The following is a 72089-nucleotide window of genomic DNA, read 5'->3' as shown; positions in this document are numbered from 1 at the left end:
TTAACATTTTCCTTTCTTTTTCCTCAACATAACATGACATAAAACCTTTTCCTTTCTTTTTCCACAACATGACATAACATTAAACCTTTTTCATGATCATATACAATTTTCTTTTTCCTTTATTGAATTCAGAACGTTAATTGTGACTTTCCTCAAGCCTCAAAAATTCGATGGATCCATCTACAAGAAACCGCAGTACTGGACGGCGGGAGACACCAGCAACACTCTCACCGGTCAACTGGGCCTTGGCCTATCCTCTTTCGAATAGAATACGATTGTCGGGGCTCCCTCTGGGTCCTTTTCCAATAAATGGGCTCCCTCTGGGCCTTCTCCCCTCACGATATTCACATTCTTACCTCAAACCTCATAACCTCAATAGTCACAATTACTTCACTTCCTTCAATATTTTACATTCTTATTTCTTTATAAAATCATGCATAACATAGCCTTTTTTGTTTTTGAAATCAAGCATGCAACATGTCTTTTAAATGTCTTCCTTAAATCATAAAAAATCAAATGGATATTTAAAACTCATATTTTCATCATGTAAAATTTCAAAAACATTTACAAATATCCATTATATCATAAAAATAATATTTAGAGCACTGCCATGATGTTTGCTAATTTTTCAGTGTAAAAAGACCGTTTTACCCCTGGACGTGACATTTTACGTTTTTTACTTTTTTCTTGAATTCACTGACTCTTACATCTCCCAAATAATCATTTAAGCTTAAATTAAAATTCCCATAATTTTATTTAGCTTAAAACCTAGACTTTTAATTAATTCGTGATTAATCGTTTTGACGGTGTTTTAATCCTGAAAAATCCCAAACCTTAATGTAAAATCCCTAAATTTAAAACTTAGTCATTTTATATTATTTTAGCCCTTATGAACCACGACTCCACCGCCGTGAGCCGTGTTTCGATTTATTTTAGTTTAGAAAACCCTAATATGACCTATAAACTTCGACCCCGAGCCATCTTTCGAATTTCTCGAGCCGCCCTCAAACCATGTTGATCCGAACCCTGACCAACCCATTAGAGTACCTACTGGACACTTAGGTCTCTTAGAAACCATCCCAAACCCAGAAACGAAGCCCCCAACTCCCCACCTATGCTGGCCGAGAGTTTTAACTTGCATGGGCTCTATGTTGGTGAGCTTAGGAACCTAGCCGACGCTCCAGCACCCGAACCACCCTCTAGTACACCTACCTAGAAACCTAAGGACTTGCCCTAGCTCAGCCCCTGAGCCCTTGACCGAGTCTTTCCATCCCTACAAGCCGCGAGACCCCTGCGCAAATCCTACACCATGATCTCGGGTAGGAGTCATTGTTTACAAGGACCCCTCCCGGCCCTCTATCTAGGACTCTCCCCTTGACTCAACTAGACCCCAGGCCAGCCTTGAACCCAAGCCAAGACCAGCCCTCCCCTTAACCATGAAACCCTAACCCATAACCCTTGACAGCAAAAACGATTCCAGCATGTTGCTTATTTCCTTCAACTTTGAGGTGTTTTAGGCGTGAGTGTGTGACTCTAAAACAGGTGTAAATCACTCTTGATCTTAACTTACATCATGGCAGCCCCTTAACCAAATAATATACAAGTTATTTGAATCATAAACCATGTATTAACATCACATATGCTTGAAAAACGAAATATATTCAAGTTCTCCTTGTTTATTCATGCAAAACAATTTTAAATATTTACTATGATGTGAAAGACGAGAAAAGGGAGAATTATGTCATGCCTTTGCGTTTTAAACGCACGAATAAACGTTGACGGTGAAGAACGGGAGGAGACATTGGCTTGACTCTAAGTCCCTTCGTCTTTTGTCCGCATAACTCTTTTGTCTGCTTTGCGCAGCCTTCATTCTCTCACGAATTTTGACTACAAGTTCGGCAGTCTCTTCAATCACATCCGGACCAATATCTCTTCTTTCCCCAACCTCGTCCCAATGAATAGTAGATCTACATTTTCTTCCATAAAGTGCCTCGAAAGGAGCCATCTCGATAGATGATTGGAAACTATTATTGTAGGTGAATTCCACTAAAGGTAATTTTGGTTCCCAACTGCCTTGGAAATCAATAACACATGCTTGCAGTAGATCTTCCAGAATCTGTATAACTCTTTCTGACTGACCATCGGTTTGAGAATGGAATGATGTACTGAAAAATAACTTGGTCCCCATCGCTGCATGCAGACTTTTCCAAAAAGATGACGTGAATCTCGGATCTCTGTCAGAAACAATAGACACTGGAATCCCATGTAGACGAACTATCTCCTGAATATATAACTCTGCATACTGAATCATGATGAATGTCGTCTTAATAGGTAGAAAATGCTCTGATTTCGTAAGACGATCCACTATCACCCAAATGGCTTTTAATCCCTTAACAGTCTTTGGCAATCCCACAACAAAGTCCATTGTGATATTTTCCCATTCCCACTCGGGAATGGGAGGTGGCTTTAATTTCACCGCTGGTCTTTGATGCTCTGTTTTGACTTGTTGACAAGTCAAACACTCGGACACAAAGCTCAAAATGTCCCTCTTCATGACTGGCCATCAATATAAAAACTGTAAATCTTTGTACAATTTTGTACTTCTCGGATGGATGGAGTAAGGGGTGTCATGGGCTTCCTTCATAATAAGATCTCTCAAAGAATCGTCACTAGGAACCCCTAACCGATCTCGGTAACGAACTATACCATCCAACTTCGAATATAGTTTCCGACCCTTGGCTTCATCTCTAGCTCTCCACCTTTGCAACTGCTCATCAGTGGACTATCCATCACGAATTCTATCTCTCAAAGTCGACTGTACTGATAATGTGGCAAGATTTGGGGCCTCGTCCCTAGCATACACTGTAAGGTCAAACCGCTGTATCTCAGACTACAACGGTCTTTGGAGTGATAATTGAGTGATAACTGCTGCTTTTCTACTCAACGCGTCTACCACTACATTAGCTTTTCCCAGATGGTAGCTAATGTCACAATCATAATCCTTTACCAATTCAAGCCATCTGCGCTGTCTCATATTCAACTCCTTTTGGGTGTAGAAGTATTTCAAACTTTTATGGTCGGTGAATATTTTGCACTTCTCCCCATATAGGTAGTGTCTCCAAATTTTTAGTGCGAAGACTACTGCTGGAAGCTCAAGATCATGAGTAGGGTAGTTATTTTCGTGAATTTTCACCTACAACTCGGTCATTTTGCATCAGAACTGCACCTAAACCAAGTTTAGAAGCGTCGGTATAAAGAACATACTCCCCTTGCCCTGATAGCATAGACAATACTGGTGCTGTAATCAAGGCTTGCTTCAACTTGTCATAACTGTCTTGACACTCGGGTCCCCAAACAAACTTTGCATTCTTCTTTGTCAAGGTAGTCATAGGTACCGCTATAGATGAGAACCCCTGAATAAACTTGGAATAATAGCCAGCTAGTCTCATGAAACTGCGGATCTCGGTAATACTCTTTGCATGCTGGCCACTCTTTCACTGCTTCCACTTTACTCGGATCACCTTCAACGCCATCACTAGAAATGATGTGGCCTAAGAATGCTAACTCTATCAAGCCAAAACTCGCACTTGCTGAATTTTGCATAAAGCTTCCTGTCTTACAGTACTTGCAGTGTTGTCCTCAAATGACGGCTATGCTCCTCTCTGCTCTTGGAATAGATCAATATGTCATCAATGAAGACTATAATAAACTGATCCAGATATGGCTGAAATATGCGATTCATGAGATTCATGAAGATCGCTGGCGCATTGGTCAACCCAAAAGGCATGACCATAAACTCATAGTGCCCATATCTCGTGCGAAATGTCGTCTTGTGTACGTCTGACTCTTTTACTTTCAATTGATGGTATCCAGATCGCAAATCAATCTTAGAAAATATCGATGCTCCTTGCAACTGATCAAACAAATCTTCAATTCTTGGCAGTGGGTAATTACTTTTTATAGTGACCCTATTAAGCTCTCGATAATCAATGTAAAGACGCATATTGCCATCTTTCTTTTTCACAAATAATACCGGTGCGCCCCATGGAGAATAACTAGGGCGAATAAAACCCTTGTCTAGCAATTCTTGAATTTGATCTTTTAGTTTTTTCATTTCGGCAGGTGCTAGACGATAAGGCGCTTCAGAAATAGGAACAGTGCCCGGCATTAGATCAATTGAGAATTCCACTTCATGATGGGGTGGAATACCAGAAACGTCCTCGGGAAAGACGCTAGGAAATTCTCTGACAATCTCAACATCTTCTAACTTCTGACTGATAGATGCATGTGCGGTAGTGACACATGCTAGAAAAGCTTGGCATCCCCGCTTAATAAGCTTCCTCGCACAAAGACAAGAGATAATATGCGGCATTTGCTTGTTTCTCGCCGCCTCAAAGACAAAAGATTTTCCATTAGGCAGTCGAATAGACACTGTTCGCTGACGAAAATCAATCGAAGCTCCATTCGCTAATAACCAATTCATGCTGAGTATAATATCAAATTCGGGCATAGGAAGCACCATAAGATCTGCCCACACAACATCTTTGAATAAACGAAGCTCCAGATTCTTGACAATCTTAGACGTGAGCATTTGATCACCGGAAGGAATAGCAACTTTGAAACCAAAACCCATGTCTTGAGGAGTATTATTCAATCTTTTGATGAAGGTTTCATATATGAATGAATGTGTAGTCCCTGAATCTAGCAATGCATAGGTAGCTACACCTAGAATGATGATCCTCCCTGCGGCGAAGAATGTCTTTCAAATCTTTTCATGTTGATGCTTAAAGATTTACCATCACTAATTCCCATAGTTATATGAAGATTACACGTTGAACTTAAGTATTTCTTGAAAAATTTCATTTTAGCTTTTCCAATTAGTGGATCGTCTTACGAAATCAGCGCATTTTCTACCTATTAATACGACATTCACCATGATTCAGTATGCAGAGTTATATATTCGGGAGATAGTTTGTCTACATAGGATTTAGTGTCTATTGTTTCTGACAGAGATCCGAGATTCACTTCATCTTTTTTGGAAAAGTCTGCATGCAACGATGGGGACCAAGTTATTATTAGTATAGCATTCCATCCTCAAACCGATGGTCAGTTAGAAAGAGTATACAGATTCTGGAAGATCTACTGCGAGCATGTGTTATTGATTTCCAAGGCAGTTGGGAACCAAAATTATCCTCTAGTGGAGTTCACCTATAATAATAGTTTCCAATCATATATCGGGATGGCTTCTTTCGAGGCACTTTATGGAAGGAAATGTATATCTCCTATTCATTGGGACGAGGTTGGGGAAAGAAGAGATATTGGTCCGGATGTGATTGAAGAGACTGCCTGAACTTGTAGTCAAAATTCATGAGAGAATGAAGGCTGCGTAAAGCTGACAAAAGACGAAGGGACTTAGAGTTTGCAGTGTGCGACCTTGTATTTGTGAAAATAGCACCTATGAAGGGTGTTATGCGTTTTGGCAAGAAAGGCAACCTTAGTCGAAGATTTATTGGTTCGTTTGAGATTTTAGAGAGGGTTGGGACACTAGCTTATAGAGTGGCATTACCACCAGCACTTTCTGGAGTTCAGAATGTGTTCCATATTTCGATGTTGCGGAAGTACATGTCAAATCCATCACATGTACTAAATTATGAACCTCTACAATTGACTCCAAATATGGCTTATGAAGAAAGACCTATCCAAATCTTAGCAAGACAAGAAAGGAGACTGTGACACAAAGTCATTCCAATGGTCAAGGTCAAGTGGCTGAATCACTCGAAGGAGGAAGCTACTTAGAAAACTGAGAGAGACTTGAAGAGTCGCTATCCAGAACTATTCGGTAAGTTCTAAATTTCGAGGACAAAATTTTATTGAAGGAGGGAAGGAATTGTAAGGTCCAAAATTAAGATGACGTAATCCAACTTCATGCAAATCTAGGAAATATGAAAAATGGCTAATTATTTGATTTTAATTGCTAATTGATTATGTTACATACATGCTTATATGATAAATATTATTTATTATCATTTTGCCTAAAACTGTATTTTTATGGATTATTCAAGTTGCGATCGAGAAACGGAGACCGAGGGTTGAAAAACGCAAAATGTTTTTATTAAATAATTATTTTTAATTTTTTAAAATATTGTTGATGGTTTTTCATATTTTGAAAATAAGGGGTTTTTGAAGTGATTTTATACTCCGGGACGTAAATTTTGTCGGTGTTGGTTTTTCAACAAAAATACAAACTTATTGGCAACCCGGCTAATATACTCACAAATTTATTTAAACAAAACGATGATGATATTTTATTTAATTCCTAATCAAGCACTAGTGGGCCTAATTGGAGGGCTTAATGGGCCTAAGCTTGTTTAAGGGATTAATTAGTATATAAATTATGAAAAATCTCCCCAACTCATATTCATTCTCACGGCCACACACTCCATACAATATCAAACTCTTCAAGTTACGGCACACACACACACCACAATTGGGGGAAGGATTTCGAAAATTGGATTTGTGGCTCTTAAGAATTCGGTAATAGCACTTCGGTCCTTTCATTATCGAAAATTACTTTTTAGTCCTCCAGTTTTTGAAAATTACACATCTGACCCCAAGATTTCGAAACCCCTATAAATCCCTTAGTTATGATTTTCTTTAAATTTTGGCCCTTAAACTTTTTATTTGGAATATTACATCTTCCACATAAAGGCACAAAGTTCAATACCAATTTCTATGGTTTCTAAAATCATAACTTAAACCCAACTGAGTAGAACATGCAACTTAATTTTCACTAGGTTAGGCTTGATCCCAATTTAATTCAAATAACCAATTTAACATTTCATGCAATAATAACCAATATAAAAATGTTAAATGACTAGGTTACCCGTAATGAGTGTAGTGTCTTCCGCTTCCTCAGCTTCTTCGGCAGTTCATAACATAAGTCCGTGCCGTAGTAGCTGCTTTCCTCTTTGGGCAATCAGCAGCTTTGTGTCCAGCCTCCTTATAGTAGAAACACTTAAATGATCCCCATTCACATTTTCCAAGATGTAGACGGTTGCACTCCTTGCATGTCTGCCTCACAGCAGGCTTTGGTGCTCCAGGATTCTGTGGCTTTGTGGTGCTTGTTTCTTGACTTGACCTTGGGGCTTTTGAGGCCCTTGAGGTCTAGAAGGACCAGTGTATGGCTTTTTATTTGGTTGATTGTAGTTCTGAAAGTGCTGCCTCTTGCGGTGAATCTCTAAATCAATGTCCCTCAAAGACTGCTCAGATTGGAATGCACAAGCAGTAGCGGTAGCATAATCCAATGGACGCATCATCATAACATTGTTGCGAAGGGTAGGTCGTAGGCCATGCATGAAATGCCTAAGCTGCACTGCAGGATCCCCGGAAATGAGGGGTACAAAATGACAACTCCTATCAAACTTCTTCACAAATTCGGCAACAGTCGCATCCCCCTGGCTGAGGGTCATAAACTCACTCATCTGTCGCCCTCTAACATCGGCAGTAAAGTATTTTTCATAGAATATTTCTTTGAAACGAGCCCAAGTGATAGTAGCAAGATTAACACTGTGCTCGGCTCCCTCCCACCATAAAGAAGCGTCATCCCTGAATAGATAAGTAGTACACCTCACTCGATCCGCATCCCCAATATCCAGATAACGAAATTGTACCTCCAGTGAACGGATCCAACTCTCAGCAGCAAAGGGATCGGTGGTGCCAGAAAATTCCTTCGGCCCTAGCCTCTGGAACTGGTCATAAATGTCATGATGTGGCCTAGGTGCCTGTTGCAGCTGCTGCTGCTGCATCTGCTGTAATTGCTGCTGCAACTACTGCTGTTGTAACTGTTGCTGCTGTATTTGCTGCTCGAAGAGATGAGCCATCCCCTCTAAGGCACGAGTAGCAGCATCCCCTGGTGGTGGTGGTGGTGGTGCATTCCCTTGATTATTCCCCTGGTGATTCACGCTGTTCTCTTCCTGATTTTCAATAACGAGGGCACGTCTAGGAGGCATTTTATCTGAACGTTTTTTAAATTCTAACGTAACCAACATGCATTAAATCTAAATTCTCTAATTATTTGACATATCATAACCCATTTAGCAATTTAAGCATACAAAACATAAATACTTAAAAAGCTCGTAAACATGTAACGTAAACATAATATTTATATCGTCATGCAGGTAACAACATACTCAAACATATAAAGCATGTAAAACTTACAACTTTGAGGCTTGACGATTGATCTTTCCGGCGCTGATGGTGACACAACCCTTTTTATTGCTTTAAAAGTACTAGAATTTTTATTTTTTTTTTTACAATCATATTTTCGGCCATGTACATATACCACATAAAAATATTTTCATAAAATATTTTATCCATTAAAATAAAACATCAACCAACTACCATTTTAAAAGTCAAGTGAAATTGTCATAAAAATAAATCGTGAAACGATTACCAAACCTAAAAAAAATAAATTTGAAAAGTATAGCTAATACTAAACCTCTCAAAATCTCTCAAAATCATAAATAAATAGTCTTATAATTTTTAACGTAATTCATGAATCATAGATCATAAATGCAGAAAAAGTAGAAGCGCTAGTCTTCGGGTTGTGTGCACCTTCAGTCCAGTCAGTTCATTCATCAAGACCTACCTCAAAATCATCTACATCCATCACACCTAGTGAGTATAAAGACTCAACACACCATAATCTTTATAACAAATAATACGTATGAAATCGCATGCAACAGTAAAAATACTTTTACGTAAAAATAACTTTTTCATGATATGCAAATATAAACCTTAACCTTTTCCTTTCTTTTTCCTAAACATGACATGACATAAAATATTTTTCATAATCATATACATTTTCCTTTTTCCTTTATTGAATTCAGATCGTTAATTGTGACTTTCCTCAAACCTCAAAAAGTCGATGGATCCATCTACATGAAACCGCAGTACTGGGCGGCGGGGGCCACCAGCAACACTCTCACCGGTCAACTGGACCCTGGCCTATCCTCTTTCGAATAGAATACGATCGTCGGGGCTCCCTCTGGGCCTTTTCTCATAAATGGGCTCCGTTTGGGGCCTTCTCCCCTCACGATATTCACATTTTTACCTCAAACCTCATAACCTCAATAGTCACAATTACTTCACTTCCTTCAATGTGTTACATTCTCATTACTTTATAAAATCATGCATAACATAGCCTTTTTTGTTTTTGAAACCAAGCATGCATTATGTCTTTTAAATGTCTTTCTTAAATCAAAAAAATCAAATAGATATTTAAAATTCATAAGTTCATCATGTAAAATTTCATAAACATTTACAAATATTCATAATATCATAAAAACAACATTTAGAGCATTGCCATGACGTTTACTAATTTTTCAGTGTAAAAAGATCGTTTTACTCCTGGACGTGACATTTTACGTTTTTGACTTTTCTTGAATTCGTTGACTCTAACATGTCCCAAATAATCATTTAAGCTTAAATTAAAATTCCCATAATTTTATTTAGCTTAAAACCTAGGCTTTTTAATTAATTCGTGATTAATCGTTTTGACGGTGTTTTAATCCCGAAAAATCCCAAACCTTAATATAAAAATCCTAAATTTAAAATTTAGTCTTTTTATATTATTTTATCCCTAATAAAGCACGACTCCACCCCTGTGAGCCGTGTTTCGATTTATTTTAGTTTAGAAAACCGAAATATGACCTATAAACTTCGACCCCGAGCCATCTTTCGATTTTCTCGAGCCGCCCTCAAACCATGTTGATCCAAACCCTGACCAACCCATTAGAGTACCCTACTGGACCCTTAGGTCTCTTAGAAACCATCCCAAACCCAGAAACGAAGCCCCCAACTCCCCACCTATGCTGGCCGAGAGTTTTAACTTGCATGGACTCTATGTTGGTGAGCTTAGGAACCTAGCCGACGCTCCAGCACCAGAACCACCCTCTCGTACACCTACCTAGGACCCTAAGGACTTGCCCTAGCCCAGCCCCTGAGCCCTTCCATCCCTGCAAACCGCGCGACCACTGCGCAAATCCTGCACCATGATCTCGGGTAGGAGTCCTTGTTTACAAGGACTCCTCCCAGCCCTCTAGCCTGAGTCCTAGCTTGGCTAGGACTTTCCCCTTGACTCAACCAGACCCCAGGCCAGCTCTGACCCAAGCCATGGCTAGCCCTCCCCTTGACCATGAAACCCGAACCCAAAAGCCCTTGACAGCAAAAACGATTCCAGCATGTTGCATATTTCCTTCGACTTTGAGGTGTTTTAGGCGTGAGTGTGTGACTCTAAAACAGGAGTAAACCACTCTTAATCTTAAGTTATGTCATGCCAGCCCCTTAACCAAATAATATACAAGTTATTTGAATCATAAACCATGTTTCAACATCACATATGCTTGAAAAATGAAATATAATCAAGTGCTCCTTGTTTATTCATGCAAAACAATTTTATATATTTACTATGGTGTCAATGTCGAGAAAAGGAAGAAGTATGGCATGCCTTTGCTTTTTAGACGCACGAATAAACGTTGACGACGAATAACGCGACAAGACCTTGTCTTGACACTACCTTGAAAGCTTCGAAATCCTTCCCCCAATTGTGGTGTGTGTGTGTGTGCCGTAACTTGAAGAGTTTGATATTGTATGGAGTGTGTGGCCGTGAGAATGAATATGAGTTGGGGAGATTTTTCATAATTTATATACTAATTAATCCCTTAAACAAGCTTAGGCCCATTAAGCACTCCAATTAGGCCCACTAGTGCTTGATTAGGAATTAAATAAAATATTATCATGGTTTTGTTTAAATAAATTTGTGAGTTTCTTAGCCGGGTTGCCAATAAGTTCGTATTTTTGTTGAAAAACCAACACCGATAAAATTTACGTCTCGGCGTATAAAATCACTTCAAAAACCCCATATTTTCAAAATATGAAAAACCATCAACAATATTTTAAACAATTAAAAATAATTATTTAATAAAAACATTTTGCGTTTTTCAGCCCTCGGTCTCCGTTCCTCGATCGCAACTTGAATAATCCATAAAAATACAGTTTTAGGCATAATGATAATAAAATCCTATTTATCTTATAAGCATATATGTCACATAATCAATTAGCAATTAAAATAAATTAATTAGCCATTTTTCATATTTCCTAGATTTGAATGTAGTTGGATTACGTCGTCTTAATTTTGGACCTTACATTCCACTATATTAATATTTACAAATAAATATCCACGGCAAATAGGGATACATATCATGGGGTGAGAACGGACTATAAACCAATCCCACTTATAATTGATAATTATTATAATCATTCAACACAGATATCCTAGCATACACCTAGCAAATTGAGCTTGAGCTTTTGATCTTCCTTCATGCATAATATCACATATCATACACCATCAATTAATTATCACAATAATCAATTGATCTAATATTATATATCTTGATCCAATCACTAACCGTCACGATTATAAACTAAATCAACAAAGTAAACAAATTTCTTTGCCTACTTTCTAATTAATTTATTTATAACCGAATTTCTTGTAAATCACAATTTACTATAAATAATTAAAGTCCAGCTTCAATTATTTATTTTATGATAAAATATATACAAATTTTGTGGATTTAAACTTAAGGGCCCAATAAGACATTTTTCACCAAAAATCATTTTGGCCCATTTAAATACACAAATTGTGTTCGCTATCTAATGACCCAACAAATCAAGACTCATGACACTTTGATATTCCAAAACACTTTTAGAAACCCTAGTCGTCATCGCCGTTATCGGAGCTCCGTCGTTGGATTCCAGCCAACATGCACACAAAAAAAATTATTTTTATTTTTAGAAGGGGTTCGGGCAGCCCGAGATGCCACAAAAATTTGGCCTCGGTTAGTTGCAACAAATTATCTCATGCGGTTAGAAATTGATCTCAATATAATATCAAGTATTTTCTACACAAAATAGTAACCATAGCTCTGATACCACTTGAAAGCGGATCGGTTAAGATGCCCTAATGCGCAACGAAAGTTTCAAAAAACAAATTTTACAAGCAAAAATCGAGCACCTCACTATGATATGTGCAGCAAATAACATAAAACACAAAAATGACATTCATAGCGTGTTTAGAAATATTTTACCTATCATCACAAAGGATTGATGATGGCTCCAACTAAGTTGTAAACAACTTAGCTCTTGAAAGATTGACATTCTACAAGCCTCTTATGAGCACTCCTTGCTCAAAAATCAAACCCATCATCAACTAGGAAGATACCCTCTAATTTTTCACTATAAAAATTAGAGGATTTTTCTTTGAGATGGTTGTGCTATCCTCAACCATTGAAGAAGAAAAATGGGAGAGAAATTAATTCAAAATTTCGGCCAAGGTGTTTTTGAGAGAAGGGGGAGAAATTTTCTTGGTTGTGGAAAAAGTTAAAGTGTAAAGTTGCATGTGCATGTCATGACATTAACTCAAAAGTTGTCTCCAACCCCTCACCTTCCAAGCATGCAATTTGTTTGAGCTTGTAACATTTACAAGGCCCATGGACTTTTATTTAAATATCTCAAACACATTTAAGACCATTTAAACTTTACTTGATTTTACTCAAGCCCACTAGTTGAATAATTATTTCTAATTGGGCTATATAAGGCCAAATGTTATTTAATTAATTCAACACTTGAATTAATTTAATTATTTGGACTCTACTAGATCCACTAGTGTTTAATTAATTCAACACTTGAATTTAATTTAATTTATTCCATAATAATATTTATGAAAATCACAATTTTCAGATACATTATTTATTTAGCCAACTTTTAATTTAGGAACACTTCCATAAATTAAAAGTTACATTCCCCATAATTCTCTTATAAAAGTCCTACTTCTATTTTTTTCTTTGCGCTTATAAACTCCTTTATAAACCGTTCAACCCATTGAACTAATTTCCATCTCAACGGGATCTAGAAAATTGGCACTTGTGTGGCCCTCATGGTTCATTGATACAACTAGCCGTGGGTTCACATCTTAATGTGATTCGGGACTAACATGTCCTTATATGAGCATACCCAAATTGCTCGATTATTAATTATCAACTCCTTGATAATAAGAACGACAGAACTCAAGTCTGATAGTACCCAACCAATCATGTTAAACGCCTAGCAGCATCGCTTACATGATTCCCTAGGTATCGTATGATAGTGCTTGCAAGAACCATTCAATTATGGTTAGCGTACAGTACGGTCCCTTCATCTCATATATCCCAACCGATTCGACAACTATTGGTATATCGAGAGCTGTCAATGAATCGACACTATGTGTCATGTCGTAGTTGCATCGATGGTGTAATCTATGAAACCCCTTTCATAATTACCACCAACACTCTGATCAGATATTTCAATATACATACACATAGGATATCCATACCCGAAGGTAAGCGGTGATCCCCGACTACAATGCATAGACTCCTATATGTTTCGACAAAACACTCAACTTTGCCACCTGATGACCCCATATGAGTCGGTAAACAAGTCAAAGTGCAATGCTAGCTAGCATATAGAGTCTCAATGTTGTCCCGGGTCATAAGGACTAATGTTGTACAACCATAAATTAGGATGTTTCCACTCGATAAATTAGAACCACTTGGAAAGACTTTTATGGAGGGTTGTTTAGAGCACTCTACAAGAAGCACATATCTGCATGTTCCGACATCACAATGTCCCCTACCAATGAAACATGGTACTCACATGGCAGATACTAGTCTCAAACTCGAGCGACCTTTATCCTTCTTAACGGCGGCTGAATCGACTAGGAACTGTTTAGAATATACAGTATTGCAAATATGAGTTTAATGATACTCATCATATGAGCATCTCATATTCTTTCTACTATATGTATATTCAAAGATTTTATCTATGAAACAATCATGGGTATATAGATAAATAAGTGCCATAACAATAATTTCAAATATTATTAAAATAAAGATTGTTTATACATAGAGTTTCAACATGAACCCTTGGCCAGCACTTAGCTCGACTAGGCACCTACTCTAACATTGATTGTGACTAAAATGAACACGAACACTAATATGAAATGGACACGATGATATGTAAGGCCAAGGCTCAGTTGATGGGTAGGAGTGTCGCTGATGTCCCCGCCGCATGGTACCATGGTTATACTAAGTTTGATCAATCGACAATCAGCTGATACGAAATTCACAATTAATGATCTGAATTCATCTAAGGGGAAAATGTATATGTATATGATAAAAGGAAATGTTTATGATGGAAAGAAAATTATATGATGAAAGAAAAGGTTTAAATTTCTGCATGTCATGAAAAAGTTATGTTAATTAAAAGTATTTTTACTGTTGCATGTGGATGTATACATATTATTTCTTACTATGGTTAAAGCTTGCTAAGTCAATAGACTCACTAGGTGTGAATAATCCAGGTGAGGATTTTGATGTTGAGACAGGAGGGTTGAATGACTGAACTGACTAGGCGGATGGTGCACTAACCCGAGGACCTTTGCATTGCTAGTTTTTCGCACAATTATGATTTTACATTACTTTAAAGATTTTGACGACTTTTGGAAGTAAATAGTGGTTTTGAGGGGATTTTTATGTTGTGCTATTTTTGAAAAATGCTAATTTTAGGTTTGCTTGGATGTTATGATTTATGATTTTCACTGCATTTTTGGATTTTTAAGTGAAATAGATGGTGAGTTATTTTAATAGTGTAAAAAGTACATGTGTATATATGTATTTTTCGGCCATGAGCTAAAAAATAAAAAAATTCGTATATTTTAAAGAAAAACGAGTTAAAAACATTTCAATTACAAACAAAATAAGACAATATTTATTATCCTATTCCAATGTCATATTTCGATTACTTAATCTATAATTTGTTTTAAGCTCATCCATTTCCAACCCAAGAAGAACTTCATGCTATAGATGAGGACCAACAGGTAGATTATATCAGCCTGATACATCACTATGACCATCAGGCATATCAGCACGATAACTCCGAGAAGAATGCATTACTTATTGAACCACCTCAAACATCTTTGAATCAATCGTCAACGCAAAACCAATTCACCAAGAAGGACAATACTTCTCAAGCTGCCAATGACATGATATAATTCATCAATATTTGTCAAATATTCAAAATAAATAGCTGGCCTACGAATAGATCAAATGGATACTTCATTAGATCTCGAACTATTCAAGACTACGATGAATTCTTAGTTCATTGATGTTCTCGGCCTATTTATTCAAAATCTTGTCAAGTAGCGTATTTCAAATGTAAGAGATCCAATGTTGATTTAGAATGTAGAATAAAAAACAATAAGTTGTGTTGATAGTGTTAGAGTAGATGCCCTGCAAGCCAACGGTTGGCTAGGGAATTTATTGACTCAAGTGTAATAAACAATCTTTATTTTAATATAATTTACTTTTTAATGGTTTCGTTATACTTTATCTGTATACACATGCAATCAGCATAGATAAAGTCCTTGATTATGCTTTAATACAAATGAATCGTAATTCGATGTTGAAACTCATTTGTAAACACTGCATATTCTAAATTCGTTCCTAGTCGATTCAGCCGCCTAAAACTTGGATAAAGGTCGCTTGAGCTCGAGACTAGCATCTGTGATGTTGTGTACTGCGTTTCTTGCTAAGAGTATAGAGATGTCCAAACATGCAGATGGGTAGTCATATGATGATTATACCGAACAACCCTCCCTCGGACTTTTCCAAGTGGTTATCATTCATCGAGAGGATAAGTCCGTGGTTATGATTGTACACCATTAGTCCTTACGACCCGGGACAACACTGAGGCTCTATATGCTAGGGTTGTGCTTTGACTCGTTTACCGGCTCCAGGAGAGTCATCAGGTGGCGAGGTTGGGTACAGTTGCAACACATATAGGAGCCAGTGCATTGTAGTCGGCGATTCACCGCTCACCTACGGGTGTGGATATCCTATGTGATCTAATGTAATAATAGTGCATGGAATCTCTGGCCAAAGTATGAGATGTACGTTGGAGAAGGAGTTCTCCAATAGTACACGCGATGCCACTATTATAGTTATCACATAGTTATCGAATTAATATGCAACCCTCGATGAACCAATGGTTGCAGATTCGATCGGGATATATGAGATGAAGGGACCGTACTGTACGTTAATCATAATCGACTGGTTCTTGCAGGCACTATCAGTGATACCTAGGGGATCATGGGGCGATGCTACTAGACGCTCTTACCATGATCCGATGGGTGCAATCAGAAATGAGTTCTGACATTCTTGATCAAGGTGTTGATGAAAAGAATGAGGCTAACTAGGGTAAGCTCGAATAAAGAATTATGTCCTGAATCACAAAGAGTTGTGAACCCACGGCTAGCTGTATCCCTGAACCATTGAGGGTCACACAAGTACTGCATTGTTTGTTCCCGTTGAGAGAATTAATTCAAGGAGTTGAATTTATATTATGATATAGTAAATTCAAGGAGTTGAATTTATGATAATTAAATTTATGAAAATAAATTCAAGGAGTTGAATTTATGATATCATAAATTCAACTCCTTGAATTTATTTTCATAAATTTAATTATCATAAATTCAGTAAATTCAAGAAGTTGAATTTATGAAATTTGGAGAGAATAAATTCAAGGAGTTGAATTTATAAAAATTTGTGAATTTAATTTATTAAACTCAAATGTTGGGTTTATTAAATATTAAATTTTGGAGGTGATAAAAATTCAAGGAGTTGAATTTATCATTTAAATAATAAATTCAAATGTTGAATTTATAATGTATTTAATTTATTAAGCTCAAGAGTTGAGTTGATTAATTAATAAATTAAATATGGTTCGTAATATGTTTAATAGGCTTGTAGGAGTACAAGTCCAACATATTAAATAATTAAAGTTTTAATGGGCCTTGATTAATGGATTAAACTAGTGTGACTAGCTCAATTAATTAATCAGGCCAATTAATGTTAATTAAAGGGCCCAATTATTATACTATGATAATTAGGTCATGGGTTAAATATAATAATAAGAGTTTGACCTAAAATAACCTAGCCTCCATCCTCATGATCTTCGAAAATCACCTATTATTCATCCAAATATTTAGTTTACTTAATTAATGAGATTAATTAAGTAAATCATGATTAAAGAAAAAAAAAAAGATTTCTTTATTCCAAATGGTACAGATTTTCGAGAGATTCTCTCCAAGATTTAAAATGAAAAGTTCGGCTCTTCCAAAGGGGATTGAAGTGCTGCTCTCGAAATTTTCTTTCTTGTTGCAAGAAATTGATTTTTCCTTCCGTGTTCTATCTCTACGCAAAAATATCTTCTAAATTTCTAGTGCAATTTAGAAGATGAACAAATATTCCAGTCGTGGACCGGATTAGGAGATCGAAGAATGTTCGTAGGGATTTACAACAAGAGCTACATCCGCTAATACCGGATTAGTTGGAGTCCAGTGATATAATTCACAAAGGTATAAAATTCTTTACACCCTATGAATGCTTTTGTTAAAATCATACGAGCGCCCAAAGCAAAACATATTTTGATTGTCAAAATAAAATTAAAAATTTTTAAAACTTCCGCTGCGTTTGGACGCGTAGAAAACCGAGATCCAACAGTGGTATCAGAGCCAGGTTTTTCTAAATCGTATGGTTTTTATATTGAATAATTTATTTCTAACCACACAAGAAAATTTTTCACAAAATTATAGCACCGTGAAAAAATTATTTTTTCAGAAAAAAAAAAAAAAAATCGGTCTGCCATGAACAGTTCCGGGCAGATCCCGTGCGCAGGGCTGCGGGCGCAGCGCCCTATGCACAGCGATTGGCAGCGCAGCGCGCGCGCGGCGCGGAGTGTCCGCGCGGCGGCTGCGCGCGCCGCGACGCCGCGCTGCACGCACCTGTGCGCTTCCAGCGCGCACAGGAGCGCCGCCACTGCCCGAAGCGTTCGGGCAGCGGGCGGGCAGCGTGCGGCTGCCCGGGAGCGTCTCGGGAAGCGCGCTGAATAATGGGCTTGAATTTTTTGGGTCTGGGGTGCGATTTTCTGATTTTTCAAATTTTTGGGTAAAATTGATATTTTTGAAAATTGGTTCAATTTTTATTTTGAAAATTAATTTTTGGAAAATTAATAATTTTCTTGTGAAATAAATAATTAGAATATGATTTTAATTATTTATGTTAAAAATGAGTTTTTACAAGAAATCAATTATTATTGATTTAATTGGAAATTAAATAAAGGAGTTTATTTAATTTATTAAATCTTTTAATGATTGTGGTGGTTATTGATAAAATTATTATATATATGATTGAGCAGTTAATTAAATTTGTTTAATTAATTGATGTTAATATTTGATATTAAATGCATGAAGGATGATCGAGAGCCTTGACCAATGTGTTAGGTGTATGTTAGGATATTTTACTGTTTTGTTCATTTTGTTAATATTTGATATTATTAAAGTGGGCCTGGTTTATGGCCCGTTCCCACCCCATGAGATGTATCCCTTATGTGCCATGGCTATTCAAATGTAATTATTAGAAATAGTGGGAGATCAAGACTGGAAGATGGTGGGCCCGATGATCAAGATGAAGACATGTAAAATATTGGAAGCTTTTGTAATAAGTTGCATTTGCATCCCTGCATTCACCTAGGTTGGACCTGGATCCATGTATGGCTCACATGCATCTAATAGTTTTGGCGATCGATCATCCTTATTTATTGTTGAATGTTATATTATGATATATATGCGATATATAGTAGTATGCATGTATGTATATTATTAGATAATATAGTTGCATGAATCCGGCAAACATACAAACTCCTGGCACACGATTTTTAAAATAAAGTGATGAGACAATTTTAAAATTAAAATCCCTCATTTTGAATATGATTCAAAATTTATATCAAACCGAAAAAGTAAAAATTAAAGGAGTTTAATTTTTCCTTGCCTTCCATCAACCGTGGTTGCATGTTGATCGCTACCCGCGGACAGAGTCTGGCTCATATTATTGGAGAGGCCTGTACGCCGGAAAGCAGTGACTTCCACCGGACATATGATGTGAATTGAGTGGAACTCCCATGACTTCGGCTCATATTATTGGGGGAACTCATGGCGACCGTCTACTACAATTCAATATTGATGGGTTGGTTTGACACGCGAAAATAAACGACGTCATATTATTGGGTCCTTATTAAACGTGAGGCAAAACACGCGGAGGTTGCATAGGGATGCAATTGGACTCTACCTTTTAGAAATTATAATTGGCTGATTTATAATTGGCTAATTGAACTCTACGTGCCTACTAAGGAAATACGATTTTCCTTTTTCATCAGAGGGTGGTGGAAATGTCAAAATAGTAGGAGGGTAATTTATAAAATAAAAATCCATATTTTATATCTTAAAATTATTTTAAAATAATCAGCAACCATTATTCTGTTTCCGTATCAGTATATTTTCGATTTCGTTACGTAATACATTTTTGTTATTAACAAGCTAACCGAATCTAATTTTCAAGACTGGTTGGGAAAAATTGTTCTAAATTCGGAGAAAATGATATACACACCAATGTCAGTCCTGCTGAACTGACAAAGCATGTAAAATGGTAGGACCATAGTATGCAAGCTAAAGTGTGATGTGCTCGCTTCTATGTCAAATGAACTGTAGGGACAGTTTGAGGAAATTTTGAATGCTGCTGACATTCGAATGCACGTGCAAGAGTTGTATGGTGCATGAAACTCATACGATGATGCACACTACTTTCAAGGAGCTCATGACTACACACATGAAAGATGGGGTTCTATCCCATGAGCATTGTGTATATATGACTGTGCTTATTGAAAATGTGGTGGGCCTGGAATATGTGATTCCTAACGAGTTAATTGATAACATCAATTTGTTGTCTTTCTATTCCTCATTTGACGGGGTTATGGTGAACTTCAAGTTTAATAAGAAATTTGATAGCCTTGAAGAGCTAGTCAATACGCTTATAACTTATGAGATCACCATAAAACAGGAAATTATTGTTTTTATGGGTATCTCGTCAAACGAAAATGGCCCACAAGGTAAGGGAAAGAAATGTTCTGCCCCTCACAAGGAAAACAATCCCAATAAGAAGCAAACTCTGAAAAGAACTTAAAAGGCCTACAAAGCCCGATAAGTTAGAACATATTTATTTCACTGCAACAAGTCCGGACATAAGAAATTATATGCGCTAGAAATGTTCTGGAAATGATAAGTGAATGTCCGAGTAAACATGATTTCAACAACAAACAAAAGAATGTTAGATGATCCAAATCCCACACAAATATGGCACGCTAGACTAGGTCATATTTCCCAAAGAATGATGCACAAGCTAGTGGGAGAAGGCATGTTTGACTTGTCAGACATAAATTCTCTACATGCTTGTAAGTCCTGTCTAAAAGGAAAAATGACTAAGACTTCATTCAATGGAAACGTGGAACGTGCACATGGTCTATTGGATTTGATCCACACAGACGTTTGTGGCCCGCTAAGTGTTAGCACAAAATATGGGCAATCCTACTTCATTACCTTTACTGATGACCATTCGAGGTATGGGTGTGTTTATTTAATAAAACACAAATCTGAAACATTTGAAAGGTTCAAAGAATTCAGATCTGAAGTAGATAACCAGCTAGAAAGAAGTATTAAGGCATTTCGATCTGATCGAAGTGGAGAATACTTGAGTGCTGGATTTTTGGGTTATCTAAAAGAGAATGTGATTCTCACAGTGGTCTCCACCAGCAACACCACAATTGAACGGTGTTTCTGAACATTGTAAACGAACCTTGTTGGACATGGTTCGATCAATGATGAGATTCACTGAATTACCTACATTGTTTTGGGGCTTTGCGCTTGAAACTGCGGCAATGTTGTTGAATAATGTCTTATACTAAAGCAGTGGATAAAACACCATATGAGATATGGATGAGAAAAACTCCCAAATATTCTTACGAGAGAATATGGAGATGTCTTGCTTACGTGAAGCAGACAGTGGGAGACAAATTGGATAGTAGATCCACTTTGTGCTACTTGTAGGATATCCAAAGAATTCTGTTGGGTATTATTTCTATCGTCCCAATGAAGCAAAAGTGTTTGTTTCAAAAAATGCCACCTTTTTGGAAAAGGAAATTCTATTAGATAGAAAAAGGCAAGATGATAGAACTTGAAGAAATTCAAGATACTCCCTCAACTATATAAGTTGAATCCATTTCCCAAGAACCAGTAGTTGAAGTACAAGCTTCTAGGAGGTCTGATAGGGTTAGTAGACCACCTGCTAGATATACGCTTCTTAATGAACAAGACCATGATGAGTCTTGTGTTGGATATGATCCAATGAACTTTAAAGAAGCAATATCTGATACTGATTCAACAAAATGGCTTGAAGCCATGCAGTCAAAAATGGACTCTATATATTCAAACCAAGTCTGGAAATTGGTGGATCAACCTAAGGGAATCATTCCTATAGGGTGCAAATGGATCTACAAAAGAAAGCTTGGGGCGGATGGGAAGGTAGTGACCTTCAAAGAAAGATGGTTGCAAAATGTTATACTCAAAGACAAAGAGTTGACTATGAGGAAACTTTTTCACCAGTTGCTATGTTTAAGTCCATTAGAATACTACTAGCCATAAAAGCATGGTATGACTATGAGACATGGCAAATGGATGTAAAGACTGCATTCCTCAATGGAGACATGAAAGAAGAAATTATATGTCTCAACCTGAGGGATACACATCAGTAGGAAGTGAGCATAAGGTATGCAAACTTCAGAGATCAATATATGGTCTCAAGCAGGAGTCAAGGAGTTGGAACCTCAAATTTGATAGCACTATCAAAGAGTTTGGTTTTGCTAAGAATCCTGAGGAACCGTGCGTGTACAAGAAGGTTAGTGGGAGTGTAGTGACATTCCTAGTACTTTATGTTGATGATATCCTGCTCATTGGGAATGATGTGGGATTATTGCAATCAACTAAAGTATGGTTGGCCTGTAAATTCTCCATGAAAGACATGGGTGAAGCATCCTACGTATTGGGAATACAAATCTATAGAGATAGATCAAAGAGGATGTTCGAACTCACCCAAGCCACCTATATCGATACCATTATAAAACGATTCTCTATGGAAGAGTCCAAGAGAGGATACTTACCAATGTGTCATGGTATTACTCTATCTAAAGCTTTGTGTTCCAAAACTGATGAAGAGATAGAGATGATGACACGTATTCCATATGCGTCAGCCATTGATAGTATCATGTATGGTGTAATATAGACACGTCCTGATGTTGCTTACGCTTTGAGTGTTACAACCAGATATCAGGCGAACCCTGGTCCAATGTATTGGAAGGCCGTGAAAGATATTCTTAAGTACTTGAGAAGGACTAAGAACTTGTTCATGGTCTATGGGGGTGGAGAATTGAAATGGGAAGACTACACGGATTATAGCTTCCAATGTGACGTAGATGATTCGAAATCGACCTCTGATTTTGTATTCATGCTATATGGTGCGGCTGTCTCTTGGAAAGGTTCCAAGCAAGACACCGTTGCGGATTCCACCACTGAAGCTGAGTGCAATGTTGCATCTGATGCAGCCAAAGAGGTAGTTTGGATGAGGAATTTTGTCCAAGAGTTGGGCATTATTCCTAATGGATTTGATCCAGTCCCGTTGTACTGGAACAACACTTGTGTCGTTGCGCAAGCAAAGGAACCAAGGTCTCATCAGCAATCCAAACATGTACTGAGGAAGTTCCACATCATACGGGAGATTGTGGGAAGATGAGACATATCAGTCGAAAGACTCCCCTCTGCAGATAATGTTGCTGATCCACTTACATAGCCCTAGCCAAGACCATTGTTTTAGAAGCATCGCGAAGCAATGGGATTATGGGTAGTTGACTCTAGGGCAAGTGGGAGATTGTTAGAGTAGATGCCCTGCAAGCCAACGGTTGGCTAGGGAATTTATTGACTCAAGTGTAATAAACAATCTTTATTTTAATATAATTTACTTTTTAATGGTTTCGTTATACTTTATCTATATACCCATGCAATCAGCATAGATAAAGTCCTTGATTATGCTTTAATACAAATGAATCGTAATTCGATGTTGAAACTCATTTGTAAACACTGCATATTCTAAATTCGTTCCTAGTCGATTCAGCCGCCTAAAACTTGGATAAAGGTCGCTTGAGTTCGAGACTAGCATCTGTGATGTTGTGTACTGTGTTTCTTGGTAAGGGCATAGAGATGTCCAAACATGCAGATGGGTAGTCATATGATGATTATACCGAACAACCCTCCCTCGGACTTTTCAAGTGGTTATCATTCATCGAGAGGATAAGTCCGTGGTTATGATTGTACACCATTAGTCCTTACAACCCGGGACAACACTGAGGCTCTATATGCTAGGGTTGTGCTTTGACTCGTTTACCGGCTCCAGGAGAGTCATCAGGTGGCGAGGTTGGGTACAGTTGCGACACATATAGGAGCCAGTGCATTGTAGTCGGGGATTCACCGCTCACCTACGGGTGTGGATATCCTATGTGATCTAATGTAATAATAGTGCATCGAATCTCTGGCCAGAGTATGAGATGTACGTTGGAGAAGGAGTTCTCCAATAGTACACGCGATGCCACTATTATAGTTATCACATAGTTATCGAATTAATATGCAACCCTCGATGAACCAATGGTTGCAGATTCGATCGGGATATATGAGATGAAGGGACCGTACTATACGTTAATCATAATCGACTGGTTCTTGCAGGCACTATCAGTGATACCTAGGGGATCATGGGGCGATGCTACTAGAAGCTCTTACCATGATCCGATGGGTGCAATCAGAAATGAGTTCTGACATTCTTGATCAAGGTGTTGATGAAAAGAATGAGGCTAACTAGGGTAAGCCCGAATAAAGGATTATGTCCTGAATCACAAAGAGTTGTGAACCCACGGCTAGCTGTATCCCTGAACCATTGAGGGTCACACAAGTACTGCATTGTTTGTTCCCGTTGAGAGAATAAATTCAAGGAGTTGAATTTATATTATGATATAGTAAATTCAAGGAGTTGAATTTATGATAATTGAATTTTGAGAAAATAAATTCAAGGAGTTGAATTTATGATATAGTAAATTCAAGAAGTTGAATTTATGAAATTTGGAGAGAATAAATTCAAGGAGTTGAATTTATAAAAATTTGAGAATTTAATTTATTAAACTCAAATGTTGGGTTTATTAAATATTAAATTTTGGAGGTGATAAAAATTCAAGGAGTTGAATTTATCATTTAAATAATAAATTCAAATGTTGAATTTATAATGTATTTAATTTATTAGCTCAAGAGTTGAGTTGATTAATTAATATTTCAAATATGGTTCGTAATATGTTTAATAGGCTTGTAGGAGTACAAGTCCAACATATTAAATAATTAAAGTTTTAATGGGCCTTGATTAATGGATTAAACTAGTGTGACTAGCTCAATTAATTAATCAGGCCAATTAATGTTAATTAAAGGGCCCAATTATTATACTATGATAATTAGGTCATGGGTTAAATATAATAATAAGAGTTTGACCTAAAATAACCTAGCCTCCATCCTCATGATCTTCGAAAATCACCTATTATTCATCCAAATATTTAGTTTACTTAATTAATGAGATTAATTAAGTAAATCATGATTAAAGAAAAAAAAAAGATTTCTTTATTCCAAATGGTACAGATTTTCGAGAGATTCTCTCCAAGATTTAAAATGAAAAGTTCGGCTCTTCCAAAGGGGATTGAAGTGCTGCTCTCGAAATTTTCTTTCTTGTTGCAAGAAATTGATTTTTCCTTCCGTGTTCTATCTCTACGCAAAAATATCTTCTAAATTTCTAGTGCAATTTAGAAGAGGAACAAATATTCCAGTCGTGGACCGGATTAGGAGATCGAAGAATGTTCGTAGGGATTTACAACAAGAGCTACATCCGCTAATACCGGATTAGTTGGAGTCCAGTGATATAATTCACAAAGGTATAAAATTCTTTACACCCTATGAATGCTTTTGTTAAAATCATACGAGCGCCCAAAGCAAAACATATTTTGATTGTCAAAATAAAATTAAAAATTTTTAAAACTTCCGCTGCGTTTGGACGCGTAGAAAACCGAGATCCAACAGATAGGTCACATTAAAACGCTTGGGAAATAAATGTCTGAATTTGTTAACTACCTTCAAGAAAAGAAGGGTGGTATCAAAAAAGGAAAAAATCCCAAAGAACAAGAAAAACCCAAGCCCTCTGCCTCTTCGTCTCAACAAAAGAAACCAACTGGTGGAAGCTCGAGTAGTGGTAATCATAGTAGCTCAAGTGGCATATACTGACCCAGTCACTATTCTCATCGACATTTCAATAGAAGATAGAATCACTATAAAAAAACGCAAAACGACAACGGATATTATCCATTGTCGTAGCTGCCAAAAAACTATTGTAACTGACACTGTTGTTGAAAGTGTGTTCAACGACAACAGTTTTTAATCGTTGTCATAGCTATCATATTGCGAACCGTCACGGTTTATGATATACCTTCGCTAATTTTAGCGACGGTTTTTGACTAAGCCTTCGCTAATTAGCGACGGTTTAGAGAAACACCGTCGCTAATTAGCGATGGTTTACACTTAATTCGTCGTTAATTTTTTATATAAAATAAAAAAAATTAATTTTATAATTTAATAAATCTACCAAAAAAAACTTACTGACTAAGCTAATAATATTCATGATCTTAACTAACACTTAGAAATTTACCAATGATTTAATCGAAAAAACTTACGCTAAATCGAAACTAATATCGTCTAAGAGAGACAAATTTATCATAGATGTGGACGGTATGGAGGAAAATGGATCGAAAACGCGAGTATTTATAGACAATTTGCAACGATTTTTGGTAGATCTGTCGCTATTACCGACGGTTGTTTATTAAACCGTGGGAATTAGCGACAGTTTTTCCAAAAACTGTCGCTTTAAACCGTCGCTATTAAAGACGCTTAAGCAAAAATTGTTGCTATTAGCAACGGTTTTTTTAAACCGTCACTATTTTAAAAATGGCGACGGTTTTACTAAATATAGCGATAGTTTAAACAAAACTGTCGCAAATTAGCGAGGGTTTTGTAATTATCCGACAATCAACTGTGGTTTCCTAACACCATTCTTTTTTTCCAAAAAAACACGCTAATCGACAATGGTTTTAGAAAAACCGTTGTTGTTGACACAAAAAAACAAGCTCATAGACAACAGTTGTCTATGGCCTAAATAGTAAGCTAAAAGACAACGGTTTTTTTAAAAACCATTGTCTTTGCGCTTTTTTTTTAACAAAGACAACGGTTTTAGAAAACTGTTGTCTTTGTTTAAAAAAAAACGCGCAAAGACAATGGTTTTCACTAAAACCGTTGTTAGAAAGTAAAAGACAACGGTTTTGTTGTAAAACCATTGTCTTTAAGGTGTTATGTATTCAATAATTTCTTGTAGTGAATATAGATATTTTTATCTTTTATTGTTCTATAGTTAAACATTTTTTTCATTATTGTTTCTAGTTTATAAAAAGTTCAGTTTTTACAAATGCTTGAAAAAATGCTTAGTTTTGATATCACTAAAATGAGGGAAATTGTTAAGATTAAAAATTTGAATCTAAGTTTTGTGATTACAAACTAAACTTATCTGACTTAGTAAATGAAAAAAGCTTATTGAACTGAAAATTCTATTGTTGAAAGACCATCAAGCTAAATCAAATACGTGCTAATTAACTACCCTGATACAAGATGACATGGACACGGACAATCAGTCGGTCTAATTAAAATTATCTAGTACGTTAGCCTGAATTAAGATCAGAACAGACCGATCCACAAACTAATTTGAAGGCATTCTCTGAAGACAACTATTATTTATCTTTGTTAAAAGATTTAATTGTCATCAGCAAGGACAAATAAATAATTTGTTGGTTATCTCTTTCAGATAGTGTCCAAGAAATTTAAATTAGTCGTTATTATTTTCAAAAACACGACAAGGACACGTGGCACCATATGCATATTTGTCGGATATTCAATACATCTATGAGTACCATCTTTATTTATTAAAGTTGGGGATCAACACGTATAAAAAGGGGATGCATCAAGAATTAAGAAGATATCTGTGATTTTTGAACATCTTCAAGAATTCTCAAAATCTTAGTATCTCTAAAACAGTTTTATCATAAGCTGATTTTCACACACACAAAGTTCTGTCAAAAGATTAAGGATCATCTTGTGCACATTTTTTTCACTTATCATTTGTATAAACAATTAGCTATTTAGTGAGAATCATTGTAAACTGTCGGATACTTATTTTTGAACAGGATGAGTTAAGATATAAAAAAAATTTCAGCTCAATAAGATTGGTGAACTGGGCTAAAGTGGGTTAGTACGAGAGTTGTACCGATCAAAGCTTCTATTGAAATCCATCTGAAAACATAAGAAGGATAGATGTAGAAGCTTAGTTTTCAAACTTTCATAAACAAATTCTCGGCATATTTTTTGTTATCAGTCAACATGTGTTCCTTAATTGTTGTTGATTTCACAGCTCATCTATCCACGTAAACTGATTTGTTGCACTAACGTATATCTTCTCCATTTATTACTTTGAACAGTTTGAACATTTTGTATTTTAGTAGCTCATTTTACTCAATATGATTGAAATCTTAACTTGAGCTGTTAATATCGTTTAAATTTTGCATTATTTGTCATGTTTGCATAACAATTCATTCACTTCCTCCCCTCTAAACTGTTATTTTCGATCTTAAGATAAACATTTATAACACATAAAATTGTGAATATGATTTACCATAAACAAATTAGTTATATTATAGGGTTGGAACTTACACAATAAAACGTAATATGATTAAGAGTTTGAATTTAATTTATATTACTGACTAGCAATAATGTGTTAATTTTTTGGGAAATTGTCCTAAAATCCCCAACATCATTTTAAAATTTGAGTTCAGTCCCTAGTTAATATTTTATTTCTTCTCACTCTCTGACAAAAAAAAACATACGTTCTAACTGCCTGATTCATCAATGTTGCTCTTTTTATTCAATTGACCGACTTCTACCTTTTTTTAAAATTTGTTTAAGCACTCCTCCTCCAGAAAAAATCTCGTTTTTGGGGCAAACATCAACGAACGAGTCGAGACCTGAAACATGAAGACGTTGTGCAGAAGAAATTTTTGAAATCCGTCATGCTGATAAGAAATCCGTCGTGCTGAGAAGACCCTTGAGGAGATCGTGTTGATAAGAAATCTGTCGACCTTGAAGCCGACAAAATTGTTGAAGTGTAGAATTATTGAGAGATCAGAACCGAACCAAAAACAATTGAAGACGATTTGAAGGTGCGTTTCTTTCCTCAAGCTTTTTGTTTTTTTCTCGTAAAATTACATGTTTGTGATTTAATTTTGCTTTATTTGTTTCAATTTTAATATTGTTGTTGTTATTGCGTGATTTTCTGTAAATTCCCTACATGTTTGAATTCTACCGATTTCATTTATAATGTTTAGGATTTAGTATTATTATTGATTTTGTGTTTCATGTGTTTCAATTGTGAATTCATTATCTTGAATATTGCCCCGATTTGTCGTTTAATTCAATTTTATACTCTATATTTTACAGTTTATTTCTTTATTGTAGAAGTTATTAATTTTTCTAAATTTTTTTTGAAATTCTATACAGTATTAACTTTGTATGTTTTTATGTATTAGGTAAAAAATGGAATCTGTATGTGGGGCTTGCAACCTTTCGTTTTTGGGTAGTTGTAAGTACAAGAAGCAATTGTTTGTGATTTCAATTTTCAGTGGTTGTAGTCTGATGGATATATTTGTGAGGCTTGGAAAGAAATGTGCAGAGATTACTCCCGAATATATGATTTTGCAATATGTAACGCCACAACACAAGATGTACGTGACATTGAACGATGATGATGATGTCCTAAATATGATTCATCTTATATGTGCATGAAGCTCACCATGATTGAATTGAGAGCAGAGAGTAAAAACAAACATTTCATGTAACGCCCCGAAAATTTTAAAGTCCACGCAAACCACGTACATGTAATTATTAAATTATTTTGTATTTTAATTAAATGTTTTAATTGCATGAATTAATTATGTTTTGCATACTTTCATATTTAAAATATATTTTTCTACATGATTGCATAAAAATTGTATTTTTAATGAATATTCAAGTGACGAACGAGGAACGGGGACCGAGGGCTGAAGAATAGAAAATATTTTTATTAAATAGTTGTTTTTAATTATTTAAAATATGGTTGATGCTTTTTAGTATTTTTGAAAATATGGGGTTTTGACGTGATTTTATACGCCGGGACGTAATTTTTACGGTGTTGGATTTTCAACAAAAATACGAACGTTTTAGCAACCCGGCTAATAAATTCACTAACTTATTTTAACAAAATTATTTTTAGTATTTAATTAAAGACTAATGGGCCTAATTAAATCCCTTAATGGGCTTAAGCCTAATTAGTTATTAATTAAACTATATAATATGATTAAACCCTCCCCAAACCCTTACACCTACACGCCACTTTCAGAATTCTTTGCTCTCCCAAATCACTCCAAGTACACGGCACCCACTTACCACAATTTGAAGGGAAATTTTGAAAGTTTCAAAGAGGAATTGCTAAGGTTTCATAGCCAAGGTTTTTTGTCCGTTCTTCGTCGTCAACGATTTTTTCGTGCGTTTAAAACGCAAAGGCACGCCATACATCTCCTTTTCTCGTTCATCAATGAAAAGCATAAAGTTCTATGATTATTTTCGGAATATTGCATGCTCACATGGTGAAACTTGAGTTTTTGATGCCAAAATCATGATTTTTATGTGCACAAGGGGCTGCCATGATTAGGAATTGGTATGGGATGTTTGTACATGTTTTTAAGGGGTCCTAGAACACATGAAAATACTGCATAACATGAATTTAAAAAGCTGGAAAACAGTAGGATAAATTTCAGAAAGTGCCGTGAGTTTTTGGTTGGCTTGTTCAAGGTTCATGGGCTGTTTGTGTTGCATGGGACTTAGGGGCTCGACCAGGCCTTGAGGAGGGTTCGGTTGAGACGTGGTTAGGTCCTAGGAAGAGTCCTAGGAGGGCTAGGGCTCGTGCTAGTGAGTAGGGAAGAGTCCTTGTATGAAAAAACTCTTCACGCGTAGGATCAAGGGTGGCTGAGAGTTCCAGGGGTTGTGGCTCGGTTTGGGGGATGAGATAGGTGGTCTGGACGATGGCTTAGGATGGTCCAGTGAGGGTTAGGAAGGGCTGGGTTCAAGGGAGTGGCTTGGGCCAGCGAGGGCAGAACAAAAAGCGTGGGAGCGCAGGGGAGGGACGCGCAGGCTGTTTCTGATCGAGGAGGTTCGCTGCTTGGGTCCAGGGCTTGGGCTGGTCTGGTCAGGGCTGGGCGTGGTCCATGGGTGGTCAGGGTCGGCTGGGCTCGGGGGTGGCTCGGCTGGAGGAGACCTAAGCTAACTAGGAGTCTTGGGCGTGAGGGACAATTCCATGCGTGGCTACTGGTTTCACAAACAGGTGGGTTTCTGCGTGGCTTAGAGGCTCGGGCTGGGGGTGGCTCGGGTCTGGGACTGGTCTAGGGTCAGTAAGGGTCATGGGTGCTCAATGGTTAAGGGCTGGTAGAGTCCTAAGGTGGCTAGGAGTCTTGGTGAGGGGAAGGGGATTCACGCACTGTGCACATGCAATTGGGTTGGTTTCCAGGAGGTTTGTTCGTGGGTTAGAATCATGTTCTTTGGGCTGGGCTTGCACAGTAGGGTCCCTAGGTGAGTTGGCTAGGTTTTGGTTCAAGGTGGCTCGGACGTGGCTCGAGTAAATCGGGAGATGGCTCGGTGGGTTCACTTAGGTGTCATATTTCGAAATTAAAGAACTGAAAATGAATCCAAGGGTCCACGGGGGTGGGTCATGACTTGGAAGGGTAGAATAAATCTTAAAAATGCTATGTTTAAAATTTGGGATCAAAATAATGAGTTTTGGATTTATTCGGGATTTAATCGCCACATGAAACGCTAATTAAATAACTAATTGAAACGCCTAGTTTTATGCTTTATAAAATTATGAAAAATTAGGTTTAAGCTTAAATAATTATTATAAGTCTAAGTTTTTAATTTGAGAAATTTATATTAAGATTTGGTTTAATTCGGGATTAAAACGCATTAATATGTCACATTTAAAGATTAAATTAAATGTACTCGATTTAGGCTAAATAAAAATATGGAAAAATTCCTGTAGGCTTGAATAATTATTTGGGACATGTTAGAGTCAAGAAATCAAGAAAAAAAGTCGAAAACGTGAAATGTCGAGTCCAGGGGTAAAACGTTCTTTTTACACCGGGAAATTAGTAAACGTCATGGCAGTGCCCTGAATGCTGTTTTATGTGCTAATATGATTATTTTTTTTTATAGTTATGGATGTTTGTGGAATTTTTATGTTAAAACGGATATTTTAAATGTTTAAGGAATTTTAAATGGTTATGATTTAATATGTAAAAATGTTATTTTAAATGTTTTGAGGTTAAAATGTCATTTGAAATGTTTATGAAATGTTCTTGATTAAATTATGATTTTTAAATGTCTATTTGATTTTTATGATTGAGGGAAGATAGTTAAAATACATGTTGCATGCTTGGTTTCAAAATGAAAATGTAAATATTATTCACGATTTTTATAAAGTGATGTGAATGAAAATATGTTGAAGGAAGTGAAGTGATTGTGACTAATTCGTTAATGGTGACGACGTCGTGAGGGTTATGGTCCCAGTGGGAGCCCGACGATCGTGTTTCCGCCATTGCGAATATGAGGTTATGAGGTTTGAGGTAAGAATGGGAATATCGTGAAGGGAGAAGGCCCCAGAGGGAGCCCATTTATGGGAAAAGGCCCCAGAGGGAGCCCCGACGATCATATTTCTATTCGATCATGTTAGGCCAAGGCTCAGTTGACCGGTGAGAGTGTCGCTGATGTCCCCGCCGCCCAGTACTGTGGTTTTATGTAGATGGATCCATCGTCATGTCATGTCATGTCAGGAAAGTCACAATTAACGATCTGAATTCAACAAAGGAAAGGAAAAAAAAGGAAATGTTCATGATCATGTTAAAGGTTTTATGTCATGTCATGTTGAGGAAAAAGGAAAAAGTTAAGGTTTATGATTGCATGTCATGAAAAAGTATTTTATGAAAATGTTTATGTTTAAAGTTTTATGCATCATGAAAATGTTTATGAAAATGTTTATGTTTATGCATCTTCATGAAAACGATATTTTAAATACAAGTATTTTTCACCGTTATATGTTGACTGTATTACGTATTACTCGTTATAAAGATTATGGTGTGTTGAGTCTTTAGACTCACTAGGTGTGATGGATGCAGGTTATCATGATAATGCTAATGGAGGTCTTGATGGTTGATCCGACTGGACTGAAGATGCACATGACCCGAGGACCGACGCTAGTTTCCGCATATATGTTATGATTTATGTTAAAAGATTTTATGACTTTTATCATGAGTATGAGTGGTTTTTGAGAGGTTATAGTATGAGCTATACTTTTCAAATGTTATTTTTAGATTTAGAAAAATGTTAGTTGGTTGTTTATTTTAAAATGATATCAAAAGTATTTTATGAAATTTTATGGTTCGGCCAATGCTATGTGAGGTTTTAAAAAAAAAATTCCTAGTACTTTTAAAGCAATAAAAAGGGCTGGACGTTTCAGTTGGTATCAGAGCAAAAGTTCCTGTAAAGAGTTGTGCCACCATCAGCGCCGGGAAGATCAGTCGTCAAGCCTCAATTTGTAAGTTTACATGCTTTATATGATTTTATGATATTACCTGCATAAGTACATGAATTAAATGTTTACGTCACATGTTTAGTAGCTTCACGATAATATATGTTCTATATGCTCTGAATTTTTATACGTGTTACGATATGAAATAAGAAATTATTTGATTTTAACGCATGTTGGTTTTGTGGTGGGATTGGACAACGATGACTTTTGGGTTTTAGTATTGACGTTCTATTTTTTGGGCCATAAGTTAATCGTGAATATTTTGAATGCTTTGGGACACGTAGATTTTCCAAGAAAATATTTATGATTCGTGGTTACTAGTTGAATTAATTTTTGGGAATTAGATGTAAGAAATAATGATTTAAAGATTTGCAACGACTTTGGGAGTAAGAAAATGTATAAATTGAGATTTTAAGTTTTGATGAAATGTAATATTGGTTATAGGAATTGATTTTTGGGTAAATAAGTTTAAATTTTTTGAAATTATGTTATGGGAAACCAGTAAAAGAGAATTAAGAATTCCAAGAATTTATGGGTTAATCGTAAGATTTTTGAAATTAAAAACCAATTAAGATAATTCTTGGGGAAATTAAGAATTAATTTTGAGATTTTTAAGGAATTTGGGGACTAATTTAGCAATAAGCGATAATTTGATGGTTTAATTGATAGGAATTTTGAGGATTTAGACTTGTAAGAATATTTTGAACCTTGGGATATCTTAGATATAGTGTTATAAGGAATTTTAATCAGGGGTTTTTAAGGATGAATCGATATTAAGCTTGAAAAATCTAAGCGTTAGCGGATGCGTTTGGGATTTTAAGATTGAAATTTGATAAGTTGATGAATATTTTGGGTATAAAATAAGGAAAGTAAGATACGATAAGTATGTTCATCCATCATTTGATATTGGGAATTGTAAGAAAATTGAAATTCGAGGTTATAATAGTAATAACACTAAATATTTGGGTCTTTTTAAGTTGCGATTTGAAAATAAGGATTTAAGAAGGAAAATTTAATTGGGATAAAGAGACTTAAGGACATTCTAGAGTTTAAGTTTTATCAAAGTAAGCGCAGCGGAAGCGTGGAGTTTTGGGATACTAGAACTAAGTCTAAACTTTGGGTTATTAAGGATAAGCGAATTTCGAGGACGAAATTCAATTTAAGGGGGGAAGATTGTAACGCCCTGAAAATTTTAAAGTCCACGCAAACCACGTACATGCAATTATTAAATTATTTTGTATTTTAATTAAATGTTTTAATTGCATGAATTAATTATGTTTTGCATACTTGCATATTTAAAATATATTTTTCTACATGATTGCATAAAAATTGTATTTTTAAGGAATACTCAAGTGACGATCGAAGAACGGGGACCGAGGGCTGAAGAATAGAAAATATTTTTATTAAATAGTTGTTTTTAATTATTTAAAATATGGTTGATGCTTTTTAGTATTTTTGAAAATATGGGGTTTTGACGTGATTTTATACGCCGGGACGTAATTTTTACGGTGTTGGATTTTCACCAAAAATACGAACGTTTTAGCAACCCGGCTAATAAATTCACAAACTTATTTTAACAAAATTATTTTTAGTATTTAATTAAAGACTAATGGGCCTAATTAAATCCCTTAATGGGCTTAAGCCTAATTAGTTATTAATTAAACTATATAACATGATTAAACCCTCCCCAAACCCTTACACCTACACGCCACTTTCAGAATTCTTTTCTCTCCCAAATCACTCCAAGTACACGGCACCCACTTACCACAATTTGAAGGGAAATTTTGAAAGTTTCAAAGAGGAATTGCTAAGGTTTCATAGCCAAGGTTTTTTGTCCGGTCTTCGTCGTCAACGGTTTTTTCGTGCGTTTAAAACGCAAAGGCACGCCATACATCTCCTTTTCTCGTTCATCATATCATATTATTGTTTAAATTATATTTGAATGAAAAGCATAAAGTTCTATGATTATTTTCGGAATATTGCATGCTCACATGGTGAAACTTGAGTTTTTGATGCCAAAATCATGATTTTTATGTGCACAAGGGGCTGCCATGATTAGAAATTGGTATGGGATGTTTGTACATGTTTTTAAGGGGTCCTAGAACACATTAAAATACTGCATAACATGAATTTAAAAAGCTGGAAAACAGTAGGATAAATTTCAGAAAGTGCCGTGAGTTTTTGGTTGGCTTGTTCAAGGTTCATGGGCTGTTTGTGTTGCATGGGACTTAGGGGCTCGACCAGGCCTTGAGGAGGGTTCGGTTGAGACGTGGTTAGGTCCTAGGAAGAGTCCTAGGAGGGCTAGGGCTCGTGCTAGTGAGTAGGGAAGAGTCCTTGTATGAAAAAACTCTTCACGCGTAGGATCAAGGGTGGCTGAGAGTTCCAGGGGTTGTGGCTCGGTTTGGGGGATGAGATAGGTGGTCTGGACGATGGCTTAGGATGGTCCAGTGAGGGTTAGGAAGGGCTGGGTTCAAGGGAGTGGCTTGGGCCAGCGAGGGCAGAACAAAAAGCGTGGGAGCGCAGGGGAGGGACGCGCAGGCTGTTTCTGATCGAGGAGGTTCGCTGCTTGGGTCCAGCGCTTGAGCTGGTTTGGGCAGGGCTGGGCGTTGTCCATGGGTGGTCAGGGTCGGCTGGGCTCGGGGGTGGCTCGGCTGGAGGTTACCTAAGCTAACTAGGAGTCTTGGGCGTGAGGGACAATTCCATGCGTGGCTACTGGTTTCACAAACAGGTGGGTTTCTGCGTGGCTTAGAGGCTCGGGCTGGGGATGGCTCGGGTCTGGGACTGGTCTAGGGTCAGTAAGGGTCATGGGTGCTCAATGGTTAAGGGCTGGTAGAGTCCTAAGGTGGCTAGGAGTCTTGGTGAGGGGAAGGGGATTCACGCACTGTGCACATGCAATTGGGTTGGTTTCCAGGAGGTTTGTTCGTGGGTTAGAATCATGTTCTTTGGGCTGGGCTTGCACAGTAGGGTCCCTAGGTGAGTTGGCTAGGTTTTGGTTCAAGGTGGCTCGGACGTGGCTCGAGTAAATCGGGAGATGGCTCGGTGGGTTCACTTAGGTGTCATATTTCGAAATTAAAGAACTGAAAATGAATCCAAGGGTCCACGGGGGTGGGTCATGACTTGGAAGGGTAGAATAAATCTTAAAAATGCTATGTTTAAAATTTGGGATCAAAATAATGAGTTTTGGATTTATTCGGGATTTAATCGCCACATGAAACGCTAATTAAATAACTAATTGAAACGCCTAGTTTTATGCTTTATAAAATTATGAAAAATTAGGTTTAAGCTTAAATAATTATTATAAGTCTAAGTTTTTAATTTGAGAAATTTATATTAAGATTTGGTTTAATTCGGGATTAAAACGCATTAATATGTCACATTTAAAGATTAAATTAAATGTACTCGATTTAGGCTAAATAAAAATATGGAAAAATTCCTGTAGGCTTGAATAATTATTTGGGACATGTTAGAGTCAAGAAATCAAGAAAAAAAGTCGAAAACGTGAAATGTCGAGTCCAGGGGTAAAACGGTCTTTTTACACCGGGAAATTAGTAAACGTCATGGCAGTGCCCTGAATGCTGTTTTATGTGCTAATATGATTATTTTTTTTATAGTTATGGATGTTTGTGGAATTTTTATGTTAAAACGGATATTTTAAATGTTTAAGGAATTTTAGATGGTTATGATTTAATATGTAAAAATGTTATTTTAAATGTTTTGAGGTTAAAATGTCATTTGAAATGTTTATGAAATGTTCTTGATTAAATTATGATTTTTAAATGTCTATTTGATTTTTATGATTGAGGGAAGATAGTTAAAATACATGTTGCATGCTTGGTTTCAAAATGAAAATGTAAATATTATTCACGATTTTTATAAAGTGATGTGAATAAAAATATGTTGAAGGAAGTGAAGTGATTGTGACTAATTCGTTAATGGTGGCGACGTCGTGAGGGTTATGGTCCCAGTGGGAGCCCGACGATCGTGTTTCCGCCATTGCGAATATGAGGTTATGAGGTTTGAGGTAAGAATGGGAATATCGTGAGGGGAGAAGGCCCCAGAGGGAGCCCATTTATGGGAAAAGGCCCCAGAGGGAGCCCCGACGATCGTATTTCTATTCGATCATGTTAGGCCAAGGCTCAGTTGATCGGTGAGAGTGTCGCTGATGTCCCCGCCGCCCAGTACTGTGGTTTTATGTAGATGGATCCATCGTCATGTCATGTCATGTCAGGAAAGTCACAATTAACGATCTGAATTCAACAAAGGAAAGGAAAAAAAAAGGAAATGTTCATGATCATGTTAAAGGTTTTATGTCATGTCATGTTGAGGAAAAAGGAAAAAGTTAAGGTTTATGATTGCATGTCATGAAAAAGTATTTTATGAAAATGTTTATGTTTAAAGTTTTATGCATCATGAAAATGTTTACGAAAATGTTTATGTTTATGCATCTTCATGAAAACGATATTTTAAGTACAAGTATTTTTCACCGTTATATGTTGACTGTATTACGTATTACTCGTTATAAAGATTATGGTGTGTTGAGTCTTTAGACTCACTAGGTGTGATGGATGCAGGTTATCATGCTAATGCTAATGAAGGTCTTGATGGTTGATCCGACTGGACTGAAGGTGTACATGACCCGAGGACCGACGCTAGTTTCCGCATATATGTTATGATTTATGTTAAAAGATTTTATGACTTTTATCATGAGTATGAGTGGTTTTTGAGAGGTTATAGTATGAGCTATACTTTTTAAATGTTATTTTTAGATTTAGAAAAATGTTAGTTGTTTGTTTATTTTAAAATGATATCAAAAGTATTTTATGAAATTTTATGGTTCGGCCAATGCTATGTGAGGTTTTAAAAAAAAAAATTTCTAGTACTTTTAAAGCAATAAAAAGGGCAGGACGTTTCATTTCAGCAGCCTAAATATTGTGAGGTAAAATATATTATATTTCTCTCCGTATTTTGGTTTGATAATTTTTTTTATTTTACATCTTGTAAGCTTGAAATTGTGAAATTTTGAAACTGGTGTAGTTTTATAATTTTTGCTCTAGTATTATGATGTAAATACATTTTTCTGGAAGATTATTGGTTAATAATATGTAGTTGGAGGCATATTTAGGAGAAGTGCAGATTATATGATTTGAAAATACTAATATTATTTACATTCAATATTTTACATTTTGTATGTTAAATACTTATTCATGTATCTTGCACTTAACAAGTTTATATCAAATTGGTAAGGGTTGTTGAGGAAGATAGACAGTCAAATAGTGATAATGAAGCCGATCAGGCCTCATTGTGCAATACACTATATGCTTGGATTAATTGTATTCGCGGGGTAGGTCAATCATTCAAGGATGTTGCTAACTTTAGACGATGTGTTAAAAATTATGTCGTTGCTACAAGACGTTCATTTTCGTACAGAAAGAATGCTAGCGAAAAAGTCACTGCTACTTGTACTGAAAAGAGTTGTGGCTGGAGAATTTATGCTTCTAAATATAAAGCAGACAATATATTTGCGATTCGAAAATGAAATTTACATCATACATGTGGTGAGAATAATCTACGTAGTAGAGGACATCCTAGAGCAGATGCAACATGGATAGCTAATGTGGTGAAATACAAATTGATAGGAGAGCCATCTTATCGTCCTTGTACAATTTAAAAAGACTTACAAAGAGATTATGGAGTAGAGTTAAACTATTGCAATGTGTGGAAGGGCAAGGAATTAGCGATACATGATATTCATGGCACAGATAACGGATGCTACGATAGACTAAGATGGTATTGTTGTGTTGTTCAAAAAAGGAATCTTGTAAGTGTTGCTGAGTGTGAGATTGATCCCATAACTAATAAATTTAAATGATTCTTCATTTGTTTCTAGGCATGTGCAATTGGTTTTGTTACAGGTTGTAGACCGTTAATTTTTTTGGATAGGACTCATATAAAGAATAAGTATAAAGGTTGTATCTTTCTTGTTGTGTCGAAGGATGTCAATGATGATCTTTTCAACATTGCTTATTCTATAGAGGATGCGGAGAATGATATTAATTGGTAATGGTTTTGTTATAATTTGAGAAGTGTTCTGATTTCGTATCAAAACATTCCATTCAATGATTACACTTTTTTCTCCGGCAGACATCCTGGGATTATCAAGGCAGTTCAGCTAATATTTACGGGTAGTCACCATGCGTATTATTTGAGATATTTAGTTGATAATTTTGTGAAGCAGGTAAATAGTCTTTTACTTACTTTTATCTAGATTGATTTGATTTACTTGTTTTTAAATATATGTTTTTAATCTAATATTTTTTTATCATTTTAGGTGTTGCGAAGCTATCCAAAACATAATAAAAAACATTGATCCCCGGTATTCAGGAAAGCTACATATGCTCCATCTGTGCAGGAGTATAAACAACATATAGAAAATATCCTAGAGTCCATGCCACTTGCTAGGGATGTTATATTAAATTCTAAGCCATAGAGTTGGGCAAATGCATTGTTTCTTGGTGATAGATGGGGTGTTATAAATAATAACATAGCCGAGTGTTGGAATAATTGGGTTAAATCAGCTCGGTATCTTCCTATTGTGGGTATGGTGGACCATATACGAGTGCAAATCATGAACATGATGCACCGTCGACGTGAAGCAACATCGGCGATGGTTAAAGAATTAAGTCCAAAAAAGGAGAAGGTTGTTGCTAATGTATACGTAGAATCTTGAAAGTTGAGAGTGCACCGATCTTGTAATTGGAGGTTTGAAGTAGTTGATGGTGAAAAATCATTTGCTATTGATTTAATATGCATGATTTGTTCATGTAGATATTGGCAAATCAATAAGCTTCCATGCAAGCATGCATGGCCGCAATTGAGTCGAAGTCGATGTCGTTTTATGGTTTTTTGCGCCACAAACGAATTATTAATCACATCCCAAATTTTGATACTAATGAGTCTTATCTTGATGATGGAAATGTAATCAATGCTCCTGATGTCAGGAGTCAGCCAGGCCGTATGAAGACTAAGAGGATATGATCGCAAGTCGAATCACGTGTTTCAAAGTGTAGTCGTTGTCATACGAGAGGCCACAACAAACGTAGCTGCAAAAAAGCTATAAACTAGTTTTGAATGTTGCACGAAAATGGTGTTTCAATATTTTAATTATTTCTAAATTCTTACAGTTAGTCTCTTTCAATATTACTCTATTATTGTTTCTGACTGACACCTGAAATATTTTGCTACACGTCCACAGGATAAAGAGACTTCTAGAAGGGGAATCAAGCGTAGTGATACCAGTGAGAAGGCATAAACGTTCCAGTGAAAGCATTGGTGGTTAACACATTATGTGATTGTTTTTTTTTAAATGTCGTGAAAGACTTGATTTGCCATTATGTCATGTTGTTGTAGTGTTTTCTGATGCATTGTATTCTCTTATGTTCTCTGGAAAATACCGTGGGCTTGTGGTTGTTGTTTATGTTAACATTGTTTCGTAGACAATTTATTATTGTGTTTGTGGACGATGTTAAGCACCTTAATATGTACTTCTTGTGTTATTTGTTTTTGGAAAGTTTGTTGTTTTATATGTTTTCTTTTTAGGTTTGATTTTAATAGTGTTTCTAAGAGTTGATATCAATTTTGAACAAATATTTGAGTACAAAACTTTCTTTATTGGGTATATTATGTGTAGACATAAGTACAAATATTAAAATGTTGGGTATATTTTGAACATGAGAAAACTGGAATATAATACAATCTTGAGTAGTTTGGAGGTTAGATGACCATGATTGTGTACATATATTATATTATATGACCAAATTTAGGTGGTGCTCGATCGAATGCATATTGTACTCAATTCATGTGTCCTGTGTGCTCGATTGGTATTTTACTATACTCAATCGGACTTGTTTTGTACCTCAACATAGCCACAATATAACCTCATCCGGAAATGAAGTGTGTCTTAGCATGATTAAATGACCAACTTTATTGGTGCTCGATCGAATACATATTTTACTCAATTCATGTGTACTGTATGCTCGATTGGTAATTTACTATACTTAATCTGACTTGTTTTGTACCTCGACATTGCCACAATATAACCTCATACGGAAATGAAGTGTGTCTTAGCATGATTCTATGACCAGCTCTATGTTGTGCTAGATCGAATACATATTGTACTCAATTCATGTGTATTGTGTACTCGATTGGTAATTTATTATACACAATCTGACTTGTTTTGTACCTTGACATTGCCACACTATAACCTCATCCGGAAATAAAGTGTTTCTTAGCATGACTCTCTGACCGACTCTATGTGGTTCTCGATCGAATACTAATTGTATTCAATTCATGTGTACTATGTGCTCGATTGGTAATTTACTATACACAATCTGACTTGTTTTGTACCTCGACATTGCCACACTATAACTTCATCCGGAAATGAAGTGTGTCTTAGCATGATTATATGACAAACTCTATTGGTGCTCAATCGAATACTTATTGTGCTCGATTCATGTGTATTGTGTGCTCGATTGGTAATTTAATAAACTCAATATGACTTGTTTTGTACCTCGACATTGCCACAATATAACCTCATTCGAAAATGTAGTGTGTCTTAGCATGATTATATGACCAACTTTATTGGTACTCGATCGAATGCATATTGTACTCAATTAATGTGTACTGTGTCCTCAATTGGTAATTTAATATACTCAATCTGACTTGTTTTGTACCTCGACATTGCCACAATATAACCTCATCTGAAAATGAAGTGTGTCTTAGCATGATTATATGACCAACTTTATTGGAGCTTGATCGAATACATATTGTACTCGATTCATGTTTATTGTGTTCTCGATTGGTAATTTGATATACTCAATTTGAATTGTTTTGTACCTCGACATTGCCACACTATAACTTCTTCCGGAAATGAAGTGTGACTTAGCATGATTATAAGACAGACTCTATGTGGTGCTCGATCGAATACAAATTGTACTCAATTCATGTGTACTTTGTGCTCGATTTATAATTTACTATATTAAATCTGACTTGTTTGGTACCTTGACATTGCCACACTATAACTTCATCCGAAAATAAAGTCCTTCTTAGCATGATTATATGAATTATTGGTGCTCAATCGAATACATATTTTACTCAATTCATGTGTATTGTGTGCTCGATTGGTATTCAAAATAAATTTTAATAAAATTTTAATAAGTCAAGTGATATTCAACATTGACTTTAAAAACCCTATAAAATTCTAGATATATTCAAATTTGTAGTAGAATTTTAATAACTACATAAAGCTAGGGGATCTATTAGAACGACATGCAATTCACCCTTGATAAATAATTATAGAAATTTAATTATTTCACTGAGTCGAATTAGTTTTTCATAGCTCGAGCGGGCGTGTTCAATTGGATAGTAAATCTCGTCGAAAGCATAGATCATTGTCGAACGAAATTAAGTAGATTAGCGAGGGGTAGGTGAACCAAGATTCCCAACAAATTCATTTCTCATTGATCTTTAATGAATCATTCTAGTTTATTTATTTCATCATTTAATCCTTGAACCATTTCATTGAGTTTTTATTTAATTATTATATTAGTAAACAATCATCCAAATTAACGTTGCTAAAGATTTTAATAACTGAGAATAACAATTACGAAATACAGTCTCTAGAGGAACGATACTCGTACATTATATTATTACTTGACATCGTACATTTACGATTATTTTGAGCATGAATATTATTAATTTTTACTAAGAATTTTACAGTGCAAGTTTTGCTCGATCATACAACATATGACGTGATACTACGGAACAATGATAAACATTCATCTACTTTACTTGTGAAGTATTGTATCTCATATGGATTCATCTATATTGAAGTTGTTGTGTCAATACCATCTTTATTAGTTTGGAGGTTTGATGACCATGATTGTGTACATATATTATATAATATGACCAAATTTATCTGGTGCGCGATAGAATGCATATTGTACTCAATTCATGTGTAGTGTGTGCTCGATTGGCAATTTACAATACTCAATCTGACTTGTTTTGTACCTCGACATTGCCACACTACAACTTCATCTGGAAATAAAGTCTGTCTTAGCATTATTATGTGATAAACTCTATGTGGTGCTTGATCGAATAAATATTGTACTCGATTCATGTGTATTGTGTGCTAGATTGGTAATGTACTATACTCAATCTGACTTGTTTTATACCTCGACATTGCCACACTATAACCTCATCCGCAAATGAAGTGTGTCTTAGCATGATTATATGACAAACTCTATGTGGTGCCCGATCGAATACATATTTTACTCAATTCATGTGTACTGTGTGCTCGATTTGTAATTTACTATACTCAATCTGACTTGTTTTGTCCTCGACATTGCCTCGCTATAATTTCATCTGGAAATGAAGTGTGTCTTAGCATGATTATGTGACAAACTCTATGTGGTGCTCGATCAAATAAATATTGTACTCGATTCATGTGTATTGAGTGCTCGATTAGTAATGTACTATACTCAATCTGACTTGTTTTGTACCTCGACATTGCCACACTATAACTTCATCCGCAAATTAAGTGTGTCTTAGCATGATTATATGACAAAGTCTATGTGGTGCTCGATCGAATACATATTGTACTCAATTCATGTGTACTGTGTGCTCGATTTGTAATTTACTATACTCAATCTGACTTGTTTTGTGCCTCGACATTGCCGCAGTATAACTTCATTTCTGGAAATGAAGTGTTTCTTAGCATGATTCTATGACCAACTCTATGTGGTGCTCGATCAAATACATATCGTACTCAATTCATGCGTACTGTGTGCTCCATTGGTAATTTATTATACTCAATCTGACTTGCTTTGTACCTCGACATTGCCACACTATAACTTCATCCGGAAATGAAGTGTATCTTAGCGTGATTATATGACAAACTCAATGTGGTGCTCGATCGAATACATATTGTCCTCGATTCATGTGTATTGTGTGCTAGATTGATATTCAAAATAAATTTTCATAAGTTTTAATAAGTCAAGTGATATTCAACATTGATTTTTGTTTATTAGCATGATTATATGACATACTTTATGTGGTGCTCGATCAAAGATAAATTGTACTCAATGTATGTGTACTCTGTGTCTCGGTTAGTAAACTATTATACTCAATTCATGTACAGATACAGCTTATTGACAAGGATTATGTACCGATAAAACAAGATTAAAAAAAATAAAGACCTCGCAAAAATCATTTGTTAGTCTTCATTACATAATTTAAACCAACAAAAAGACATACACTTACAATGTTCAAACTCCAATTCAACTACAAATTCTTAACCATAAGCATAATGCAAATTATTAATTACTCAAACTTGTTTTTCGACAATCCATTTTGATCAGGTAATATTGTGGTTGTCATACGAGCTCGATAAGTGTCCATCTTCACATCCGCTGCATAGCTCCAGATGTCATCCGTGTCACGAGCCAGACACTCCAACCACATGCATGTAGAAACACCACAATCGAGGGTCGCACCTTGTTGACGACAAGGTTCTCTTAACACTGGCTCACTAACTATGTCGAATCCTAATAAGTGACGTATGGCACCTGCCAAAATCTTTGTCTGCACAAAACAGTACTTTCATACTTCAAGCTTAAATTGTATTTAAAAATATTATGGTTAAACTTACATAAACTTTTATTGTCCCAACTGCGAATGGACTATGCATGGAGTTCCATAGTTTAAACATCCCTTCATCTCGTTTGTAAACCAACAAAAACCAATGCCATCTATCATTCATGGGGAAAATGATATATCTGCATCTTCTAAATACATTTTCACCCAGTTCATGTAGTTTACCCATCATGAAAGATGTCATATTTGCAAGAAAAGCTCCATAATCATTCCGGTGTACCATCCTTATTTTCCCATATTCTTGGAACTTCGTAATCACTTCGTCCTACAAATTCAAGAAAACATATACAAATGCATATTCTTCAGGAAAACCCAAAAAAAAAACTGATCAAAACTTTCAAACTGCTATGAATGTTCACAACCGTGTCCATGCAGTAACTTTCAAATCCATGCTCGAAACTTTGTTTTTGCATAATTCTCATGTAAACATTAATTATCTCTTATGCAACAGGATCGCCAAACAGAAAATAACAGAATAACGGTCCAATTTACCTCATGAACTTATCTTTCCAAACGACAACACTACAATAATAGAAAATTCAATTTCATTAAAAAAATTATGAACATTACTACAAAAATAAGAAGAAGAAACATACGGAAGATCAATGTATTCCAATTCTTTTCCTAGCAAGAAAGTTTGTCAACAAATTTCTCTCTTAATCAACTGCTTCTTCATGCCCACAAAAATAAGATCTACCTTCTAATTCATTCATGGAAACTTTGCCAGGGGTATTACATTTTTTCTCAACATCTACAAATTTCTATCCAAAAGTGGCGATATATTTTGTAATATAACAGCAAATCAAAACATCATTAACAATAATATAACTAAAAAAACATAAATTAAACTTTAAATAATCAGTAGTATAAGATTAAAGTATGCTCCATTTACCTGTTTTGTCATCTTCCTCTTACGTCTTCGTGTTGAGCTAGGCGGGTTCACAAACATGGAACCTTTTTTTTTCCTTCACACGATCAGCCCTAGTCCTTACATTGTCCACAATTGAAAATTGAAAAACAGTACGCTTATCTACTTCTAAAGTACCATCAACAGTACCATCATTGCTCTCACCACCTGATCTATTTCCAGAGTCACTTCCTAACACGTAATTGTTTTCTTCTTTTAAAACATCATCACTATTATGATTTAGTGCGTTACTTTCGGTACCAATTTACACATCATCAATTAAAGCATTCAAAGAAAGAGATCCCTCTAATTCTTTGTTTTCTTTCGCTAGATCAGAAAGAACTTATTGTACCATTACATCTACAAAATCATCAAAGTTATAGGCTACATCATCTGCTAAATCAAAAGTAAATTCCTTGCTTTTATCAACATTCTCCTCATCTTCAACAATATTGTCACATTTTTCGCTCACAAACTGTTTTCCCTTAATTTTACGTCTCACATTTCCACCCTCTAATTCAGCACACCTCTTTTTCAACATCTTTATATCATCCATTTGCTTCATGACAATTTTCTCAAATCTTTTTGCTTCAGATCTACCATCTTCTTGCTTTAAAACACGCTTTATGTCCAACAAAAAATTCTCCTCCTCACAAAATGGATGTATCGAAAGAATGTACTCACAATTAAAAAATAAAATCTCACACAAACCAACCATAAAATTTACACAACTACTTAATAAACTAAAATAATACAAATACCCGAGTTGAATCAATGCATTTGGACAAACGACAACGGTTTTCTATAACCGTTGTCTATTAGCATGTTTTTTTAGAGAAATGACAACGGTTTTAGTGAACCGTTGTGGATTATCGTGTTTTTTTGGAGAAACGACAACGATTTTAGAGAACCGTTGTTAAAATATCTACGGTTTAAAACAAAAACCATCGCTAATAGCCACAATTTTTAAACCGTTGCTACATCAAAATTGCGACGGTTGAATTACAACTATCGCAATGTTTAAAAAAGCTACAGTTTTTACAAAAACGCGACGGTCGCTTCTAATCCGTCGCTAATAGTGACAGTTAATAAACAATTGTCGCTATTAGCGACAGTTAATCAAATATCGTCGCTGATAGAGACGGTTTTAGCAAAAACCATCGCTAATTAGTGACGGTTATACCAAAAGCCGTCACAAATGTTCTATAAATACTCGCATTTTCGGTCCTCTTCCTTTACCATCTACAATACATTTCCTCTTTGGTACGATTTTGGTTTCGATTTAAGGTAAGTTTTTTCGCTTCAATTCTTAGTAAATTTCTATTTTTTATTTAAGATTATGAATTCTTGGTACGATGACGACGATTTGCTAGAAATTGTTGAGCATGTTAGAGAGAATCCTCATTTCTTCATGGCTGTGGATGTTCATGAATATGCCGAACAGAAAAAATGTCAGAACAAAAAAGAAACCCTTAATAATATAAGATTGTGGTTCATGAATGGGTTTCAGGATCGGCGCAAATCACATGTAGAACCTAATCAGGATTATAAAAGTATTTTTTTTATTTTACTTCAAAATATTAGCGAAGGATTATGACTAAATCGTCGCTAATTAGCGATGGTAGTATTCTAAAATGTCGCTAATTAGCGACGGTCTAGTTCAAAATAGATGTTAATTGGCAACGTTTTATAAAAATCTGTCGCTAATTAGTGCCGGTTTAGAATAAACCGTCGCTAATGTTAGGGACGGTATAAATTAAACAGTCGCTAAAGTTATCGACGGTTTACTCGATTAGCGACGGTTTAGTCATAATCCGTCGCTAATATTAGCGACGGTTTAAACTTAATCCGTCGCTAAAGTCCGGCGCTAATTTAAAAAACCGTCGCTAATTGAAGCTACGACAACGGTTTAAAACCGTTGTCATAGAACGCACTTTCAACAACACTGCCAATTACAACAGTTGTAACAGCGCCTACGACATCAGATTTTATCCGTTGTCGTATAGCGTTTTTCTTGTAGTGCACGTCGTACTCCTAAAACTAGGACAGTCTCATACAACAAACCCTAAAACCAAAAAAATTTACTAAAAGTTATTGAAAACATACTAAGATCATAATTATTAAATGTACGTACTAACCATCAATCCAACTGTGCATCCATCAACATAAAGCTTTCTTCCGATTTGGCATATTTCTCGGTACAAAAATCAGAATGCAGCATCTCCCCTAGAATATTTAAACAATATTGCAAGACCATTGGGATAAGCAAATATAAAGTTAGGAATGATATAATTACTAGTGAGGAATATTTTGCAGTTAAAAATGAACAAAATAAAAACTCTAACAAAATCATCAACGACACTCTCTTCATCACTTCTTGCAAGTAAAAGTAGTTTTTCATAAATATCATTTCGGTTGGAATTGGGGACCTTCCCATCAAAATGACGCGTCAAAAATATGGAGTTCAGTTTCAGGTCAAAGTCAATTGGTTGACCACTATGATGTAGGCCGAGAACAATAGAGAAATCAGCTGACTTGAAAGGGATGATAACTTCATTACCAACAACAAAAGAACATGAATTAGCCTCAAATCTGTTTAGAAAATAATCAATCTGGCCACTACTAATCGCAAGAACTTGCATATCAATCCATTTAGCGAAAGGAGTATCATTTGTCTGACTCCTCTGCTGCTCGCCTAGGATTGCCTTCAATTTTCCCATAACATTTCTAAAATAAGGAGGGGAATATGGTGAAAAATATTCATTCACACTCTTATTCTTCTCATCATAATCATTAACTGGTTTGTCTTCTACAACATTTTCTATATCAAAAACCAAAAACAAAATTATACAAATAATTAGTATAAACACAACTACGGGAAAAAAAAAACCTAACTGTATAAATATGCAACAAAAAAATTAACATTACACAGTTGTTTTCCATTTACGAATCCAGTCATGGTATTATTTTGGCGCATCATATATACCAGAAAAAATATGGATTCTACATTCCAAATGTTGTTGTGCTATTAATAAAAATCGTTTTGATTTTGAACTCATTGAGTTTGCTTTTCACCACTACAAAACCAATGTCGAAAAGAACACTAATTTTACTCGTACCAAGATAACTTTGAGCCTCTCAAAAAATTAAATAATAAATACTCACCCCTTTCTTAGCTCGGCCGGGGAAGGGGAGAGTGGCCAAGAATGGGATGACAGTGGTCCGCCGACAAGCTCGTTTTGATATTGGATTTAATTGTACATAACACAAGAAATTTGGAATAATTGCTTCAAAATCAAACACTAAACCTAATTTCTGAATTTCGGCAAAGTTTCAAATATTCATTTCCGTAAAACTAAACAATCGATTCAAAAGCAATACCAAGAAAAAACCCAAGAATTTAGGGGAAATCGGTTGCTAATAGCTTATAACAAACAATAACAGTTTCAAAACCCCAAAAAAATTAAACAAATATCAAACCATAGAAATCGAGGAAAATTGGGTTCTCCTTCGTATCTTTCTTCGATTTCTTCTTATTTATAGCTGTTTGGCGTTTCTTCTTCGTTGTATCTTCTACTGATTTCTCAACTTTATTCCCCCTTTTCATGCGTCTCAGTCGAAAGATTCATTCTTCTTCGTCCCATTATTATTTCAGTCGTCGAAATGGATTGAAACGACCTCTATTTTTTTTCTAACTTAAATCATAAATTCTAAAATACTAAACTAAATAAAATAATTTAACATTTCTAACAATCAAAATAAATTAACAATTTAAATCTCAAGTGTATAAAATAAATCCTAAATAATCCCCTAACCAAAACTTCCTAAATTGACCTTTGAAAAGATCACTAACAATAAAAATAAAGTATAAGAATATCTCTAATAAAAATAATTAACATAATCTTTAAATCTTTAATTTATCAAGCTAGTGCTGAAACATAAAAGCTACTCTAACATAGGCTCCACCATGAAAATACTATCGTCGGGGCCTTTTCCCATAGACGGGTTCCCTCGAGGGCCTTTTCCCACAAGTAGGTTCCCTCTAGGGTCTTTTCCAGTAAATGGGTTCCTTTGGGGCCTTTTCCCCTCACGACATCCCCATAAAATCATATATCATAAATCATATATTTTGTCACGTTCAATTCACATCCCTCAAATTATTTTTCATTTTCTTTTAAAGTCATAAAATAACATAACTTTCCAAAAATAGCATTCTAGACAGTAAAAATTGCACAGCTTTACTATAAATCATAAAAATACATATTATCATCAAAATCATCATTTTAAATCATATAATATCATTTAACATGTGTTATGATCTTTCGGAACGCTGCCAAGCGTTTTTCGTATTTTCCTAGGTGTAAAATTAATGTTTTGCCCTTGGACGTAAAAATTCTCGAGTTTATCTTTTTCTCACATTTAATGATATGAGCTTATTCTAAATAATTTTTTAAGCTTAAATATAATTTTTCATAATTTTATGAAGCTTATAACTAGGCTTTTTAAATTTATTATTTAATTATCGTTTCGTGCGGACGATTAAATCCCGGATAATTCCAAAACTCATTATTTTGATCCCAAATTTTAAACATATCATTTTTATTATTTATTATACCCTTACAAATCATGAGCCACCCTTGTGGACCCATGTTTCGAAATTTCTTCCTTATATTTTTGAAATTGACCTTTATAGGAACACACCGAGCCATCTACCAAAATACTCGAGCCACGCCCAAGCCAACTCAAGCCAAACCCGAACCAACCCACCTAGGCATCCTCTTGAAAAACCCTGACCCAAATAACCAGACCCTAGCTCGCTCACCAGCCCTGCAACCGAGCTCCAGATTTCTGCACGTGAGCTTCCTCTTCACTATGACTCCTAGCCAACCTAGGACACTTCCAGCCGAGCCACCAACGAGCCAACCTGACTCTAACCATCCCTAGACAATGCCAAGACCCTACCCGGACCAACCAAGACCCTCGAACCCCCTGCAGAAAACCCCCTGGATCGTAAGACACAAGCTGCGCGTTTCCAAGCTTCCTCACGCCGCTCTCGTTTTGCTCAAGCCAGTAGCAAGCCCAGCAGCTCCAGCCCCTGGCCCGACCCCTGACCATCACCCTAGAAACTTGATGGACCAGCCTGGCTCGTGCCCAGGCCAGCCACAACCCGTCTCTACTGCTGCGATACACTACAAGCTTATGTGAGGAGTCCTTGCTCCACAGGACTCCTCCATAGCTGCGACCAAGGAGTCCTAGCCATGCTAGGACCCTTCCTGACCCTGAACCACGTCCAGAAAGATCCCTCCTCGAGACCTGGTTGAGACCCATGACCCCATGCACCCTAGCAAGTCCCTTGAATTTTGTACAAGCCATACACCCACGGTTCTGTTCTGATTTCTCTCGGCTGTTCAAACTTGTTATTTCCTTAAGTTTTATCATGTTTTGATCATAATTCATTCATATTTTATCATGTATTGGTAGCGTGTCAGTTGGATTCAAAAACGTTTTTTATAATAGCGTAAAAACACTATATTTTTGAAAATAAACGTTCTACCGTAAGAATATTCAAACACCTATTTTTTTCATGAATAAACAATTAAATCATGCATATTATGATTTGTATGATGTTTTAAAGATTTTAGAAAACATGCCTTTGCGTTTATAACGCTCGAATATACGATCTTTGGCGAGGGTGCGACGTTAGACGACCGAACGATGAATAACACAAGCCTTTTTTTCCTCCTAAATATTCGAAAAATCTGAATTGTGTGTGTGGTGTGTGCTTCACGGCTGATGGTGATGAATTGTGAGGGTTTGAAGACCTAGAACACTTATTTATAATTTAATTAACATATTAATGGGCTTTGGTTATGGGCTTGCAAGCTTATGGGTAATTAGGCCTACTTAAATTAATAAAATTGAGCCCAATAACACTTAATTTATTAAATAATAAAAGTTTATAAAATAAGTTTTTCAAAAATAATATTTTTGATCTTTTAAAACTCCTTGTTTGCCCTAAACCGACTTCCCAGGAAAAATCGAGCTCGACTTTTAAAATAATTCGAACTCCAAAATTTTTAGAAAATTTAAATCATTATAATCAAATTAGGAAGACTTGCCATTATTTTATGAAAAATACATATTCTTGTTTTGGTCGTCCCCGATCTCCTTTCCTCTGCCTATTATCGAATATTCAGGTAAAATCTTTAATTTCATGAAAACATGTCACATAATCATTTAATCATGCAATCATGCATTTAATCATATAATAAATATCATGCTAGCATTTTAAAATAAATTAAATAAAAAATTAAGCAATTAAAATAATTTTGCATGCATGTGGTTACGTAGGTTGATTTTTCGGACGTTACAATTCTCTCCCCCTTAATTGAATTTCGTCCTCGAAATTTTTCTTCAATTGATGATTGAAAAGCTTAGATTCCTTAGTCATCTCAAACTAATCCTCTAACCTAAATCTTGCCCTTCAATTCAGTCCTCAAAATCTTGAAAATTGCAAATCTAATCCAAAAATTTCTCAGAGTTGACTCCTAAATCCGGCTCAAGTAGTGCACGCACCATATTCGCTTCTAAGTTCTTATTAATTCCACTACCCAACATGCATTAATCATTTTACATGAAGAATGCAACTAACATTTATATCGTGAATCATTTAAGCATTTAAAAGAATTTTAAGCATATAAAATATAAAGCAGTAAGAACTCACATATTTGAAGCGTGACTTCTTGAGCTTCTCGAAGTGACAGTATACAACGCTTTGGGGAAAACCTTGTCTCTAATACCAACTGAAACGACCTCTATATTTTTTCTAAACTTAAATCATAAATTCTATAATACTAAACTAAATAAAATAATTTAAAATTTCTAACAATAAAAATAAATTAACAATTTAAATCTTAAATGCATAAAATAAATCATAAATCACCCCCTAACCAAAACTTCCTAAATTGAACTTTGAAAATGTCACTAACAATAAAAATAAAGCATAATAATATCTCTAATAAAAATTAATAACATAATCTTTAAATCTTTAATCTATTAAGCTAGTACGGAAACATAAAGGCCCTCGGGTGTGAACTGCTGCACTCGATCGCCTCAATCGTCACCGCCTCCAAAAATCATCAAATCTTACATCATACAAACCTAGTGAGTCTAAAAACTCGGCACGTTCTAGACATGGATAGCAAATACTATATATACAATCACGTGCATTAAAAATCATACTTTTATTTAAAATTATCTTTTAATCACAAATGAACCATTAAAAATCATTTGAGCATAAATAAATCGTTTTAGAAATTATTTAAAAATAGCTTTAATCATCAACATAAATCATATATCATAAAAATCAATTTTATTATAAGCTTTCAATCATATATCATTTTGGATGAAGTTTGATCCTTGAAAATGACTAACTTTTATCCTCGGTCGACTGATCAGTCTTCAGCTCCACATGGCCCATGAGAATGTGCACTAGGCTCTACCATGGAAATACGATCGTCGGGGTTCACTCGGGGGCCTTTTCCAATAGACGGGTTCCCTCGGGGGCCTTTTTCCCCTAAATGAGTTCCCTCTAGGGCCTTTTCCCACTAATACAAACCTTTAAGGCTTTTTACAAAAATCGACCTTAATAAAAGTAGAAAATTAAAATTAATCTTCAACTTTAAGCAGCAAGCTGTTAGCTCTGCTTCTCGAACGCCTTTAAAGTAATTTTGGATCTTTCCAAACTAGGATATGTAAACCACTGTTTATAAACAGGATTGACTTCTGGGTCTTTTAATTGATTTTCAAGAATCTCAATTTGAGATTTTATTGATTTGATCTTCCTCTTTAGTTTCAACAGATAATTTGCAGATGTCATGATATAATCGAAAGGTGGATCATAAATATAATCATAAGACATATACTTACATTATTTTGCAGAGATATGATGATGGAACTTGAGAAAGAATGCTTCGAAATAATAAACTTTGTATTCCGAGAGAGAAAGTAGTGTTTTTCGATGTGAAGATCACAAAGGGAATTCACTCCTTAAATAAACAAAGAACTAAAACAGTAGTTCTTTAAGAACATGACACGTATTACATAAAAGATAATCATTCAAACACAATAATACATAACAATAATACAAACTATTTACAATAGACTTTTAGTCATGCAATCCAGCTCGTTATCCCATTATTCATTCAATAATGCAAAAATGTCATCATCTCCTTCATACGGATCTTGAGCATCTTGCTCTGGATTGTCTTGTTCTGTCATTAGAGTATCATCCTCAGTCTTTTCTTTTCCTTTGGAGGAGGTCGAGTTTGATGCTTGTGTAGATAAATTTAATTTTTCACCAAAGACTTCAGAAAACATAGAAATAATGGTATTTTTATCCAAATGTTGGAAAATCTCTTTGAGTAATTGTTGGAAAAGCTCTTTGAGTAATGTAGTCTGGTTTGGGATATCATGATTCAAATTTTGCATAGTTTCTCTTGCTGGTCCAAGAGCAATTATCCCATGTCGATCATAGATTTTTCCTTCTGCAAAGAAGTCTTCTTTGCCCCACCATTTTATTAAAATTTTTCTGATTAAAATAGTAGGGGAGAATTTGATTTCAAACTTTTCTTTAGCCATTTCTTGGAGTCCATATTCCCATCGTATAATCCATGGAACATTGTAATTTATGGCAAATTGGATCATGACAGTCAATCCATCAAATTGGGTATTTGCTTGCTGAAATTTAATCCATATATTTTTAACATTTCTTGGAAGAATAGAGGGCATTACCCCCCATGAAAAGAAGAAGGTTTTGAACCAAGTAGGGATAAACTGATGAATATCATCTAATTGGAATTTTATCCACCAAGAATGTTTTCGTTGAGAATTCTCATATATCAAAGTTGTATCCCAAGCCATGATATAATAATGATAATTAAACATATTTGGCATTTCTTGAAAAGTGTTTAATTGTGTCGCTTGACCAAGAGGTAAACCCCAATTATTAGCTGGGATAATTTTCTTTATAATCATTTTTGAAAATGCGAAATCGCGATTACGATCCATATGTTGTATTTCAACTGAACCGGTTTCTACCAGGATTGTTTCAAAATAATCCCTAGTTTTTCTTTCTAATATGGATTGTAAATCTTTAATTAAATAGCTTTGAGCTATATGGATTTGTGATAAAAATTTTAGGTCTTTATCAACAGGACAACAATTAAGACATCGTGAAATTAAATAAGGATATTTTAATTCCTCTTTTGATCCTTTTAATGCAAATATAGCATTATTATAATAATGAATTTCATATGCGGTAGGATCATCTGAGAATTCTTTAATTGGGTCGAATTTCTCTTCTTCTGTAGTAGTAGCCATATTAGGCTGAGAAACTGTTGCACCTCTTTTAAAAGGTGGTTTGTTCATTGGATTTTTTCCCGTTGCTGGCCGTTTTAGGATTGTCTTCCAAGTTGGATCCCTGCAAAAATTCTCTAGTTAGAAAATCTGGTAAATAATTAGATTTTCCAAAGATATGTTCAATATCAAAATCAAAACATGCTAATATAACTTGTCATCTAGCAAATATCTGTTTTGATGCTATTACTTTAACATCTTTTAAAAGAATATCTTTGGCAGATTTGCAATCAACTCTTAATGAAAACTTCTTATTTAAGAGACCACTTTCAAATTTTGTAATACATTTAACAATTGAAAGAATTTCTTTCTTTTTTGTAGAATAATTCTTTTGAGTATTATTCCAAGTTCCAGAAGTATATCTGACAAGAATTTTTTAGATGTATTATCTATTTTTTGTTTAAGTATTCCTCCATATCCAATATCAGAGGCGTTTGTTTCAATTATTTTAAATGCTTCAGGATTAGTAATAGATAAACAAGTGAGTTCTTTAACTCTTTCTTTTATTTTTTGTATTGCTAAAGTATGGATATTAGTCCATGGTTGAGGATTTTTCTTCAACCTTTGAAATAATAATTTACAATCTTGTGCGAGATCTTTTTAAAAATCTCCTATATAATTAAGACTTCCAAGAAATCTCTGTAATTGATTTACATCAGTGATTTTATCAGGAAATTTATCAGCAAAAACAATTGCTCTTTCAATAGGAATCATTATTCCATTTTCAATATAATGTCCTAAGAATTTTATCTTAGTTTGAAAAAGTTTTACTTTTTTCTGATTTGCTGCCAATCTAGCTTTTTTAGTGGCTTGAATAAATATATTTAAATGTTTAAAATGTTGATCAATATTATCGGAATATATAAGAGCATCATCTGTATAAACTATGATATAATCTATATATGAATTATAAATCTCATTCATTATGTTTTGAAATTTCATTGGATCATTTTTTAATCCAAATAGCATTACATTACATTCCATTCATAATGTCCAAATGGTACAGTAAAAGTTGTTTTATATTTATCTTCTTCTTTTAGAAGAATTTGATAAAATCCTGATTTTAAATCAAATGAAGAGAATATTTTTCCTTTAAATAATCTATTTAATAGATCTCTTTTATTTGGTAATGGATGTTTTATCCATTTTAATGTTTTATTAAGCGGTTTATAATTAATAACAAGTCTAGGAGCTCCTCTTTCTATTTCAGGTGCATTTTCTACATAGAAAGCTGGACAACTCCAAGGGCTATTACTTGGTCTAATTAAATCCTTTTTAAGAAGACTATCGATTTCTTCTTTACAATAATTTAAAAGTCTAGGTCCCATAGCAATAGGCCTAGCTTTTGTAGGAATTTTATCCTCATTAAAATCATCGGTATAAGGAAGACTAACTTGATGTTTTTTCCTATTCCAAAAGGCATTATGAACATCTGCACATATCTCTTTAGATATGGTTTCTGAAATAATTTTTATTTTTTCTTGAATTTTATCAGAATTTATTTTTTCTTTAATATTTTTAAAATGAATTTCATCTTTTAATGAAGTAACAAAATTTTCTTTATTAGTTACAATTTTTTTCAAAATATTGATAGATTTTGAAACTGGTATTGTTGTAAATGGAAAGAATAAATCATTTCCTTTGATGTTGGTATATAACCCCTTTTCATTAATTTTATTAATGGGAAACAACATTTGGAAAAATGGAGTTCCTAAAATAACGGGAGTAGAAATATTTTTAATAAGAATAAAAGTAGTATTTAAACAAACTCCAGAATTACATATTGCTACATCGGACAATTTGTAATTAACTATGAGAGGTTGCTTATTAGCAGCTGTTATAAACTGAGTGGTCTTTTTATAATATTTAGAGGGAACAATTTCTTCACTGATACAATTTACATCAGCTGCTGTATCCAATAATGCTTCAATCGTAATTTTGAATTTTTTATTAATAATTACTGTTACTTTTGAGTACCATTTCTGAGAAATAATCTGATCAATTTTATTGATCCAAACCATTTGATTTATTTCATTATCATTATCATCTTTAGGTAAAATTTCTTCTTCTTCTTCATCAGAAGTAGAATCTTTTTCCCAAATATGATTATTATTAATACTAAGAGTATTTACTCTTTTTTTAAATATTTGATCTCATATTTTATTTGATCTATTTCTCCTTTTAATTCGGATATAGTAGGTTCCCTTTCTTTTTGTTTAGCTTTTTCTAATATTTTATTATAAGAATATAATTCATGTTCTTGTGCCGTATTTTGTACAAGTTTAGTAGGCTTATGATTTGCCATATTTAAATAATGTTCTATAGCTTTTCTTTTTTCTATAGGATCTTTTATTTGATCTATAAGATCTAAAATGAAAGTTTCTTCATTTTATATAACTTTTATTTCCAATCCCATAAAATTTATGAGACAAGTATCACAATCACAATCTGGTTCACAGATTTTATGTTCTGATATTTCAAAATCATTATCTGAACCACTATTAGAATATTCAGAGAATTCATTATCAATAATATTGATATAAAAATCTTTTTGTTTTAAATTTTTTCTTTATTAAGAAGAATATTTATCAATGATTCTTTTAAGTCATTGTTTATATTAAGATTATTAATCTTTTTCTTGACATAACACTTATTAGCCTTATATCTAATTTTTCCACATTTCCAGCATACTGGAACTTTAGTAGAATCATTTTTTATGGTTTTTTTAAACCTTTTCTTAGAATATTTTTTAGATTTTTCTTTATCTTTTAGATAATGTTTCTTCCTTTTAAAAGGAAATCTTTTTCTTTTCTTTTCTCTTTTAGGATATTGTATTGGTTGAAAGCCTATTTGCGCACAAAGTCACCGATAATATTTCGGTTTTCTTCGTTTTGCATATCAAGTTGTCTTTTTAACTTGATATCATTGTCAAAGAGATATACCTTCTGCAGTTATTTTTGCAGATAAATCTCCATAAGTAAGAATACTCCAATCTATAGAGTTTGTTGAAGATTTGGATTTTAATCTTTTTTTTACTCTTTCAGCAAAATGAACTGGAAGTCCAGAAATAAATTTTTCTTTCCAGAAGTTTGCATTTCAATCATTTCTAGTTAAAATTTTTGTCATAAACACATCTTTATACCATCTAAATTCAGATAGTGTTGGACATCTTAAATTCATTAATTGTTCTTGAGATCTATCTAATTGAAGTTCATTAGCTCCAATAAAATTAGATAGAATAGTATAAATCAGTGTATTAACTGCATCCGACTCTTCTCTTCCAGTAAGATCAATTATAGAAGAGTTAATAATTTTATTTTTTGCATCTTTTGAGAGATAAAAATCCTACCAAGCTTGAAGTTGACCAGTAAAATCAGTAATAATGGCTTGAGCAATTTGCCTATCATTATTACCTTTTATTTTTGCAGTAGAAGAGTATATTAACATTTGTTTAATAACAGTTTTAATCTGATATTCAGACTTTCCATCTATATTCCATTCAGTAATGGCTTCACCATTAAACTGAACATAATCTTTCTTTTCTTCAATTTGATGATCAATAGGTGTTGCCTTTTTATAAAAATGTTTTACAATTGATACTTTATGCATTTTATTAATCTGCATTTCATCTTCAGACGAACTTGAAAAATTTTCAAGTTGTTCGTCTTTGGTTATCACCGAAATAGAACCTTTTTTCTTTTATATTAATTTTTTTTAATCTGTCTATTAGACCTTTCATAAAATTTTCGTCTTTTTTAGAACTTAAAAGAAATTTTTCTTGTTTAAGATTAGGAAGAGGTTTTATCATCAAAGTTTTTGAACTTTCTCCACAAGAAATTTCTTGTTTAGATTTCGATAAAATCTCTTCTATTCTTGTAGTTTGATTTCTTAAAGAATGTAAAGTTAGATTGGTAAAATTATTTTGCTGAATTATATGGTCAAAATTTACCATTTCCTAATTCAGATTTTATAGGGGCGGCAAATATCTCTTTATTGACTTTTTTAATTTGTAAAGTCGTAAATGGGGGATGAATCTCAAAAGATTCTTCTCCTGTTTCATAAACATATAATTTATATGTTGATTCAAGAGTATTTATAAAAGATTCATCTGTAAAATTTGGAAATATTTTATTTCTTGCTGGAAAATATAATTTTTCCATCTATTTGAAAAAATCTAAATTTATTTCTTCAACCCATTCGGTATATCTAGAGAGTATAGATTTTGTTGTTTTGAGTTTAATCAACTTAAAAACTATTTTTTCTTATTTAGATTTTTAATCTTTTCTAAACTTTTTTGAATAGAATTGTTATTATTAATAACCATAACATTATAACCCATATCAGAAAAAGTAGGAGAATTAGATTTTCTATTATTAATAGTATAACTTCTTTGATATCTAGAATACTGGATTCAGGAAGATCAACCTTATATTCTGGTTGAGATATATTATCTTTAGTCTTTTGAAGACCAGATATACTAATCTTTTCAAAATCAGATATAGGAGAAGTAGAATTTCTGTTTTCTTCTGGGAGTTTAATACGTAAATGTCTTTGGGATGAGAATTTTATTTCAACATCACCATCAATATATTGAATTATACTCTCTAATTTTCTAGATTCTTCTTTAATGGTAGGAGCAATATTCTCCATTTTCCAGATTTCTGGTAAAGTAACTTGATTCCAATTTATTGTTTTGGGAATCATGATATTACTTTTGTTAATATCAGTTATAAAGAGTGTGGTTTCACCTCTTTTTGAACTAATTTGATTAGTATTAATTCTAAAATTAGAAATTATAGAATCCATAACTTTATAACAGATTCTATATAATAGAACTACATTTTCTGTAGCATCTATCATATCGAAACCTTCATTCTTTATATTTAATGTGAGGGCTTTCATGATATTTGGATCAGAAAGAGAAATTGGAAAATTAGGAAAACAACTAAAATGTGTTGGTCCTTCACATAATGAGGATTCTACTATTCCTTAATAAGGAAACTTCAAATTTGTTATGCCTTTGATCTCGTACTAAAATTAAGGCCGAAGTATTTAAACCTAATCAGGTGAGTGGTTTTAAACCTACTTGAATCATACCCAGATGCATAAATCTATAAGATTTCATATGAATATTTATAAGATTTTGAGATAACAGACTAAAAGAATAATAACCTTCTTTTAGAGGAATAGCTTCTTCAATAGTTTTTATTATATAATCAGATTTAAATTTAAATCCGTGTGATCTATATATCTTCGTATTAGAAGATACTGGTAATTTCCAGTTTTGAATATTTTTCACGAAATTTTCAGAAATAATTAATTCTTTATTCTTAGTATTACTACTTGAAGATTTATTTTTGTAAAAGATTTTATTATTTTATCCATTAAGTATTAAGTAGATACTGTCAAGGATTTACACCAACCTTACCCTTTGGCTTTACAGGCTTTACGGAATCCGACTTAAGGATTTCTCCTGGGTAGAGCTACCTTCTTCTTTATGAGATAAAAAAAATAGGATATATTACAAAAATAAAACTTTATTGAAGAATTTCTTCAGAATAATGGCTCTGATACCACTAATACAAACCATTAAGGCTTTTTACAAAAATCAACCTTAATAAAAGTAGAAAATCAAAACTAATCTTCAAATCTTTAACTTTAAGCCGCAAGCTGTGAGCTCTGCTTCTCGAATGCCTTTAAGGTAGTTTTGGATCTTTCCAAACTAGGATATGTGAACCACTGTTTATAAACAAGATTGACTTCTAGGTCTTTTAATTTATTTTCAAGAATCTCAATTTGAGATTTTATTAATTTGATCTTCCTCTTTAGTTTCAACAGATAATTTGAAGATGGAATGATATAATCGAAAGGTGGATCATAAATATAATCATAAGACATATAATTACATTATTTTGCAGAGATATGATGATGGAACTTGAGAAAGAATGCTTCGAAATAATAAACTTTGTATTCCGAGAGAGAAAGTTGTGCGGACCCGAACTTAATTCAGTTCTTAATCACTTTCTGGGAATAATTAATCAATTAAAATAAACAGGGTCTAAAATATTTTTTTTTAAATACGAGAGTACGCAGCATATGAAATAAGTCCTATCTCATTTACAAGATCACTATTCAGATCTAAGTACAAGTCATGTACAACCATAAGTCATAATAACTACTTGTTTCTTCACTACATCTCAGGTGATATAACAAATATACTCCTAAGTCCGGATCTCCACGCTAACTGTCTTCTCTCATCCTCTTCTTGACCCTGATCCAGCCCCACCTGTTGTCATGCACACATACAAAACAAGACAACAGCCGGATAACTCCGGTGAGAATAAATCCCAGTATAAACAATGTAAACATGCAATTATATAAAAACATATATAAACGCATGAATAAGATATCATTATGTAATGCCCGAATTTTGATATAATATGACAGTAGTTGTGATGGTTCTTGTCTTTACGTTATGGTATGAATGATAATGATGTTATAGAATGGAATAGATAATGGATGGTTAGAATCAAAGTTGGAATTTGAGCTAAATAGGTAATGGAAGTGCAGAAACGGTATGAAAAATATGGCACAAGTTGTGGTTTTTAGAATAATGTTTTGTATATTGATCCAATTGATGTGAGGCAACTTCCATTAGAAAGATAAGACATAAGGCTATAACTTTCCAGTTTTGAGTTTTGTTCAAATCATTAGGGAAGACGAGCCAAAAGCGCCCCGAAGTGTGTCGTGCATATCGTCGTTCCTACAATGACACATGTTGGGAGAATGGGCATAACGTTTTACTCAAACCTCCAAATGACCTGAAATTTGGGGAGATTTAAGAAAAGACATAGGGCTACAACTTTGTAGTTTAGCACTTTTCCTAATTCCGAAGGGAAGAGGCATTTCTGAAGCAATCTTTGAAGTGGCTGTGCGCAGAGTGGCGCCCGAGCGGTAATCTTTAACCGCCCGAGCGCGCTCGTTCTGAAATTTTGAGTTTTTGGCAGTAAGTTCGGCGCTAGGGCGGTAATATGTGACCGTTTGAGCGCCCAGCAAGTTGAAAAACGTGTTTTGGTGTTTGGGAAGGCATAAAATCGAATGGGATCCTCTTTTTACTCATTTTCCTTCTCCTTCTCTTCTCTCTATCGGTTAGAAGCTAGGGTTTTCTCCTTCCTTCCATTTTCTAAATTATTCTTAAATCTATTGGAGATTTGTTCAAGAAAAATATGAAATAAGTATAGATTTGTGATCCTCTCTTCAAGATCTTCAAGATGTGGTAAGTATTTCTCATTTCTATTCAAGTTTGGATATGGGTTGAAGTTAGAATTGATATTTGAGTTGATATTTGAGATATTGGGATGTTGGAGATGTTGTAATTGTGTTGGTTTGAATTTAAAATGGAATTGAAGCCAATGGCAAAGTAAAGGAGCTAACTCTTTGGCACGTACGTCACGTGTTTGACAAAATGATTCAATGAATGTTTTTATGGCATATTAAGGTTAAGAAATTTACGGATCTTGATTCGAAGCAGTATTGAATTAATTATGAATTTTGTACAGAAACAGCTCTGTTTTGATAAGTGATCCGAGTCCTTGAGTTATAGTAGATTTCAGAGGTTCAAGACTTCTCACCTACACATTTCGATCTTCCTTTGGTAATATTTGAAAGGTATGTTACGGTCGATAACATACGAGGTAAAAGTATCATTTTTATTTTAAATTGAAAATTTGATGGCTTGATGAATTACTTGTGATTTGTTGATGATTGATCATTTGAGATGAGATTATTATGATATTGACTTGATGAGATTGAAATGCATCATTGCATTGCATATTGAGCCGCTTTTTGATTCAGATTTGATATGGCGGAGGTCGCCTTGATGTACTGATTTGTTGGACGTATGGGGCTATAGTTGAGTTGGCATAGTGTATGCGGAGGTCGCTGCTATGACCTGAACACTCTCTATAGGCGCATCATAGTCTTGGGATTGTAGAACACAACACACCACCTCGAGCGGATGAGTCGGTGGATGTTGTTGGGGGATTCTCTATCCTTGGGTACCCTATGACCAGATGATTCACTTGATCTTGAGATTTTTATTGATAGCCCACAGCTTCTGATCATTCATTGCATTATATTGCATCTTTATGAGTTTATATGAACTTTGTGAAATTTTCATTCTCATATGTTATTGATTGTATCATACTGGGTTTATACTCACCGGCACGTCGGCTACCTCTTGTTTTCATGTGCTTGACAATAGGTGAGGCGAGGCTTGGGATGCCAGAGTCCAGTTCCAGGCGAGGAGATACGAGTTAGAGTGGGATTCTCGGGTCTTAGGAGCTATGTGATGATGTTTGGATTTCTTTGGTTAACTACTTTATTTTGGCATGTTGAAAATTATATTTCAAACATTGGAGACAATTAAATTATATTGACGATGTTTGTGTGGATTTGTGAACTACAAATTATGTATTTTATTAAATCATTTGGTTTGTTGCATTTAAAATTATTAGTATTAGATATCGGACCCGGGGCCCCACACTATTAACATGTAGCAACTCAACAAACACGAATGATATAAACACTGTAAATCAACATGTCGTATCAGACTCAACTCAACCGACGCGTCGTCTCAGACTCGACTCAATTCTAATCTAGGGATCCCGGTGTCTGAATAATGATAAATATACCGAATCTCAGTCGATAGGAATGAATCAATCCCCAAACGACATCGATATAATTAATATATCCAGTGTCTGGGCGAAACAGCCGCAGAATTGACGAATCAGTCAAGAATTAAGCGAATCAGCCAATAACTAGACGAATCAGCCAGTAATTAAGCGAATCAGCCAAAGTTTAGATGAATCAGTCGATAACTAGACGAATCAGCCAAAAACCAGACGAATCAGCCGGTGACTAGGCGAATCAGCCAATGACTGAACAATCAGTAGTCAATACATGCGGTGGCTATAAATCAATAGACTACAAACATCAATCTCATCAATTACAAATATCAATGCAATAAACCAAGTATGTGATTTAGGGAAACTCGAGTCAAACCTCACTCGAGTTGTGCAATCCCAACTCAACATTAATTTATACCTTTCTTTCTAATGTTCTGACTCTGTCGAAGTCTCGAACTCAAAGCCTGTCAATACTCAATCTGACAATAACAATATTGAGGGTACGTCATCAATACACCACTCAATCAATACTGTATATAATCAGAATTCAATCAAATTCTGTTTCAACAATATACGGTCATAATTTCAATATATCCAGCACTACCATATCAGTCAGATATCAATTCCAACACCTCATAATCGATAACAATTCAATTCTGACATCAAATCGACTCCACAACTACTCCGAAAATCATAACAATTTCATACGGTATTTGTTCTCCAGTCCGGTTTCGATTATACGATTTCTAACATGACAAGAACATCATATATGAATCATATCAGATTTTGACAATACCATAATTTCAAATCATATCAAAACGTAGCAAAACTTACGTCCGGTTGTAGCCTACGTCGATAGGAACTCAATACCGAAGTCGGATTCAAAATCGGACGGGCGGATTTCTCACAAAAGGCGTAAGGATTTCTTTCTTCCTCTGAATCCTCCCTTTTCTTCGTTTTTTTCTTTTTGGAAGAATTGCAAGGTATATATATATATATACACTCACGCACATGCAAACAGGACGAGGGGCTCAATGTGCATACTGACGTCTCGCGCATATGCGCGACATCAACCGGCGCATATGCGCGAGACCCTAAGTCCCGGCGCGTGTCAGCACGGCAGCTCGCGCATATGCGCCCACCTCTTCCGCGCATATGCACGAGGAATTCTTCACAACTCTCGGGTACCCTCGCGCATGTAAGCAAATCCAAGTCGCGCATGTGCGCCCAACTCTCTGGACCTCTCGCGCATGTGCGCGTATACAAGTCGCGCATGTGCGCCCAACTCTCTGGACCTCTCGCGCATGTGCGCGTATACAAGTCGCGCATGTGCGCCCAGTGTTCTGTCCCGCATCATGGGCTTCCGCACTACTCGCGCATATGCGCGCTTACTCTTCGCGCATATGCGCGAGACCTTCGGCTCTCGCATCAACAATCTTACATGCAAAATTTCAATTCGTGTCTCGATTAGCCCTTTCATAATCGTCTCGATTAAAATCAATAATCGTAATTTAACACGATATAAAATCTCGGGCATTACATTCCCCCTCCCCTAAGATACGATTTCGTCCCCGAAATCACAGGCAATCAATCGTATCAATAAGAAGGTATATAGAAGAAGCTAAGTAAACCACTCACCTTAGTGACATAAAACTGAGAACCTCTGTCTCATATCCGACTCAGTTTCCCAAGTAGCTTTTTCAATGCCATGTTAACTCCACCAAACTTTCACAAGTGGAATAATCTGCGTTCCTGAGCTATTTTTCTTTACAATCAATACTCTGAATCGGTTTTTCGAAATAACTCACTGTCTCATCCAACTCGGCCTCATTTGTTTGGATGACATGTGAAGCATCAGACAGGTATTTTCGCAAGAACAAACATGAAAAATGTCCTGTATCCCATATAATGAAGGCAATTAAAGCTAGTCGATAGGCACGATCTCCTATCTTCTCGCAAATTTCGTACGGTCCAATATATCATGGAGATAGTTTCTTTTTCTTGCCAAATCTGACAACTCCTCCTGAAAGGTGAACAACTCCTCTGAAAGGTGAAATCTTTAAGAACACTCGGTCTCCAGTCTCGAATACCAACGGTCGTCGTCGGACATTGGCATATTTGGCTTGTCTGTCTTGGGCTGCCTTCATTTTCTTTTGAGTTAGCTTCACTTTTTTAGTCATATTTCTGATCATATCAGGTCCAGTCTTAGGAACCTCAGAGATATCATTCTAATAAAGATGGGATCGACACCTCTTTCCGTACAACGCTTCGAAAGCAGCCATCTCAATACTCGTCTGATAGATATTGTTGTACGAAACTCACCAAGTGACAATATATCTTGCCAGCTAGTGCTAAAATCAAGCACTGCTGCTCTCAGCATATCTTCTGATGTTTGGCTCGTCTGCTCAGACTATCCATCGGTCTGTGGATGATATGCAGTACTAAAATATAACTTCGTATCTAAAATCTGCTGTGAATTCTGCCAGAAGTGCGATGTAAACCTAGGATCATGGTCTGCTACAATCGACTTCGGCACTCTATGCAGTCTGACTACCTCTCTGACATAAATCTCAGACATCTGGTCATGTCTGTACGTCATCTTGTACGAAATAAAGCATGCAGATTTGGTAAATCTGTCAATCACAACCCAAATCGCATCGCAACCTCTGGAGGAACATGGTAACTGTGTCACAAACTCCATGGAAATGTGATCCCATTTCCATTCAGGAATGGACAAACTCTGTAACAATCCTTCGGGTTTCTTCCTCTCAGCCTTCACTTGTTGGTAATTCAGACATTTGGCTACAAATTTAACAATATCATCTTTCATTTGTTTCCACCAAAACTGTCTTTTCAAGTCATTATACATTTTCTTGCCACCAGGATGAATACTGAATCGAATGTTGTGCGCTTCTTATAGTATCTATCGTTTCAACTCCGAAACATTTGGCACAACAATACAATTATTTACATACAGAATATTGTCACGAACCTGATACTCGGATCGATGTCTTGCTCTAACCCTCGCTATCTACTATCTGATTCGAACACGGATTCAGAATAACAGCAATATTCAATCAGATTCAACACATCACTCATCGGTACTTGATCTGCTAAATTCATAAAACCGCAAATATCTAACACTGATATCCATCTCGGCCAACTAATTACGGTTTAATTCTGCTAAAATCAATAGATACATCATCTTAAGATATAACACATCCTGAATGAAATCTATCTCCACCAGGATTCACCATTTCACAATTTCTGATACCAAGTCAAGGTTAAAATCAATTTCTCTGACTGAAGTCAAATCTAAAGTCTTATATGTGGAAACATCAATAACTTTCATATCATTGGTAAATCAGCCAATGATAGACTCAACTTCAGTAACTCAACTGAATACATGAGGAGTCTCTCTGCTCCTTTCTGTAATAATCGAGTCATAGGTAGTACGGATTATCAAAGGAATTCTCAATCTAGAATCCTTATCGTACAATATTCATTCTTTGGCCATCTCAGGTCCCATTATCACCATCTTCTGGAACTAATCTAGGGTAGCTCTGTACTTAATCAGCATATCAATATCAGTAATGCAGTCCCAAAATCAGACAACACTAGTACAATACCAGCTACTAGACGATCTAACTCAATCTCATTCTCATCCTATTGTAGTATACGATATTTTACAGAATTCACTGCTATAAAAACTTTCCCCAACCAGTAAAGAGATATACTACAGTAGATAAAAACTCAGCAGGTAATGCATGACTCAATGCAAATCGTTCAAAAATAAACGTATGGGAAGCATCCGTATTCATCAATACAAAAGAAGGATAACTACATCAAGAACAGTTACCTGCAACATCATCATCTGGTGCTTCCTGAGCCTGCTCCTCAGTCAAAGCAAATACTCTGGCCTGCTGTCTAGGAGGCTGGCCAACTGTCTGGCTTCCTTCTGGCCTCTGCTGTGACTGAGATGGTGCTGGCTGAAATGAATGAACAGCAACTGATCGTCTACTCCACTGTTCCGCTGATCCAGATGATTCGGCTCTCTGGGATCCTTGAGAACCCTTCTGTGGACACACTCTGGCAAAATGTCCCTGTTGTTTGCAGAAGTGGCAACTACCAAGTACTCCTTGGCATTGCTCAGTGGAATGTCTCCCTCCACAATTTCCGCAGTAAGCTCCGGTATAACTCTGTTTGGAACCACTGGAGCTAGAAGTACTGCCGCCAGACTTCTTAAACTGCTTTCCTCTAGCCTTCAGAAAATCTTTCTTTCCACCACTGCTACTGCCACTCTCGAATCGGGGAGGTGGTTGCTGTGGTCTCGATACTGGAGGAACAAATGCAGCTCCTCTCTGCCTTATCAGGCCCGCTTCAGCGCCCTTTGCTCTATTCATGGCATCAGCAAAGTTATTCGGTCGCCCTGTGTTCACCAATGTAAAGATATCGGGATTCAAGCCATTGATGAACTGATCAGCAACGGATTCATCATTTCCAGCCACATGTGGAGCAAACTTCAACAAGGTAGAGAACTTGGTCACATATTCTTCAATGTTCAGCTGACCCTGTCTCAAATTGGCAAACTCCGCCCCCTTGTCTTTCCTGTACGACACTGGGAAAAATCTTTGATAAAACTCAGTTTTAAATACATCCCAAATAATAGTCGTACCTCGATGCTCCAAGGCCCTCTTTATCGTAATCCACTAGTTCTTTGCAACATCAAGCAACTGGTGCCCAATCAGATTAATTCGGCGCTCATCATTGTAATCCAGTGAATCAAACAGCATCTCAATGTTATCTAACCAACTCTCACATTCAACTGATGTCTCAGTACCCTTCAGAGTCGGTGGTTTGAATGACTGAAACCTTTTCAATAACGTTTCCATCGGGGTTGCTGTCACATCCATTGGAGGATTCGATGTGTTACCCTGTTCTGGTATTCTTCGAGGAGGCATATCTGATAATCAAAGGGATTAGTACCCCAATCCAATAACCTGTTTCACTTCAGTTCCCTCCTCCGATCATCTTACTGCTGATCGAGAATCGGTTCAAATTCGTTCCCAATAATACATATTACACAATCAAATCATATAAGTCAAGTAACATGTATTATATAAAGCAGTAAAGCATGCTAGCAATCACAAGCAAAGAAGGAAACTCAATCTACCCCGCTCACTAGCTTCCATCTCAGTCTAAAGGATCTATCGCTCTGATACCACCTGTTGTGGGGACCCGAACTTAATTCAGTTCTTAATCACTTTCTGGGAATAATTAATCAATTAAAATAAACAGGGTCTAAATTTTTTTTTTAAAATACGAGAGTACGCAGCATATGAAATAAGTCCTATCTCATTTACAAGATCACTATTCAGATCTAAGTACAAGTCCTGTACAACCATAAGTCATAATAACTACTGTTTCTTCACTACATCTCAGGTGATATAACAGATATACTCCTAAGTCCGGATCTCCACGCTAACTCTCTTCTCTCATCCTCTTCTTGACCCTAATCCAGCCCCACCTGTTGTCATGCACACATACAAAACAAGACAACAGCCAGATAACTCCGGTGAGAATAAATCCCAGTATAAACAATGTAAACATGCAATTATATAAAAACATATATAAACGCATGAATAAGATATCATTAACATGTAGCAACTCAACAAACACGAATGATATAAACACTGTAAATCAACATGTCGTATCAGACTCAACTCAACCGACGCGTCGTCTCAGACTCGACTCAACTGACGCGTCATCTCAGACTCGACTCAATTCTAATCTAGGGATCCCGGTGTCTGAATAATGATAAATATACCGAATCTCAGTCGATAGGAATGAATCAATCCCTAAACGGCATCGATATAATTCATATATCCAGTGTTTAGGCGAAACAGCCGCAGAATTGACGAATCAGTCAATAATTAAGCGAATCAGCCAATAACTAGACAAATCAGCCAGTAATTAAGCGAATCAGCCAAAGTTTAGACGAATCAGTCGATAACTAGACGAATCAGCCAATAACCAGACGAATCAGCCGGTGACTAGGCGAATCAGCCAATGACTAAACAATCAGTAGTCAATACATGCAGTGGCTATAAATCAATAGACTACAAACATCAATCTCATCAATTACAAATATCAATGCAATAAACTAAGTATGTGATTTAGGGAAACTCGAGTCAAACCTCACTCGAGTTGTGCAATCCCAACTCAACATTAATTTATACATTTCTTTCTGATGTTCTGACTCTGTCGAAGTCTCGAACTCAAAGCCAGTCAATACTCAATCTAACAATAACAATATTGAGAGTACGACATCAATACACCACTCAATCAATGCTGGATATAATCAGAATTCAATCAAATTCTGTTTCAACAATATACGGTCATAATTTCAATATATCCAGCACTACCATATCAGTCAGATATCAATTCCAACACCTCATAATCGATAAAAATTCAATTTTGACATCAAATCGACTCCACAAATACTCCGAAAATCATAACAATTTCATACGGTATTTGTTCTCCAGTCCGGTTTCGATTATACGATTTCTAACATGACAAGAACATCATATATGAATCATATCAGATTTTGACAATACCATAATTTCAAATCATATCAAAACGTAGCAAAACTTACGTCCGGTTGTAGCCTACATCGATAGGAACTCAATACCGAAGTCGGATTCAAAATCGGACGGGCGGATTTCTCACAAAAGGCGTAAGGATTCCTTTCTTCCTCTGAATCCTCCCTTTTCTTCGTTTTTTTCTTTTTGAAAGAATTGCAAGGTATATATATATATATATACTCCCATGCACATGCAAACGGACGAGTGGCTCAATGTGCATACTGCACGTCTCGCGCATATGCGCGACATCAACCGGCGCATATGCGCGAGACCCTAAGTCTCGGCGCGTGTCAGCACGGCAGCTCGCGCATATGAGCGCACCTCTTCCGCGCATATGCGCGAGGAATTCTTCACAACTCTCGGGTACCCCCGCGCATGTGCGCGAATCCAAGTCGCGCATGTGCGCCCAACTCTCTGGACCTCTCGCGCATGTGCGCGTATACAAGTCGCGCATGTGCGCCCAGTGTTCTGTCCCGCATCATGGGCTTCCGCACTACTCGCGCATATGCGCGCTTACTCTTCGCGCATATGCACGAGACCTTCGGCTCTCGCATCAACAATCTTACATGCAAAATTTCAATTCTTGTCTCGATTAGCCCTTTCATAATCGTCTCGATTAAAATCAATAATCGTAATTTAACACGATATAAAATCTCGGGCATTACAAAAGTAGTGTTTTTCGATGTGTGGATCACAAAGGGAATCCACTCCTTGAATAAACAAAGAACTAAAACAGTAGTTCTCTAAGAACATGACACGTATTACATAAAAGATAATCATTCAAACACAATAATACATAACAATAATACAGACTTTTTACAATAGACTTTTAGTCGTGCAATCCAGCTCATTATCCCATTATGCATTCAATAATGCAAAAATGTCATCATCTCCTTCGTACAGATCTTGAGCATCTTTGTAACGTCCTAGATTCAACGACTGTCCTCACTGTATCAAGACGGGTCTTTCCAGCGTGCTCATGTCCTCACTCACACGCACCCTAGGAAACTTCCCAGGAGGTCACCTATCCCAAAATTGCCCCAAGTCAAGCACGCTTAACGGTTCATTCATGTTTCCTTCACCTAGAAGCCTGCCAGGAGCCGCTCATTGTCCGTGCAACTGATGGCACCGGCGATCACCCCCCGCCCTCTCCGGCCCCGGGCCTCACATGCCCACCAGCTTCCGCTTGGTTCGTTCACGAACCACACCGTACTAAGAGAGGTCGGCTCTGATACCAACTGTAACGTCTCAGATTCGACGACTGTCCTCACTGTATCAAGACGGGTCTTTCCAGCGTGCTTATGTCCTCACTCACACGCACCCTAGGAAACTTCCCAGGAGGTCACCCATCCCAAAATTACCCCAAGTCAAGCACGCTTAACTTTGGAGTTCTTATGTGATGAGCTCCTGAAAAGAAGATGCACCTTCGTGATATGAGTAGTACAAATCAAATCTTTTTAGTCCTCTTCAACTGTAAAGTCCATTACATTGAACAGTCTCGGAATCCCTCTCATTCTCGTGTGGGTCGGTTCATTAATGTTCCCTTCACCTAGAAGCCTGCCAGGAGCCGCTCATTGTCCGTGCAACTGATGGTACCGGCGATCACCCCCCGCCCTCTTCGGCCCCGGGCCTCACAATCTTGCTCTGGATTGTCTTGTTCTGTCATTGGAGTATCATCCTCAGTCTTTTCTTTCCTTTGGAGGAGGTCGAGGTTGATGCTTGTGTAGATAAATTTGATTTTTCACCAAAGACTTCAGAAAACATAGAGGTAATGGTATTTTTATCCAAATGTTGGAAAAGATCTTTGAGTAATGTAGTCTGGTTTGGGATATCATGATTCAAATTT

General features: G+C 35.6%; 1 long non-coding RNA gene across 1 annotated transcript; it reads right to left on the bottom strand.

Annotated features, from left to right (window-relative positions):
- Window positions 1–47779: 47779 nt before the first annotated feature.
- LOC142525414 (uncharacterized) lies at window positions 47780–49149 on the bottom strand. The gene is made up of 2 exons (XR_012815070.1): window positions 48661–49149; window positions 47780–48316 (listed from the first exon to the last, which is right to left on the bottom strand). It is a non-coding gene; the product is annotated as an uncharacterized LOC142525414 (long non-coding RNA).
- Between the last annotated feature and the right edge of the window lie 22940 nt (window positions 49150–72089).

This window comes from Primulina tabacum, chromosome 14 (assembly GCF_025594145.1).
Source record: "Primulina tabacum isolate GXHZ01 chromosome 14, ASM2559414v2, whole genome shotgun sequence".
NCBI classification, from domain to species: Eukaryota; Viridiplantae; Streptophyta; class Magnoliopsida; order Lamiales; family Gesneriaceae; genus Primulina; species Primulina tabacum.
The sequence above is the reverse complement of the archived record's forward strand: the minus strand, read 5'-3'. Positions and strand labels throughout refer to the sequence as shown.